The sequence below is a fragment of the Panicum virgatum genome, chromosome 7N, assembly GCF_016808335.1.
Source record: "Panicum virgatum strain AP13 chromosome 7N, P.virgatum_v5, whole genome shotgun sequence".
Taxonomy (NCBI): domain Eukaryota; kingdom Viridiplantae; phylum Streptophyta; class Magnoliopsida; order Poales; family Poaceae; genus Panicum; species Panicum virgatum.
This window is the reverse complement of record NC_053151.1, coordinates 40,756,104-40,827,544: the sequence shown is the minus strand read 5'-3', so window position 1 is coordinate 40,827,544 and position 71,441 is coordinate 40,756,104. Positions and strand designations below refer to the sequence as shown.

Sequence of the window (71,441 nt, the reverse complement as noted above, 5' to 3'; positions counted from 1 at the left end):
TGGTTGCAAAGCTGGATCCATCACACGCCCGATGAACTTGATATATTATTGGCACTACAACGCAGGACAAATCAAGGACAGCCATGAGCATCAAACTTCTTTGCTATTTTAAAGGAAAGTGCACCTGATCCCACGCTTACTACCACTTATATGGAGAAGATGCAAGAATTAAATATACTGACTGTTATTCAATTGATCATAAATAAGGATAATAAATTGAATCCCCAGATGAGCCCAGCTAAAGTTTCTGCTTGTTAATCTTTATGAACTTAAAGTGGTTCTCAGATAACATTTAGTCGGCCAGATAGCAAGAGATCACATAGGCTTCGAGAGCCTTACTGTTAATATCTCCAGCAACAAGAAAAATTGCATGCAAACTATGCACCATTTTAAGACAATCAACAGTTTTGGATGCAGCTGCTAGTGCCTGCATGGGACCAAAAAGAGAAGCGTAAGACATGCTTAAAATCTTTTACAAGGATCCCGAGTTTTTACTGAAATGAATCAGAGTGAACAGTAGGAGACAGAAAGACATTTGTCCAAAAGATACCAAGGATCAGCAGCAAGGGAGCTGCATAACTGAATTCGAAAGGAACTTATTCTGAATTCAAACTAATAGCTACATGTATTCAAAAGACATCTATAAGAGGTAAAATTTCTATAGTCTATTGTCACCCAGAGGTGCTTAGCAACATATTTGTGCTTAGCTACATATTTGACATGCCTATCAAGTGAATAAATCATGCAAGAAAGTCATATGATAAAAACAGGAGTAGTGAAATAAGGCAGAATGGAATGTCTGGAAGAAAGTTGACACTGACAATACCACCCACTGTATGCTGCTGAATTATGGATATGTTCTTACATGCAGACCACAAGTTTATCGGAAGTAGAGGAAGTATGTCTAAAGATGTTTACGTCTTGCTATTGATTTAATGATTCACAAATTTCTGCTGTAACATAAAAGGTTGAATAAGAATTCAGACAAGGGAAAGGAAGTGGTCAAATAAATATGTTTCAAAACAATCTAGATTGCAGAAGTAAGAGAGGGTGATAGAAAAAGTGCCTGTCCGATCAATTGTCCTCCAAAAACTTTCCTAAAAATTGGAGCTTCTGGCAATGTAAACCCACGGACGATATCGACCTAGAAAAACAGGGATAATAATTGTGGTAAGCAAGGCAAGGGACTTCGCTGAAAAATATTATGACACATTGACACTACATTTATCAAGTTCACCCTCTTAACTTGTAAATGAGGAAATGCAACCATGCAAATCTGTAAGAATCTCCTCTCCCATTTGTTTCTTTCAGGCAATGCATATCAAAGCACGTGATGATTTCAAAACTTGGTTAGCCTTCAAATGGGAACACTATGATCCCACTGTCTCTCTTAAATCCTTTTGGTGCACACAGGAGGTGGTAAAAGAGTGAAAAAAAATTGAGGTTTTGCATCTGATAGTACATATGTTTTAGCCCGTAAGATATGCAAGTAATAATTCAAGTATAGTGATCAAACTATACACACATAATAACAGAATGAAAACATCATAGACACTGCCTTACACTTACCTCTAGTGGTTCTAAATGCAAAATTTGTTCCAGCAAAGAATGTTCAGGTGTCTCCTCTGTGTTCCAAATTGTTTTTGGTTGTAACAAATATCCAAATTGATTGGGCAATATGAAGCAGGTCAGCTGCAATAGATGAAAACAATAAGCTAAATATTGTTACACACATTTGGAAATGCCATTAGTCAAGTATCCCTGGCAAAATAATCCTACAACAAATGACAAACCAAAAGTGGAGATGTCAGAAATAATGACCTTTGATAGTGCTACAATATTAACTTGATGATCGGAACTATTTGTTCCTACAAAATAATGCAAACAATTAAAGAACGAAATAACATAGGTACAATATAACTGCTTTATATCTTTTTCATACATAATGCATTTGAACTAGATTATAAAAATAAAAAAGATCATAATAGGAAAGAGCTTACCGTAACCAAAGTAGTCATACTTATTTAACACATAGTCTGGGCGGTTTGCTTGATCTGCGTTCGCAAATGCACAAACTTCAGCCTTCAAGACAGAGAATTTCATTCAAGTATCAAAAAGTAATCCGCTGATAATAACGTCAATCTCTTCCCCCTCTCCCATTATGGTAAATAGCAAATGTACATGTAATTTCAGAACACTTTCTTGGAGATAACAAATATGGAAGCAAAATAACTGAGTGAAAGGCATGGAAACAGCAACAAGATAGTTTAATACAGTTAGGGAAGGAAATAAAGCTACAAAGGAATAGGACCATACAATACTCTGAAATGATGGAACTCAGTGTGAGTCTTGAGCCAAACAACACTACAAATTATATGTTATAAAACATTGATAAGTGATAGTTCTTCTACAGTCTACTAGGAATTAACTTAGAAAGAAAAGTTAGGTCAAAATGATATGATCCACATATTTGAATTGATTACAATGCTACTGATACAATTTCCCCTTGTGGGGGGCCCTTTCCCTGATACTGCATGATAATCAAATAATCATCAATTCTGAAGATGGTTGACAATAATGAAGCACAAAAGTATTCCTATGAAAACTTGAAGTGCAGATTCAATGAAGCATCAATGCTGAAAATGGATGGAGACCATGAATCGCATAGGTATTACCGGAAACATTTAGGGCATATACCTCTTTAGCTTACTGATCGACAGTTTATACGCCATCTAAATTGTATGTGTACTCATAGAACCAACAAAAGCAATAATTTGAATAAATTTTTACCTGACCATCCAATATGATGTAAAGGCCATCTACAGGTTCACCTTCACGGGCGACATAGTCAGCCGGTCCGGCAAGGCAGAGAAAGAAAACATAACTCACCTTGAAGCCACACCAAATTTATTGTCCACAAAATATTAAACGACAGAGCCTCCTAGAATGGGGCTAGACTGAACAGGCACCAAGGGTCAAGTGGTCAACACAGTTAGCACGTGAATAAAAAACCATTATCCTGTTTCTCGCAGAGCTACGTTCGCATTTGCTTGTTTTCTGAAACTTGAATTTGGCAGTAGTCTACTAGACCCAACATGAAACAATCGCAAATACTGTGAGCTGTGCAGAATATTAGGTACGCAATTGGAGAGCACATCAAGTTTCGACAACACAGAGTAACCCCAATGGAACCAAAATCCGCCGTCAATTCACCTTTGATGAAAAATAGACTATGAATCAATCCAGCAGGCCAACAACCAGCAGCGGTCGCGGTCGCGGTCGCGGCCACGCAAGGTACGTACCGTAGCGCTTGATCTGGACGACCTCGGCGATCCTGCGGATGGAGGAGCCCGGGAGGCACTGCAGGAGGGGCACCTGCCCCAGGAATTCAGTCACTGCACACCAATGGCAACCAGGCCCCAGGTTAGCCAGAATCGCTCCCAAATTCGGTGGGCTCTGCGCTGGCGCTGCTTTACCTTCTTCACGATCCATCGCTGGCGGCAGTAGCGGCCGGTGGCGGGGGGAGCACTGGAGCAGCGATCGAGGGGCGGAGGAGGACGCGGACAAAAAAAAAGATCTCTCGACTTTAAAGCGCGGCGAAGCGAGACGGGAGATTGGTTGGTTGGCCTGCGACCCGTGGGGAAGGTGGAGACTAAGTACGCCTGCTAATGGGGTTGAACCCACCCCAAATCTGCCCCTATCCATATTTCAAGAGCCTTAACTACCACCCGCCCCGACCCACTCTGTCGGCCCAATGCCCCAATCCGCCCCAACCCGAAGTCACGATGGAAGATGATATGCGACTTACGTGCCGATCTACTACTATAGCGCCCCAACCCGTCCCAACCCGTCTATGTCGTCAACCCAACCCGCCCCAACCCATTTCATAGTGTCACCCGTTTCCACCCATCCAATAGTACCCGTATTAAAACCCACTCAAAAAACTCATCAAGCCCCGCCCCATTAGCAGGAGTAAGACGAAGACGAGGCGGGGGAGGAGTGATGAGGAGAGACTCCAATTTGTCCGCGTGGTGGTTTGCCGATGCGGACGCGATGGCGAGGTGTGGGCCCTGCGTGTCAGGCTGGAATTGTTGGAGACCTGGGGCACTGGGTTCGTGGATCTGCATAGATGACTAGTGGGGTCGGGATAGGATGGCCGTGTTGTCAGTGGGACTTATGGGGTAAAGTCATGTTATTATTGAAGGTGACAGAGTGAAGGATCACCCTCGCGTGGAGCCAGGTGCTACGATAGTTGGGTCGGCCCCAGCGTGTAGGGGCATTTGCCGCGCGCGTGGGTGTCTGCAATTGTGTCGCACAAGCTGCCCCGTCGTCACTCTCCTATTTTTGTCGTCGACCTCCTCCTGCTCCGACTGCCGCCGGCCGCCTCCGTCTCCGACCGTCTCTGCCTCCGGCTGCCGCCGCCGCCTCCAGCTCCGACCGCCTCCGGCTGCCTCCGCCTCGGACTCCGTCTTGCGACCTCCGCCTCCGGCCGCCTCCAACTCTGCCCCCGGCCGCCGGATCTCGCCGCCTCCTCTGCGCACGATGAATAGACGTTCCCGCGTGTAGCCGTGTATCATGTGCCCATCACGGGGATCCAGTTCCTCTCAAGCAGTTGCCTCTACCTCAGAGGCACGTAGATTGTTGCTGCCACTAAATCAGCATTCAAGGATTATATTTGAGAAACAAGAAATTTGGACCATACGTTCAGCCTATGATGATCCTCCGCCCCATAATTAAATAGCGCAGACTGGCTGTTTGCTACACACATAAAAGAAAAGAGAAAAAAACAACGTTGCTGCTGGTGTCATCTCGTCGCCGCCGCCCACACCGCCGGTGTCGCAGCTCGCTCATGTCGTGTCGATGTGCTTCAGGTGCCACGACGGTGTTGCAACGGGCCGGGTGTGCTTTACGTCTGTTGGTTTCTGAACTAAGAGGACTCGGACCGATCTGATCTTATGTCCCAGTCCCTCCAGATTTTGTACAATCCATGACTCCCTCCTTAGTGGGTAATGACTTACCTGAACCTCTGTTCATAAAATATCCTAGCCATCGGGATTTCACGCTGCTAACGGTTTGGATCAAATCAGTTTGTAGTGGTTTGCATTTTATATTGGTTCTACTTTAATTTGATGGGAAATGATTTCTCTAGCAATCAATCCAATTTGATTTGGTTTCACAAGAGAAACGGTTTGCTTTGGTTTGCATTATTAATATCGCCTACTCTCTTAACCGGGGTCCACATGTAAGTATAACCACACTGCTTGGCACGGATTAGCTGCCAATTGTATTGAGTCATCTCCAACAAATTTAAGTCAATTTCGATAAAAATTTATAGTGTGAACGCGAGATTTTATTTCTGAGTCTGGCTATTGACGTGGGGTCCACATATAGTTTTAGCCACACTGCTTTGCACAGAATAGATGCTAGTCGTACCGAGTCATCTCCAATAAATTTCAATCAATTTCAATAAAAAAATATAGTTGAATGCGAGATTTAATTTTTGGGGTCCGACTCTTGACGTGGGGCTCACATATAGTTTTAGGCACGCTGCTTTGCATAGAGTGGCTGTCAGTCATAATGAGTCATCTCCAACAAACCTCAATCAATCTCGATAAAAAAATTATAGTGTGGACGCGGGGTTTTATTTCCAAGATCCAGCTCTTGGCATTGGGCTCGCGTGCAGATCTAGACACACTGCCTTGCGCAGAGTAGCTGTTAGTTATACTGAGTCATCTCCAACAAATTCCAGTCAAATTTGATAAAATTTTATGATGTGAACTCAAGATTTTATTTTGAGAATCCGGTTCTCAACGCGGGACCCATATTTATATATAGTTATAATATTTTACATAAAGTATCGAGTTCAATCTAACCTTCTTGCAGACCTAGATGGTATGGTGTGGTTTGATTTTTTATATACTATGGGGTGGTTTGAAGTGATTTATGTTGACATATTTAATAAAACAGTTTGGTGCGATTTTGGTTTGGATCTCAGGCCATTAGCACATTGACCGAGATTATTAGAAATCTTATTCCTCAAATCTACTGTGGTAGCTGTAGATTCTAGGTACTTGAGTTGAGCCAACAATAAACCGTATAATCTCGGCGATGAAAACATCATGGATTATCATTACGTATCCAAAATTGAGAAAAGTCACATTCGTAATGTTATCCTAAACACTAAACGGTAAATAGTCGGTCACCTTCTGTTTAGCCCATTATTCAGGTAAAATGGGTGTTTAAACGGGCAAAACAGCCATTTAAACGGTCAAAATAATGGATTAAACGGAAACAGTGTGCCACTGTTTAGTGTTTAAACGGTATGTAAACGGGCTAAACGACCGTTTAGGCAAACAGTGTTCGTCACTGTCTAAATTATAATAATCCATCCATAATGATCAAAAGAGGCCCTAAATCATACTAATAGGAATAGTTGCAACGCAGTTCCGTAAAAAAAAAAAGTTGCAACGCAGTTAGGACCGTATATTTTTGTTTTGCCCATTCGGTCGGAAGAATGACAACGGTTAAAAAAAAATCAGTTGTACAAACATGCAGTGATCGGTCGACATGATTATTTTCATTATATAAGCAAAATGCATTATGCATACATGTACGTACGTACGTTGAATAGTGATTATTGTTAGTACCGATTCCTGCCTGTCAATCTGTCATCAGTAATGGGGCGGAGGGAGGTGTGTGTGGCAGCTAGACCTGGTATGGGTCATCCGATCCGAACAATCCGACCCAACCCGTCCGAAAAAAACCCGACCCGACCCGAGCTACGTGGCGGGTGGGCGCGGGCCGTATTTTTTGACCCGCAACAATCAACGGGCCAGGCACGGGCCGTGATTTTTGACCCAAAACCCGACCCAACCCGAAAAACCCGACCCAAAGGCCAAAAAACCCGACCCAACCCGAAAAAAACCCGACCTGACACGCCCGCGCAGGGTGCACGGGCCAACCCGACCCGACCCGGTGATAGGTACGGGTCGGGCGCGGGCCGTCCTATGCGACCCGTGACCCGACCTTGATCCGACCCGAACCCGACCCGACCCGACGTTTGCCCAGATCTAGTGGCAGCGAAGCCATAAACTAATGTTAAAAAAAGTACAGTTTGTGCCTGCACTGCACGTAGTGGTGGAGGGATCACGGTCACGGGTTTAAGCCCCGGGAGGTACACCGGCACGGCATGCAGCACATACACATTATCATGCATACTTGTGAAATACGCAAATCCTACTCCGTCCTCCCGCAATGAAAAACGCAGTCTGCTGGCGATGCATGCGGCACATCACGTGTGAAGCCATGATGATGTTGAAGGAGAGCAAGCTTACGGCCAGCACATCACTCTGTTCGCACGGTTCCAACACCCTACCCTCCACTCCAGTCTAACAGTATTTTTTCTCACACCACCCCAACAATTTCTGACCACCAATAAGTCAATAATATTTTTCTCTCACCTTACTCCAGCCATCGGTCACAGTTCCAACCCAGCGAACAAAGTGGGAAGAAGCAGGGAGAGTAGAGTTTACAGTACGGGATCGGACGACAAGCTCATGCCGCCGTACCACTCGATCGATCCTCCTCCATGAGTGAGGACTGAGGCCGGCACAGGGAACGCCTTCGTTTATTTTATTTATCCGCCCGCCGACCGCGAGGTAAAGCTGCGGCCGCTTCTCTTCTCTCTCTTCCCGGACCTCCCAGACGCTCCCTCCCTGTCTGGCATCGCTGCTCGCCTGCTCACTTCGTTTCGAGGCTGCATTTGCGAGCTCACCTCGCCTTGCTCGCCTCCACTCCCCCCTCCACTAGCCATTCCGTTCATCTCCCAAGGCCAAGAAGACCGGTCCACGAGACAAGACGCCCGCCACACCACCCAACCCGCTTGTCCTCTTCCTTCCGCGTCGGACGAGGCCACGCACATGGCGCTGCTGCCTCTGCCACCCCTCTTCCTCCTCCTGCTCCTGCTGGGAATGCTCGCCTCCCGGGCGCCGGCGCAGCCAGCCACGCTGCACGAGCGCGACGCGGCGGCGCTGCGAGACCTCCGCGCCAGCCTGCGCGACCTCCCGGGCTCCCGCTTCTTCGACACCTGGGACGACGCCCGGAGCCCCTGCGCGTACGCCGGCGTCGTCTGCGCGCCCGACGGCGATTCCTCCTCCACGCCGGCCGTCCTCCGCGTGTCCGTGCTCACCCTCGGCACGGGGCTCGCCGACTCCCCGGGTCTAGCCGGCGCACTCCCGGACTCCCTCTCCACGCTCGCCGCGCTCACGGACCTGGTCCTGTACCCAGGCCGCGTGACGGGCCCCATCCCGTCGGCCCTCGGCGCGGGTCTCCGCCGCCTGCGTCTCCTCTCGCTGGCGGGCAACCAGCTGACGGGCGCCGTGCCGGCCTCCCTCGCGGGGCTACCCGACCTCCACACGCTCGACCTCGGCGGGAACCGCCTCGACGGCGCCGTCCCGCCGGGGCTGCTCCTGCCGGACTCGCCTAGCCTCAAGGTGCTCATCCTCGCCAACAACGGCGGGATCTCCGGGGAGATTCCCGCCGGGTTCGCGAGCTCCGGGCTGTTCCACGTCGACCTCGCCAGGAACGCGCTCGCTGGGGGATTACCGCCGCTGCCGGCCACGTTGCGGTACTTCTCCGTCGCTGGCAACGCAATGCAGGGCACACTCGACGAGGCCTTTGGTGGTGGTGGTGGCGACGGCTCTGCCACTGCCAGTCCACCACCACTTCTGGCCGACCTGGCGTTCCTGGACCTGTCCATGAACAACTTGTCGGGCAGCATCCCGGCGTCGGTGTTCGGTCTCCCGAGCCTGTCGTCGCTGCTCCTGTCGAGGAACAACTTCACGGGCGCGCTGTCCGTGCCGCCGCCGTCCCCGGAGCAGCAGTGGGCGGTGGTGGACGTGAGCCACAACGGCATCCCGGGCGAGGTCCCGGAGGCGCTGGCGGCGGCGGGGAGCCTGTACGTGAACAACAACCGGCTGTCCGGGGAGGTGCCCGCGGCGGTGGCGCGCAGCGTGCTGGCGGGGCGGATGACCACGCTGTACGCGCAGCACAACTTCCTGACGGGGTTCCCGGTCCCGCCTGCCGCGCCGCTGCCGGACTCCGCCGCGCTCTGCCTGTCCTACAACTGCATGGAGCTGCCGTCGGCGTCGGCAGCCGACGGGTGTCCCACCATTGGTGGGCCTCTCGAGGCCAGGCCCGCCGAGCAGTGCAACGGAGGCGGCGGCGACGGCTGACGGGCTGAGTCCCCGGACGGACGGGGGTGACAGGACAGGTGGGGGCGCGCCCGCTCGCGCCACGGCACGGCACCCCGGCAAGTCCACGGGCGGCGGTGGTTGGCGCCCTCTCGTCTGGTCTTGGGGACGGACACGGACACCAGGCTGGGTGGGGGGCTGGAGCCGTGACCTCGCTCGCGCAGTCGCGTCTCTGCTTTGTCCGCTTGTTTAGCTTGTAATAATGTAACCTGTAGGATTGTGTAGAAGACCAGATCTTGGTTCTCACCATCGGCTCCTGATTGTAATCCTACGATGTAAGATTGTTTGTTACTGGTTTCTTAAAAAAAAAAGATTGTTTGTTACTGACGCATGGCTGAGAGCCTCCAGTTTATATGCAGTAAAGTTTGAGCTTACCAGCATTATGCAGTAAAGATTGGTCGTGTGTGTGATTTTGGGTTTGGGTTTCAACTTCAACGCAACAGAATCCAACGCGGACGGATTTGTCGTCCCGCGCCCGCGCAACAGGGGAACGCGGACGGGTTTGTGTGCTAGTGCTACTCCCTCCATCCTTCATACGACAGTCTTTCAAATTACATATTATTAAACATTTACATTATAGTATTGTTATACTCATAAATTTATGATAAGTGCTTACTACATTTAATTACAAATCTAATTGTTTGTATTATAATAATTAAAAATTGTTACCTAAATCGTGGGTCAAAAATTTTTAAGTTTGAATTTTGATATAAGAAATGAATGTCAGAGCATTTATTTACGATTATTTATTAATACTAAACATGCTCAGCTGGGTTCCCACCAACAGAGATATGAATATATACCGACAGCTAGCTACTCCTATAAGCATTCTGTACTATGCTTCGATCTTGTTGTGGAATACATGTGCACTAATATATGTTTCAATACATATACAATGCTGCCATCTTCTTTCAACATATATATACTCCGCACGTACGCTGACACTTTTTTATGTGTTTTTGATGGGGTACGTACGTTGACACTTGACAGACAGCCAAGTTCCTATCTATGTGTGTGGTCTGGTAAACCACAGCCGGGTGGCGGAATGCACCTGCCTAAGCCCAGAAAGTGAGTACTCGGGGGTTAGCTAGGACTAATTCGATCTCCTGGAAGAACATGATGAACACAGCCGGTTTAGAGTGGTTCGGGCCGCCAGAGCGTAATACCCTACATCCACTGTGCGCTGAATTGCTTGAGTCTGGGTGAGCTTGGAAAAAACCTTGTGTGTGCAGCGAGCGCATCCCTTTTATATCTCAAGGGAGGCGCGTACATAGCCGTTGGGTCCCCGACAGATGGGCCCAACGATGCAGTATAAAATAACGTACTGTTCATACATTATGGCGTTGCAGGTGAAGGAGATATCGTCCCCGGATTTCCCTGGTTTGTCCGTGGGAATATTCTGACCGGCGTGCTTTACCCTGTCTTGTCGAAACGACGTCAGGGTGTAGCGTGCGGCGTCGCCTGTAACACAGCCGAACGGGCCGTGTAGCTTGCGGCGTAGGCGGCATGATGGAAAAGTGACATGCCGTCATATCCAATTAATGCGGCAGACGGGCTCTGCGCAGGCGGCTACACTGTGTACCTCGGTAATATGCGGTCTACAGTGAGGCCTGACAAAGGCTGCCCCGCGTGCCGCGGCGGCTGAGCATGCCTTAACCACCCACATTGAATGCGGTGGGTGGGTGAGTCTTCCAGCGGAAGTCCCGCGCCCGTGCCCGTGCCCGTGCCTGCGGGACACGTGGCGGCTCCGGACCCCCCCGGCGGTATGTTGGTTCTCCGCGCGTGGGAGGTCTGGATGGACGTGGGAGGTCCCGGACCCCTAAGGGGGGTCCGAGCCCTAGGCTGTTGGTTCGGAGCTTCCCTTCCTCAGGGACACATGGCGTCACCGGACCCGTCCCAGAGCGGGGAGCGGGTTCGGGGCCGTTGGCCCGGTGAGGTCAGAGCCTGACCCGTGGGGCCCGGCTGCTCCGCTCCTTATGTCGTAGTTATGGATCACTATGCGAGTCCTGTCTTGCTGCAGTAAGAGTGGGTATCCCTGCTACAGGGTACCGACAGTGGCCCCCGGGCCCACCTCGGGAGAGGTGATGAACCCGCAGGTGGGGCCACTACTACGATTTGGCTTGCATAACTTGAAGCCTCTTACTGCAGGTGCCTTGTCCAGCCTTGACCATTCATCTGGTTTTTCGCTGCCTCATCACATCGTAACGGCTTACTGACTCGTGGCCCCCACGCACAGTGGTTCACCTAGTCACGCGTGTGACGCTCGGCATTGTTGCGGCCGGAGTAAACGGGATATTTACCATCAGCGCAGTTCCCGAAAAGCTTGGTCATGGCAACACTTAATGTGCGCACGAAAGTCGAAGCCTCCCTTGCTGCGTGTGTCCGATCCGAACTCAAGGCCGACTAGGAGGCCTACCGAGCCAATCTTCGAAAAGGTGTTCGACCGGGAGTTTGCGGTAGCGAGCCGGGAAAAGGCCCTGGCACTGCGGGAGGAGGCTTTTGCCAAGGAGGTGGCCAGCCTCGCGGCTCAGTGATCCGAGCTTGAGACTCGCAGCCAGGGTCTCGAGATCCGCAAGCAGGAGCTCGACAAGCTCTCTGAGACCCTGCAAGGATGGCGCGAGCAGCTGCAGGAGACCGCCAGCAAGCAGGCTGTTGCCGAGTTGGAGCTTGAGGAGGATAGGAAGTCCCTTGCGAAGCGGGAATCCCTCACCGCCAACATGGAGCTCCAGCTTGAGCGCCAGCGCGAGGCCCTCAAGTCCCTGAAGGAGTCGGCGGCGAAGAAGAAGGCCGAGCTCGAGGAGAGGACCCGCGAGGTGGAGGTGGCCAAGGCAGCACTGGACACCTGGGTGCAGGAGGCGATCCAGGAGGCGGTTCGGAAGCTGCAGGAGGACCAGCGCTTGGGGGCCCAGCGAATCGTCGACTGGGCGAACGAAGCAAGCTCAGCTCTGGTGCTATTTGGAATGAGTCCAATCCAAGTGGCAGAGCCGCCAGCTTCGATTGCTGATGGCTTCCCAGTGCTGAACTCCGCTTCGGATAGGCTCCGGCGTCTGGAGCCGGTCCTTGCTGGCCAGCTTGAAGCTGAGGGCCGCGAGCTAATCCGGATGGTGGCGGAGCACATCCTGACTTGCCTCCAGAGCCACGACCCAGCCATCTCGCTAGCCCCAGTGGTCGACGGTCCTGTGGCGGAGACGGAGGCCTCTGCTCGAGAAGGCGTGCGGGACGTCGTCGACTTCGTCGCCGCCTACTTCAAGCGGGAGCCTGCAGATTCCAGAGCTGGACATTGTACTTTTGTTTTTTTTGCGTTATGTAACAAACATTGTACTTGTTGAAATTTTAATAAAGGACAATTTCAACTTAGCTGTTTGTCAGTTGCTCTGGTTGCGGTATGCAGCACCCCGGCGCCCGGCGCCCTGGCCCCCTGGCAGATAGGTTCAGTTGTTAGGACCTATCTGCCATCTGAGCTGTAGAAGACACTCCGGACGCCCATATGAGGTTGAGCAAGCGTCCTTGGGCATAGGTGTAGCATAGATTGCAACTCGAACGAGCGACTTATTCCCTGTATAGCAGAAAAACTACAGAGAGGAGAATCAAACTCGCTTATATGGTAGTAATGATGCTGCAACTTAGCTGTTTGACGCATGCAGGATCGATTCTTGGTGTCTGGCTCAAAGCAAACACCCCGGGCCCCCTGGGAGACAGGCTCAGTTGTTTTGAGTCTGTCTACCATAGAGACTGGACCTCGATCTGCATGAAGCCTTGAAGCGGATGCCAGGACCCCCTGGTAGGTAGGCTCAATGGTTTGAGGCTAGCTACCACCAGTCAAGGCTTAACCTGCATACCACTCAAAGTCACAGCTTAGTAGCAGGCCCGCGGGACCTATTCTGGACCGGCCCCCAGGCTAGTACGAGGTCCGGAGCTCCAGATACACAGGTCCAGGCAGTTCAATGCTTGTTCCAGAGTGGTGGAGTGTGTAGGCTTAGGGTGTGGAACCAGGCTAAGGCGCTACACAGGGCTTCGTACCATTCCAGGAAACAAACACGACTTTACCGGACCTGGCTCCGATGTTCCAGACCCCTCCTAGCAGTGGCTGAGATCATTCTGTCGTACTCGATCCTTTGAGATATGGAGCTGGACATGCCGTGTAGGATTTAGGAAGCCAACCCTTGGGCTAAAACGAGGTTCGGGTCCCTAATTACCCAGCTCTGGGTACTAGAGCACTCGTTACAGGGTGGTGGAGTGTGTAGGCTTTGGGTACGGAACCGGCTAAGCGGCTACACAGGACTCCGGACCACCCCAGGAAACAAGCACCCCCTCTCCAGAGCAGGTCCCTAGGGGTCCGGACCCCTCTCCCAGTAGCAAGAGGGTCCGGACCTGTATGGCAGTCCAGCAACTCAATATAGATCTTAGCTGTAGCGACCAGAGTGGAAGTCCGCGCGGGGGTTAGAAAAGTAAAATCTTGAGAATCGAAATGCGAAATAAAATTTTGACACAAAGACAGAACCGGGGCAAATCTTTCCTTTGCAACTTGATATACATGGCTTGAGTGATGGATGCCAGCGGTCTGGCAAGGAGAAAGCCTCCGACAGCGAGACCGCTACCGGGGAGAAGGAGCTGTGGTACCAATCCCCCGCTAAGGAGCTGAAGGGCATTTACCACCATGACAACTCCGACTCTGACAACGAGGAGCGCCGCAAGAAGCTGTACGTAATGTACGGCGGAAGCTGGGAGCTTGTCTCCCGGCGGGACATGAAGACCCTTCGCCGAGAGGTCCTTTCGGTGAAGCCGGGGGTCCCGAAGGCGGCGCCGCACCACAGGTGGATGAACACCACCATCTCTTTCGGGCCATCTGACTACTCGGAGAACATGGCCGGGGCCGGTGTACTATCTCTAGTCACCGCCCCTATCATATCCAATGTCAGGCTCTATCACGTGCTGATTGACGGTGGGGCTGGCCTCAACATCATCAGCTATGCAGCGTTCAAGCAGCTTCAGATCCCGGAGTCCAAGCTGACTCCCTCTCGCCCATTCTCTGGAGTGGGCCCACATCCGGTGTTCCCTCTGGGGAGTATCACCTTGCCGGTCACGTTCGGGGCCGAGGAGAACTTCCGCACAGAGAGCGTCCATTCGATGTTGCGGAGGTGAACCTCCCGTTCAATGCCATCATTGGCCGGCCGGCTCTCAACCGCTTCATGGCCATTGCCTATTACGGGTATTTCGTCCTGAAGATGCCTTCCCCTGCCGGTGTCCTCACCGTGCGGGGTGACCGCACCGCTGCCGTCGCTGTAGTTGAGAGAATGCATGCTCTAGCGGCAGAGGCTTCAAGTTCCGTGGAGGACCCATCCACCTCGCAAGCCAGGGCGCCAGCAAAGGCACCTAATGTTCAGCCGTCTGATCCGGACCACGTTCCCGTGAAGACGGTGCAGATCGGAGCGGACTCCTCCAGGACCACCCGCATCGCGGGAAACATGGAGAAGAAATAGGAAGACGCGCTCATCGCTTTCCTCCGGGCAAATGTGGACGTGTTCGCCTGGGAACCGTCACAGATGCCCGGGATCCCCAGGGAAGTGATCGAGCACAATCTGAGGATCTACCCCGACGCCACGCCGGTGCGCCAGAAGCCTCGGAAGCAGTCCGTGGAGCGGCAAAACTTCATCCGTGAAGAAGTCCGCAAGCTGCTACACGCTGGCTTCATCGAGGAGATCCACCACCCCGAGTGGTTGGCCAACCCGGTCGTCGTCCCAAAGGCCAACGGGTAGCTTTGGATGTGCATCGACTACACCAGCCTCAACAAGGCATGTCCTAGAGACCCCTATCCTCTTCCACGTATCGATAAGATCGTGGACTCCACCTCTGGGTGCGACCTTTTGCCTTTCCTAAATGCATACTCTGGTTTCCACCAGATTCAGATGTCTAGAGGATAGGAAGCATACTGGTTTTGTAACAGTGGATGAGCTTTATTTCTATATTGTCATGCTATATAGTCTGAGGAATGCCTTACCCACGTTTGTACGAGCTATGAACAAAACCTTCTGTAATCTAATTAGAGATATTGTTGAGGTGTATGTTGATGACATTGTGGTCAAGACTAAGGTAGGGTCAACACTAGTTGAGGACCTGTCCCTCGTCTTCGACTGACTGCGCACCACGCGCACGAAGCTGAATCCCGAGAAGTGCATCTTCGGCATCTCGGCAGGGAAGCTGCTGGGTTTCCTGGTCTCACATCGAGGCATCGAGGCAAACCCAGCCAAGATCAAGGCGATCGAAGCGATGAGGCCTCCCGGCCGCATCAAGGACGTCCAGAAGCTTACTGGATCTCTCGCCGCTCTTAGCCGCTTCATATCGAGGCTAGCTGAGAGGGCCATCCCCTTCTTCAAGCTATCGAGGAGGTCCGTTCCATTCTCTTGGACCGAAGAGGCTAAACAAGCCTTCTAGGAACTGAAGCAGCACCTCACCTCACTTCCAGTATTGGTGGCTCCAGTGCCAGGTGAGACGTTGTTTCTGTATCTTGGTGCGTCTGCTAAGGCGGTTAGCATGGTGCTGGCCGCCGAGAGGACGGAGCTAGCTCGCAAGGGGGACACCAGGGTCTCCCCAGCCAAGGATGGTGAGCCGGACCCCGGACATGGGGGCCCGTCAGCCTCACCTCTGTCTGAAGGTCTGGACCCCGGACAGGGGGGGTCCGGAGGAGCCTCGTCCCAGTGGGAACCCAGAACCCAGAATCGTACAAACCTTGGAGGACACTCGATACAGATAATAATAATGATTAACCAGGCTACAACGTAACACCAGACCGCGAACCACATAGGGTCTAACACGGGCTCAGAGTACTGCGACAGCGGAGGCATCTCAACAGGGCCGGTTCCACAGGCAAGGTTGGGTGTAGAACGGTAACCCTACTCGGCGTCGTCTGGTATGAAGTCTGGGTCTTCTTCTGTAAAAAGTAAGAGTGGGGTGAGTACAAACGTACTCAGCAAGTCCAACCACACCCACGGAGGGGTTATAACAGAATAATATGCATAGGTAAATCAAGGATAAGGTTACGGTTTAATTTGCAGAAAAACGACATTTTATGCAGGGGTTTATTTTACAGAAAACCTTTTAGAAATCAGTCTTTGCATTAACACGAAGTTCAGGTTTTAAAACTGCTACTGGACTCCCCGTCCGACGTAGCAGACGGCACAACTGCCGGACACAATTCCAAAACAACTCACACCAGCCCATCCCAATAAAACACTAGTTATGTGACCACACCGTAACTCGCCCAATACCGTGGGCACGGACTATTCGAATAGATTCTTAACTCTGCAGAGGTGTGCAACTTTACCCACAAGTAGGATACCACAACTCGAACACCGTCGTGTCGGTGTAGATCCCAACATAGCCATTACCCACCATAGCTAAGCCTGACTAGCCATCACGGGATGCACCAAGGGGTCATTAACCGTTCACTTAGGTATAACCAGGCATAAGTCACTCGGGGCTTACCCCTTTTCCTTAGTCACCCGTTGCTCTCAGCTCTCCTGATGGCCACCACACCAACTAGTGGGATTTATGCTACGTCGTTGCCCATTCAACGGTCGAGTGGTTTGCACGATAGTGGAGTTAGGTGAGATGACACACCAACTCGGTCCTTAGACACGACAAGATGGATATCTCCCTTCTTTGCCCTACCACACACGCATAGGCACACCAAATGGCAAATCCGTAGAAATGCCATCCATCCCGTCTACACTTTCTTTACAAAAACACCACATTTATCCCATCCCACACGCACACATTTTCTTTATAAAATAAATAGTATTATGAGTAAAGTCCTGAGCGTTCTAATATCGATTAACGCCCAAGCAAAATCAGACATTAATCTAGGTGGTCAAGGAATGGTCATCACAAATCAAGGGGTGGCTATCCAACCGTGTTTTCATGCAAGCAAAACTTATGCAATTTTATAGAACAGGCCATCGGGTTGTGTTTATAAAAACTAGGACAGAAATATGCATCAAAGGATGGGATTGAACTTGCCGTCTTCGTATCCTTCGGGGAAGTCCTGTCCTTCGGGCTCGGGGTCGCGGAATGGGTCCTCGTTCTCCTTCTCACAGTACTGCTCGTTGACGGGCTCTCCTTCGTTTACTCCGTGGTCTACAGCACACACAAACAAGCATCCAATCAATGCAAAGATCTATTGTTGAGCTCGAACCGGAAACTCATAAAATATGGAGATAGGAGTAACATCTTTGAGTGGTTTCCTAATGGCATGGCCAAGACTTAGTTATGAGAGGCGTGGTAAAGTTTCGGGTTGATCAAAGTTCGTTTGGTACATAAAATGATAGGGCAACGAGGTGGTTAGGGTTCAATTAGGGGTTCAGGGACTTGTTTGTAAGTTTTTCTGGAATAGAAAGGACTTGGTTATAAATTCTAAGAATACTTAGACCTATTAGAAAAAGTGTAAGGGTTTATTTGTAATTAGTTTTATATAGTTGGAGGGTCTTCCTCTAAATAGGGGAAATCGGGGGTTTCTTTTGCAAAAGGTAAAAAAGGGTGGAAGGGTTCTTAGATAAAAGAAAGGAAGGACAGGGGCCTTTGGGCAAAACCGCCCTGTCTTCCCCTTCCTCCCGACCGAAACAGGGGAGGGGAGCAGGGGCGCCGGCGGCGTCAATCCTCGGCGGCCAGGAGCTCGGCGCCGGCCCGGGGTAGAGGGGAAAGGAAAAGGGGAAGATGGCGGCTCGATTCCCCCACCTGGCTCGGCTTGAGATGGAGCGAGGCGGCGGGTCGTCGAGAGCGGGCGGCGGCGGTCGCTGGAGTCCGGCGTGGCGGCGTTGTGAGACTGGAGGGGGCTAGGGCGGAGATGGCTTGAGGTGCAGGGCGGAGGGGCGGCGCTGGGGGGGGGGGGTCTTTTATAGGCGCTCTAGGTCGGTGGAGCGGCGCGGGTAGGTGTGGCCGGTGAGGTGATCCGGCGAGCGGCGCGGGGCGGAGTAATGGCGTGCGGCCGTCCGCGTGCATCGTGACGCGACGTGCGGCGAGGCCGGCGTTGAGCACATGGGGAAGGTGCTGTTCGGCACAGCGACGGCGCGAGCGGCTCTGCGGCGGCTCTGCGGCGGCACTGTTGCTAGGCGACGCGCAGCGCGGCGGTTGCACGCGGGCACAGGGCGAGCGGGACCGGGGCGAGGTGCCAGCGGCGGGCGTCGCGGCATGCGGCGGGGCGGTGATGGCGGGGCGCCGGTCAGGTGGCCGTGTCGTGGCGCGCAGGAGCAAGGCTGTGCGGCGCGTGCGCGCGATCGGCGCCGAGCGGGGCAGCGGGCAGCGGCGTGTGCACGGGCACCACGGCGCGAGCAGCGCACACGTGCGCGTGTACCGCGTCGATGCGCGGGGCGCGGGCGGTGGCGACGGCGTGCGCGGGGACGGGGCGGCGCCAGCGGCGGCCTCGGTGCAGCGGGCGCACGCGGCCAGGCGACGCAGCGCTGGTGCGCGTGCGGCCGGGCAGCGTGGGGGCGCGCGCGGGGAGGAGGGCCGGGCACGGCGGTGCTCGGGGGCAGAGAGAGAGGGAAGGAAGGAAGGAGATGGAGGGAAAAGAGAGAAAAAAGAAAAGGGAGAAAAGAGAAGGAAAATGGAAAAAGAAATGAAGAAAAAGAAAATGGGAAAAAGGGAAAGAGGGAAAGGGAGGGGAAAGGGCGGTGCGCGCCAGCGGCGACCGCGGCTGCGGTCGGCCACGCGTGGCGTGCGGGCCGCGGGAGGTGGGGCACGCGGTCGGAGGGAAGAGAGGAAAAAGGAGAGAGGGAAAAGGAGGGGGCGGGATTCGCGGTGGCCGGTCACGACGCGTTGCGTTTGATGGGAAAGGATGGGATGAGGATTGAATTCGGGTGTCGGGTTGTTCGGGAGAGGTTCTGGGAATTAGGGTTCAGGGTTTGAGTCGAGCTCAACGACAAAAACAACTTTAGCGCATGATTTATTTTTGGTGAGTTTTCGGGATGTTACAAACCTACCCCACTTAAAATGAATCTCGTCCTCGAGATTTGGCTGGTTCCTAAACAGGCGGGGAAACTCCTTCTTTAGAGCGTCTTCGCGTTTCCAGGTAGCTTCTTCCACTCCGTGTCTGCTCCACTGAACTCTACAGATTCGCACCTCGGAGTTTTTGGTCCTTCTGGTGACAGAGTCTAGAATCTTGACCGGTATTTCTTGGTACCGCAAGTCTGGCTGCAGATCTATTGTTTCTACTGGCACATGCTCTGCCTCGGGTACCCTCAAACACCTTCTTAATTGTGAGACATGGAATACGGGATGTATATCCGACATTTCTTCTGGTAGCTCCAGACGGTACGCTACTGCTCCAACTTTCTTCAGAACCCGATATGGTCCAATGTACCGAGGGGCCAATTTTCCTTGTACCTGAAATCATCGGGTTCCTCGAATGGGTGATACCTTGAGATACGCGAAATCTCCTGGGTTGAAGCTTATTTCTCGTCTTTTCTTGTCGGCGTAACTCTTCTGTCGGGACTGGGCAGCTTTCAGCTTTTCTCTAATCTCGGCAACTCTTTCTTCTGCTTCCTTTATGAGTGCGGGTCCGACTAGAGCACGTTCTCCCACTTCTGACCACATCAGAGGGGTCCTGCATTTTCTCCCGTAAAGGGCTTCGAACGGCGACATACCCAAGCTTGCTTGATACCCATTATTATAGGAGAACTCGGCATAGGGTAAACTCTGTTCCCAATCTTTGCCGTAGGTGAGAACACATGCTCTCAACATGTCTTCCATAATCTGATTCACCCTTTCTGTCTGACCATCTGTCTGTGGGTGATAAGCGGAGCTAAAGTCTAGCTTGGTGCCCATGGCTTTATGCAAACTCTTCCAAAATCTAGAGGTGAACTGGGTCCCTCTATCCGAAACAATTCGACTAGGAACACCATGCAATTTTACTATATTTTCCACATAAAGCTTGGCTAGCTTCTCTCCACCGTAGTTGGTCCGTACGGGTATGAAGTGAGCCGCTTTAGTGAGTCGGTCCACTATTACCCATATGGAATCGTGTCCTTTCTGGGTTCTGGGCAAGCCTACCACAAAATCCATCCCTATTTCATCCCATTTCCAAACCGGAATGGGTAGGGGTCGCAACAATCCTGCCGGCTTCTGGTGTTCAGCTTTGATTCTCTGGCAAGTATCGCAATGGGCGACGAATCGTGCAATATCTGCCTTCATCCCATTCCACCAATATTTCTGTTTTAAGTCCATATACATTTTGGTGGACCCTGGGTGAATAGAGTAGGCTGAGTTGTGGGCTTCATCCATGATTATTTGCCTGAAATCTCCCTTCTGGGGCACACAAATTCTATCTTTGTACCACAATGCCCCCCTATTATCCACTCTAAAGTCTGGTGCCTTATTTTCTCCGGTCTGCATCCGGATCTCCATCAATCCCTTATCCGATCTTTGGGCTTTCCTGATTCTTTCTTCTAGAGTGGATTAAACGTTCAGCACTTGGCTGGAACCTCGAGGAACAATGTGCACATTTAATCGTGCCATTTCCTCTCGTAAATGGTCATTCTTGGACCCGTAGGATTTACGACTTAGGGCATCAGCTACTACATTTGCTTTACCAGGGTGATAATGGATTTCCAAATTATATTCTTTGACTAATTCCAACCATCTTCTTTGTCGCAAGTTCAAGTCTGGCTGGGTGAAGATATACTTCAGACTTTTATGGTCGGTAAAGATTTCACACTTATTTCCAATCAAATAATGCCTCCAGATCTTAAGTGCGTGCACTACGGCTGCAAGCTCCAAATCATGGGTCGGGTAGTTTTGCTCATGAGTCCTGAGCTGACGAGAAGCATATGCAACGACTTTCCCATCTTGCATTAGTACACAACCCAGTCCTTGTCGGGACGCATCACAATAGATGACAAAGTCCCGATGAATATCCGGTAGGGTTAGTACTGGGGCTGTCGTCAATTTCCGCTTCAACTCCTGGAAGCTCCTTTCACACGACTCCGTCCAGGTGAACTTCTTCTCCTTCTTGAGCAGCTCTGTCATAGGTCGGGCTATCTTAGAGAATCCCTCAATGAATCTTCGATAGTACCCAGCTAATCCGAGAAAACTTCTGATCTCACTGACAGTAGTTGGTTGCTGCCAGTTGGAGACTGCTTCGACCTTCTCGGGATCCACTGCTACTCCTTCCGCGGTCAGAATATGACCAAGGAAAGCTACTTTCTCCAGCCAGAATTCACACTTGCTGAATTTGGCGTATAGCCTATGCATTCTCAGCTTCTCTAGAACTACCCTCAGGTGTTGCTCGTGCTCCTGAATACTCTTCGAGTAAATAAGTATGTCGTCAATGAAGACTACGACAAACTTATCTAGCTCGTCCATAAACACTTTGTTCATGAGGTTCATGAAATAGGCAGGTGCATTTGTCAGTCCAAAAGACATCACCGTAAACTCAAACTGACCATACCGGGTGACAAAAGCTGTTTTCGGGATGTCGCTCTCCCTGATCTTGAGCTGAAAGTAGCCGGACCTCAGGTCAATCTTGGAAAAGTACCTGGCCCCTTTTAACTGGTCAAAAAGATCATCGATCCTGGGGAGAGGGTACTTGTTCTTAATAGTGACCTCGTTTAGTGCCCGGTAATCTACACATAGCCTCATACTTCCGTCCTTCTTCTTGACGAATAGAACCGGGGCTCCCCAAGGCGACGAACTTGGCCTGATGAAGCCAATCCGTTGCAACTCCTCTAGTTGTTTCTTTAACTCCGCCAACTCGGAGGCTGCCATCCTATAAGGTCTCTTGGCTATAGGGGCAGTTCCAGGGACAAGGTCAATAACAAACTCTACATCCCTATCTGGTGGCATACCAAGAAATTCTTCCAGGAAGACATCTGGATACTCGTTCACTATTGGGACTTTTTCTAAGGACTTGGCTTCCATGCTGAATACCATCGAGTTTGCTCCACTTTCCTGGGTGTGGCAGGTCACTCGGACTCCCTCTGGGTTTGTTAGATGTACTACCTTGTCCGTGCAACCTATGAGGCCATTGTGTTTGCTTAGCCAGTCCATTCCGAGGATCACATCTATCCCTTCTGACTTAAGTACTACTAGATCTGCTAGAAACTCTACCCCACTTAAATTGATCCTTACCCGTAGACAACCCAGTTGACACCTGATATCTCCTCCGGGCGTCCGGGTTAATAGGGGTGTTTTTAGTAGTAATGTAGGTATTTTATGTTTCTCCACAAAACTCGAGGATATAATTGAGTGTGATGCTCCAGAATCAAACAGTACTGTTGCAAGAGTTGAGCTGACTAGGTACTCACCGAGTACTACGCCCTGAGCTCCTTGAGCTTGCTGCGCGTCGATGTGGTTGACGCGGGCCCGTCCAAAAGACTGCTGGGGTTGCCTCTGCTGGTTGCTGTTGTTGTTGGTGTTGCCACGGAGGGGCACTCGGTTGGCACCGGTCAGTACTGGCTTGGGTCCGTTCACTGTGTTGGAGAAAGCTGACGTAGCTGGCTTGTTCTTGGCATACGGACAGTCGGCGATGAAATGACCCATCTCCCGACAGTTGAAGCAGACCCTTACATTGCTATTGTTGTTGGTGACCTAGCTTGCATTACTCTGAGGGGCCCTCATGGTGTTCTGGCTCCTGAGCTGTGTGTTAGGGGCCCGTGGTCCTGTCACTTGAGACTGAGTTCTGTACTGCATTGGGGCTTGGGACCTTGGTGCGTTATAGCTGAAGCTTCTGGGCTTCTAGAAATGATCCTGCTGGCGTGACTTGCTCTCCAGGAACTTGCGCTTGTTATCCTTTCTTTCATCAATCTTGGCCTTCTCTGTAAGGATTGCCTTGTTCATCAAGGTGTTGAAGTCAGGATAGATCTGAGGGGTGAGCAGGGTCCTGAGTTCTGGGTTTAGTCCCTTTTTGAACATATCCTGCTTTTTCTCGTCGTTGTTCACTTCTTCTGGTGCATAGCGAGCCAGTTCCATAAACTGATGGGTATATTCTTCCACCGACATATTTCCCTGCTGAAGAGCGCGGAACTCATCTGCCTTGCGCTTCATGGTGGCCGAGGGAATGTGATAACGGCGGAACTCCCTCACGAATTCATTCCATGTAATGGTGGTGGCATCTCTGGCAGCAGCGCAGTAATTTTCCCACCAGGCTAAGGCAGTCCCGGTGAGTTGATGTGCTGCCAGGAGGACTTTATCTTGATCCTGGCACCCAAACGGCTCGAGCTTCCTCTAGATCACGTGGAGCCAATCATATGCATCCAAGGGGTTGCTGGATCCGGCAAAAGTAGGTGGCTTGGCCCTCAGAAAAGCTGTAAGCTTGTCATTGAAGGTCTGTTCTCGTGGCTGCCTGACCACTAGAGCATTGGCCAGTGCCTCTAGTATGAGAGTCTGGTTATGGATTATTTGTGCCAGGTCCACGAAGGGTGGTGGTGGTGGCAGCTATGCATCATGATTTTCTCCTTTGCCCTGACTCACTTCTTGTTCTTCCTGAGGATGGTTTTGTCCGTTAGGACGCACTCCTGCATCAGCAGCTGCAGGGTCCCTGACACGGGAGGCCCTCGTGACGCTTCGAGAAACCATCTGCAGATTGGGTAGGGTTTTTGTGAGATTGAGATTAGGTGATGTTTAAGTTGTTTAATTCGTAGCTTTGAAAAGGCAGAATTAACCTTCTGCCAAAAGGCACACACACAACATGCACACAACAAGGCAAACAAGCAACCTTCAAAAAAGCGAGGCAGGGTACAACACGGGGACACATCTAGAACGCGTACTACACGTCCGGGTACAGGTTCAAACTAGGGATACAACTTAAACCGAAAGGGCTAGAAGGGTACAACAACAGGGTAGGGTTGGACATTCTACTCGCGTGGCGAGTCTTCTTCTGGGGCGGTACGTTCTTCCGGGGAAACAAACGGCTCGCCGTCCTCCGGGTTTCTGTTCTCTTGGGGCTGAGCAGCAACTTCTCTTTCTCTGACAGCAGTAGGCCCTTCGGGGTTCTCGGGTGGGGCTCGAGGGCTTCCGAAGAGCGTTCCCCATCCTATGACGGGTGTCCCAAGTAGAACATGGTCTTCTCCGATGGCCGGAACTGGGGTCCCACTTCTGGTCCATTCCTGCATGCGCCGGTCTCGGGCTTGTCTGAGGCTCTCTTGTGCAATCGCTTCACTGCTGATCGCGGCTGTGGCTCTTGCCTCGGCTTGGGCTGCTCGGACTTGTTGGAGCCTCACCGCGAGTTCAACTTGCTCAGCGCGATGGGTCTGCTCCCTCAGCAGGTGGGCTTGTTCATCGAAGAGCTGATCCAACGCGGCTAGGTAGTTAGTCACTTGGTACAGAGGGTCCTCTTCATGGCGGCGTCGTTCCAGACTCCTCATGCGAGCTTCCCAAACAGGGGTTCTGATGGCCGGCGGGAAGAACCTCATCGGTGTGGGGGTTAGGTGCTCTTCAAAAATCCGGCACATGTATCGAAGTGCCTTTCGGACGGCCAAGGGATAGGTGTCTGGGTGCCTAAACCCTGTAGCGGTCACTCGCCAAGGCTGGATGTCGGGGTAGCGTTCGCTTCTGGCGATGACAAGGATCACCCTGCGGCGGAGAGTGCCATGATGCTCGTACTCTCTACTGTAGTACCTTGGGCATTCCGTGACGCCAAGGCTTTCCAAGGCGTTGATCAACAGGCTGGGGAAACCAGGTGCAGCTTGGCAGTCACCCTGGGTCCAACCTTCCTCAGCCATCTGAAAACAAAGATAGGGTGAAAAACTTGCACAATTATTCGGGGTACACCAAGGAAGTAGATGACATTTAATACAACATGGTGGGTACAGACTCCATGGATATACGATTATTAGGACACTGTCCATGCTGGGGTGCTACTCCTATCAGGGGGATTCTTCGTCGATCCTAAGAGGGCGCTTCTTCAGTGGGAGATACTGATCCATCGAGTCATCCTCAGTCTGAGTACCTTTGTCCCAGTGGGTTTCTTCGGGTTCTTCTTCTTCAGTCTGAGTGCCAACGTCCCAATGGGTTTCCATGGGTTCCTCTTCTTCGGTCTGGATGCCTACATCCCACTGAGCCTCTTCGGGTCCTTCTTCTTCGTCTTCTTCTATCCATCCACCTATTCCCAAACGAGCCTCGTACCTCCGCATCCGAGCTTGAAGAGCGGCCAGGGAATTCTCGGCGCGTGTGGCTCTTGTCTTTTGCTCTTCCAGTTCTGCCTCTTTTTCATCCATTTGGACTTGGAGGGCGGCTAGGGAATACTCGGTGTGTACGGTTCTTGTCTGTTGTTCTTCCAGCTCCTGGGTTGCCTTTTCTGCTCTGCGGACTTGTTGCTTTAGTTGTGCTGCTTGCTCGCGGTAGAGCTCATCCAGTCCAGTGAGGTAGATGGACAGGTGGGATACTGTGTCATCCAAATCTTCTTCTTCCCTTCCGAGTCCTCTCATCCGGGCGATCCAGGTGCGTCCTCTTCCTTTTGTTGGCGGAAAGAATCCCATAGGAGTCCGCTGAAGGTGATGTTTGTAGATCATTCGGAGTCGTCGCAGGGCTTTACGGGCGTCTTTCCGATAGGTATCCGGGAAACGGAATCCAGTGGTGGAGATGAACCAAGGGTCCACATCAGGGTAGCGGGTGCTTCTTGCTATGAAGATCATCAGATCACACCGAAGAGTGCCCTTGGAGTCGTACTCTCGATAGAGAAACTCTGGTGGGTCCACAACTCCAATGCGTTCCAGGCTGAGTATCAACAACTTAGGAAGGCCGGGCTCTGCGAAACAGATTCCGCCGATCCATCCATTGTCAGCCATCTGGAATAGGGCAAGAACCAAAGGTAAGTGTTTGTGTGGACAAAGGATTAAGGAAGGAATAAACCTAGTGTGAAAAGGTCCAAAACAGGGTTTCGCTCCTAGGGTCACGTCCTACGGCCAACCTGCGGCTCTGATACCACCTGAAGCGTCCCCTCATAAGAGAAGACTTAAATGTGCTACAAAACATTAGTCCCAGGAGGCTGATGCCACATTTATTACATCAGATGGTTCAAAACCGTACAAACCTTGGAGGACACTCGATACAGATAATAATAATGATTAACCAGGCTACAACGTAACACCAGACCGCGAACCACATAGGGTCTAACACGGGCTCAGAGTACTGCGACAGCGGAGGCATCTCAACAGGGCCGGTTCCACAGGCAAGGTTGGGTGTAGAACGGTAACCCTACTCGGCGTCGTCTGGTACGAAGTCTGGGTCTTCTTCTGTAAAAAGTAAGAGTGGGGTGAGTACAAACGTACTCAGCAAGTCCAACCACACCCACGGAGGGGTTATAACAGAATAATATGCATAGGTAAATCAAGGATAAGGTTACGGTTTAATTTGCAGAAAAACGACATTTTATGCAGGGGTTTATTTTACAGAAAACCTTTTAGAAATCAGTCTTTGCATTAACACGAAGTTCAGGTTTTAAAACTGCTACTGGACTCCCCGTCCGACGTAGCAGACGGCACAACTGCCGGACACAATTCCAAAACAACTCACACCAGCCCATCCCAATAAAACACTAGTTATGTGACCACACCGTAACTCGCCCAATACCGTGGGCACGGACTATTCGAATAGATTCTTAACTCTGCAGAGGTGTGCAACTTTACCCACAAGTAGGATACCACAACTCGAACACCGTCGTGTCGGTGTAGATCCCAACATAGCCATTACCCACCATAGCTAAGCCTGACTAGCCATCACGGGATGCACCATGGGGTCATTGACCGTTCACTTAGGTATAACCAGGCATAAGTCACTCGGGGCTTACCCCTTTTCCTCAGTCACCCGTTGCTCTCAGCTCTCCTGATGGCCACCACACCAACTAGTGGGATTTATGCTACGCCGTTGCCCATTCAACGGTCGAGTGGTTTGCACGATAGTGGAGTTAGGTGAGATGACACACCAACTCGGTCCTTAGACACGACAAGATGGATATCTCCCTTCTTTGCCCTGCCACACAGGCATAGGCACACCAAATGGCAAATCCGTAGAAATGCCATCCATCCCGTCTACACTTTCTTTACAAAAACACCACATTTATCCCATCCCACACGCACACATTTTCTTTATAAAATAAATAGTATTATGAGTAAAGTCCTGAGCGTTCTAATATCGATTAACGCCCAAGCAAAATCAGACATTAATCTAGGTGGTCAAGGAATGGTCATCACAAATCAAGGGGTGGCTATCCAACCGTGTTTTCATGCAAGCAAAACTTATGCAATTTTATAAAACAGGCCATCGGGTTGTGTTTATAAAAACTAGGACAGAAATATGCATCAAAGGATGGGATTGAACTTGCCGTCTTCGTATCCTTCGGGGAAGTCATGTCCTTCGGGCTCGGGGTCGCGGAATGGGTCCTCGTTCTCCTTCTCACAGTACTGCTCATTGACGAGCTCTCCTTCGTTTACTCCGTGGTCTACAAGCACACACAAACAAGCATCCAATCAATGCAAAGATCTATTGTTGAGCTCGAACCGGAAACTCATAAAATATGGAGATAGGAGTAACATCTTTGAGTGGTTTCCTAATGGCATGGCCAAGACTTAGTTATGAGAGGCGTGGTAAAGTTTCGGGTTGATCAAAGTTCGTTTGGTACATAAAATGATAGGGCAACGAGGTGGTTAGGGTTCAATTAGGGGTTCAGGGACTTGTTTGTAAGTTTTTCTGGAATAGAAAGGACTTGGTTATAAATTCTAAGAATACTTAGACCTATTAGAAAAAGTGTAAGGGTTTATTTGTAATTAGTTTTATATAGTTGGAGGGTCTTCCTCTAAATAGGGGAAATCGGGGGTTTCTTTTGCAAAAGGTAAAAAAGGGTGGAAGGGTTCTTAGATAAAAGAAAGGAAGGACAGGGGCCTTTGGGCAAAACCGCCCTGTCTTCCCCTTCCTCCCGACCGAAACAGGGGAGGGGAGCAGGGGCGCCGGCGGCGTCAATCCCCGGCGGCCAGGAGCTCGGCGCCGGCCCGGGGTAGAGGGGAAAGGAAAAGGGGAAGATGGCAGCTCGATTCCCCCACCTGGCTCGGCTTGAGATGGAGCGAGGCGGCGGGTCGTCGAGAGCGGGCGGCGGCGGTCGCTGGAGTCCGGCGTGGCGGCGTTGTGAGACTGGAGGGGGCTAGGGCGGAGATGGCTTGAGGTGCAGGGCGGAGGGGCGGCGCTGGGGGGGTCTTTTATAGGCGCTCTAGGTCGGTGGAGCGGCGCGGGTAGGTGTGGCCGGTGAGGTGATCCGGCGAGCGGCGCGGGGCGGAGTAATGGCGTGCGGCCGTCCGCGTGCGTCGTGACGCGACGTGCGGCGAGGCCGGCGTTGAGCACATGGGGAAGGCGCTGTTCGGCACAGCGATGGCGCGAGCGGCTCTGCGGCGGCTCTGCGGTGGCACTGTTGCTAGGCGACGCGGGGCGAGGTGCCAGCGGCGGGCGTCGCGGCGTGCGGCGGGGCGGTGATGGCGGGGCGCCGGTCAGGTGGCCGTGTCGTGGCGCGCAGGGGCAAGGCTGTGCGGCGCGTGCGCGCGATCGGTGCCGAGCGGGGCAGCGGGCAGTGGCGTGTGCACGGGCACCACGGCGCGAGCAGCGCGCGCGTGTGCGTGTACCGCGTCGATGCGCGCGGCGCGGGCGGTGGCGACGGCGTGCGCGGGGACGGGGCGGCACCAGCGGCGGCCTCGGTGCAGCGGGCGCACGCGGCCAGGCGACACAGCGCTGGTGCGCGTGCGGCCGGGCAGCATGGAGGCGCGCGCGGGGAGGAGGGCTGGGCACGGCGGTGCTCGGGAGCAGAGAGAGAGGGAAGGAAGGAAGGAGACGGAGGGAAAAGAGAGAAAAAAGAAAAGGGAGAAAAGAGAGGAAAATGGAAAAAGAAATGAAGAAAAAGAAAATGGGAAAAAGGGAAAGAGGGAAAGGGAGGGGAAAGGGCGGTGCGCGCCAGCGGCGACCGCGGCTGCGGTCGGCCACGCGTGGCGTGCGGGCCGCGGGAGGTGGGGCACGCGGTCGGAGGGAAGAGAGGAAAAAGGAGAGAGGGAAAAGGAGGGGGCGGGATTCGCGGTGGCCGGTCACAACGCGTTGCGTTTGATGGGAAAGGATGGGACGCGGATTGAATTCGGGTGTCGGGTTGTTCGGGAGAGGTTCTGGGAATTAGGGTTCAGGGTTTGAGTCGAGCTCAACGACAAAAACAACTTTAGCGCATGATTTATTTTTGGTGAGTTTTCGGGATGTTACAAACATGTTCCCCGCGAACTCAACTCAGCAGCAGATGATCTCTCCGCGAGAGCATCTACCTGGGCACCCGTGCTCGAGGGCGTCTTCGAAAGACGGTTGCTGAGACCTGCCGCCTAGCCTGCCGAACTGGGTGATGGGGATCAAGCAAGCACCTCGAAGCTAGCGGTCCCGGCAGCATTCCACCTGTGGTGTCCGCCCTGGGTTGTGAGCTCTGTCGAGGATCCTGGAGACCTCGTAGAGCCACTTCCACCTGCTCAGGGAGCTCCGAATGCATGGATCTCCGAGATTCGGGACTACCTGAAAGATAATATCCTTCCTGATGACGATGTATCCGCTGAGCGCATAGTACGATTGGCTAAACGCTACGCGGTGGTAGAAGGGGATCTCTACCGTAGTGGCGCCAATGGTATCCTCATGCGGTGCATTTCCCAGGCAGAGGGCCGTGAGTTGCTCGCGGAGATCCATGGAGGCGAGTGTGGAAGTCATTCCTCAGCTCGCACTCTTGTTGGTAAGGCCTTTCAACATGGCTTCTACTGGCCGACAGCACTCCAGGATGCGGCTGAGCTGGTAATGTCCTGCAAAGCATGCCAGTTCCATGCAAAGCAAATACACACACCGGCTCAAGCTCTGCAAATGATTTCGCCCTCGTGGCCATTCGCCGTATGGGGCGTGGATATCCTGGGGCCGTTCCCCCGGGCCGTCGGCGGGTACCGGTTCCTCTACGTCGCCATCGACAAGTTCACAAAGTGGTCGGAGGTTACCCCTGTGGTGAATATCACTAAAAAATCAGCAGTCGCATTCCTCAAGTCCATTGTGTGCAGATTTGGCATCACAAACCGCATCATCGCGGACAACGGGACCCAATTCAAAAGCAGACTCTTCCAAGAGTACTGCGAGGACATCGGCATCCAACTATGCTTTGCGTCCGTGGCACATCCCCGCAGCAATGGACAGGTCGAGAGAGCGAATGCAGAGATCCTCAGGGGACTCAAGACTCGTACCTACAATTGCTTGAAGAAGCATGGTGCCTAATGGGTTGATGAGCTTCCGTGCGTGCTATGGGGCAACCGGAACACACCCAGCCGAGCCACCGGGGAGACTCCATTCTTCCTGGTCTACGGGGCCGAAACATGCATTCCCCCAGAAATTCACCTAGGCTCACCACGGGTCCAGGCTTTTGACGAATCCATGAAGAAACAGCTGCGGCGTGACGATGTGGACTTCGTTGACGAACGAAGGTGGCGAGCAGCAATCCGAAATGCACGCTACAACCAGGCGCTCAGGCGCTATCATCAACGGTTCGTGCACAGTAGGGAGCTCCGGGCTGTCGACCTCGCCCTGAGATGGATCCTGAACCGAGCAGGGCTCCACAAACTCTCCCCTAGCTGGGAGGGGCCCTTCAAGGTTACAGAGGTATGCCGGCCCGGATGCGTTCGCCTTGCCACAGAAGATAGGGTGCCGCTGCCCAACCCATGGAATATAAAGCATCTGCGTAAGTTTTACACTTAGGCAGAGCGGGAAAATGAAATTTTCCTTTGTAATAAGATAGAATCAGCGTGCGGCCCAGAGCGGTTGGGGTCCGCCCTCGTAACCCGGCCTATGGCATCCATCGCACCATCGACTAGCATTAACGCGAGATGTCGTGGCTCTAGGAGGAGGGCCACAGCCGGATGGCGTAGTGCACCCGCCTAATCACTGAGGGTAGTTACTCGGGGAAGTGCAAGCGATACCTCAGATCTACTCATGAAGCAAGCACACAAGAACACTCGAGGATTAGAGTGGTTCGGGCCGCCGGAGCATAATACCCTACGTCCACTGAGAGTTGTATAGCTCTTGTGTTTGTGGATGAGTCTACCCTCTGCCTTCAAGTCCCCTGTTTCGACTTGAGTTCTTCTCTAACAGGCGTCTCCCTTTTATAGCGCAAGGAGGACGCGTACACAGGCGTTGGACCCCGACAGGTGGGTCCAACAAGGATGTATAGTCTACCACGAAAAAGATATTGATGGTGCTATAGTGATGGAGAATCTTTTGCCGGATACGCTTCATCACCCTGTAGACTCTCTGACCTTGGGGGGGGGGTCTTCACCTGTCCCATCGGCGAGGTGCCCGTTGAGGCAGTGTAGGTTGCGGCGTAGACTGTTGGGTCTACCGCGTAGGCGTTATGATACTCCATCGCCGAGCTGTCGTGTCTAACTGGCGTTGCAGACTGACGCGCGTGGCGTGGGTGGCGCCAGCGGCTGCACTGTGCGCCTTGGGAACGCGCGATCAATAGTACAACCTAACAAAAGTCACCTCGGGCTCTGCTGTGGCAGAGCGTACTTAACGCCTCCCGCATTGAATGCGGTAGGTGGGTGAGTCTTCCCGAGGAAGCCTCGCAGCTGCACGCGTGCCTGCGCCTGCGGATACGTGGCGGCTCTGGACCCCCAGGCGGGGTGTCTGTTCCCAACCCGCTGAGGGGTCCGTATAGTATATGGGGGTTTGGGACCCCGTGGGGGGTCCGGGCCCCCCGGCTGTTTTGGCTAAGCGCTCCCTTCTCTGGGACACGTGGCGTCACCGGACCCTACCCTAGCAAGGGACGGGTTCGGGGCCGCTGACTGGGTGAGAAGGCCTCGGACCGCGAGGGTCTGGCTGCTCAGGCCGTCAGCGTGTAGTCAAGGATAGCTACGAGGCTCTCGCCTAGACACAGCAACACCTCTAGGACACGTGGTGACACCGGACCCGTCCCCGAGCGGGAAGCGGGTCCGGGACCGTTGGTCTGGTGAGATGGAGCTGGACCCCGGGGGTCCGGCTCCTCAGCCCCTGAGGGCGTAGTTATGGATAACTACGTGAGTCTTGACATAGCAAGAGGTGGTACCCTATTCCATAGGTACCGACAGTGGCCCCCAGGCCCACCTCGGGGGAGTACGAACCCGCAGGTGGGGCCATTATCGTGATGTGTTCTGGCGCAACTCGGCCGTGTTGGCGTGCTCATGTCGCGAGCGGGTGCTCCAGACCCCCTAAAGGCCGTAGCACTTGTTGCCAGGTTCAGGTACTAGAGCGCTCTTCGTAGGGCGGCGAAGGTGCAGGCTTAGTGTACGGAACCAAGCTAAGCGGCTGCACCGACCTCGAACCGCCTAGGGAGCATGCACCACTTCCCCGGACCCGGCTCCAGGCGACCGTGGTGAGTGGTCTCCGCCGAAGCGGGCCGCCGGAGTGGACTTGAGTGACCGTGGCGAGCGGTCTCCGCCGGAGCGGGCCACCGGAGTGGACTTGAGCGACCGTGGCGAGCGGTCTTCATCGAAGCGGGCCACCGGAGTGGACTTGAGCGACCGTGGCGAGAGGTCTCCGCAGGAGCGGGCCATCGGAGTGGACTTTAAGCGACCGTGGCGAGCGGTCTCCGCCGGAGCGGGCCACCGGAGTGGGCCACCGGAGTGGACTTGACCGACCTTGGAGAGCGGTCTCAGCCGGAGCGGGCCACCGGAGTGGACTTTGAGCGACCGTGGCGAGCGGTGTCCGCCGGAGCGGGCCATCGGAGTGGACTTTGAGCGACCGTGGCGAGCGGTCTCCGCCAGAGCGGGCCACCGGAGTGGACTTGAGCTGTCGCCATTGATCCAACTAGATACGTCACCGGACCTTGTGGTAGGGCATAGGAAACCACGCCTTATACTAGAAAGGAGTCCGGACCTCTAGGCACGGCAGCCTCGGATACTAGGGGACTCGTAACAGGGCAGTGAAGTGCGTAGGCTTAGGGTACATTACCAGGCTAAGCGGCTATGCAGAACTTCTCCACCCCAGGATACAAGCACCACTTCCCCGGAGCAGGTCCCTAGGAGTTCGGGCCGCCTTCCAGCTAGAAGGGGTATCCCAGCCTGACCACAAGCCAGCAACTCAATGTGGATCGTTAGCAACAAAGGAAAGACTCCGCACGGGAGAAGGAAATAATGCAAGCTGAACGGAAGAGTGCAATTAAGTTAATGTAAAGATAAGACTGAGAAGCAAATCTCCTTTATTACTTGATTCGTGGTATACATCAGAGGTCGGGATTACGAGGGCGGACCTCTACCGCTCTGGACCACTCGCTGGTGTCGCCTGTTTGTGCGATGAAGCCAGAGGTCGGGTTTACAAGGGCGGACCTTTACCACTCTGGACCACACGTAGACACCATATCAATACAAAGGAGAAACACGCTCAATCCTACATAGGGGTAACCTACAGTCGTCGCCCGGTAAGCAATGCACGTTCCTGGCCGGAGTGGAACTGCCACCTTGGAGGTTCTTCTTGGTCGTCGGAGGCGAAGGCGTCCTGGATGTGCTTGTACACCATCATCCAGCATCACCTCGGGAGCTTGCAGGGCTCTTCCCAGCACAAGAACTATCCCATGCTCAGATAGCATGGGAACAAATTCTTTGGCTTTGAATGGGAGTGGCCCTGCCGTTGCCTGCTGCCGACGGAAGCCAGCCCGAAGGCTGCTCTCGATGTGCTGAAGGTGGCTTGCCGCCCTGTCGCAGCGGAAGGACGGGTGCTCGTTTGGACGAGCACGGAGCGTGGAGAAGGGCGGTCGTTCGCCGGCTCCACCTTGGTGCTGGCACAGGGGCCCCCGCGCATTGCGGCGGAGGTAGACGCCTGTCTGCAGCAGCTCCAAGGGAGGCTTGAGCCAGGCGAGGGAGAAGGCGACAGACATCCTTCCCGAGTCACAGCCGTCGGCTCCAGGCTCCATCTTGAGAGGAAACATTGAGCCGACACCGTGCCGCCGCAGGGGACCCCCGGTGGTTGCTTAAGAGAAAACCTTGAGCCGATGCTAAGGTGTCGAAGGGTGACATGCAGCATGCGTCGTCGCTGCGCGCCACCGCACCGGCTCTGAGGTGTCATAGTGGCGACGCACAGCAGGCGCCGCTGCCGTGCGCCACCGCACCGAGGGCACTGCCGCCTCGGTGCCGGGGCATGCGGCGTGGGCGACGCCATGCCTCTCTTCATCTTCTCATCGTTGTTGCAGAGTATTAGCCCAACCTCAGAAGCCTGGAGGTGAGCGGAGATCTGGCCTACGCCTGCGCGTATCCATACGGATGGCGCCAGATGTCGCGGCTCTAGGAGGAGGGCCACAGCCGGGTGGCATAGTTCACCCGCCTAATCCCTGAGGGTGGTTACTCGAGGAAGTGCAAGCGATACCTCAGATCTACTCATGAAGCAAGCACACAAGAACACTCGAGGATTAGAGTGGTTCGGGCCGCCGGAGCGTAATACCCTATGTCCACTGAGAGTTGTATAGCTCTTGTGTTTGTGGATGAGTCTACCCTCTGCCTTCAAGTCCCCTGTTTCGACTTGAGTTCTTCTCTAACGGGCGTCTCCCTTTTATAGCGCAAGGAGGACGCGTACACAGGCGTTGGACCTCGACAGGTGGGTCCAACAAGGATGTATTGTCTACCACAAAAAAGATATTGATGGTGCTATAGTGATGGAGAATCTTTTGTCAGATATGCTTCATCGCCCTGTAGACTCTCTGACCGAGGGGGGGTCTTCACCTGTCCCATCGGCGAGGTGCCCGTTGAGGTGGTGTAGGTTGCGGCGTAGACTGTTGGGTCTACCGCGTAGGCGTTATGATACTCCGTCGCCGAGCTGTTATGTCTAACTGGCGTTGCAGACTGACGCGCGTGGCGTGGGTGGCGCCAGCGGCTGCATTGTGCGCCTTGGTAACGCGCGATCAACAGTACAGCCTGGCAAAAGTCACCTCGGGCTTTGCTGTGGCAGAGCGTACTTAACGCCTCCCGCATTGAATGCGGTAGGTGGGCGAGTCTTCCCGAGGAAGCCTCGCAGCCGCGCGCGTGCCTGCGCCTGCGGATACGTGGCGGCTCCGGACCCCCCCAGGCGGGGTGTCTGTTCCCTCCTCGCTGAGGGGTCCGGATAATATATGGGGGTCCGGGACCTTGTGGGGGTCCGGGGGGCCGTCTGTTTTGGCTAAGCGCTCCTTTCTCCGGGACACGTGGCGTCACCGGGCCCTTCCCTAGCAAGGGACGGGTTTGGGGCCGCTGACCGGGTGAGAAGGCCTCGGACCGCGAGGGTCTGGCTGCTCAGGCCGTCAGCGCGTAGTCAATGATAGCTACGAGGCTCTCACCTAGACACAGCAACACTTCTAGGACACGTGGTGACACTGGACCCGTCCCCGAGCGGGAAGCGGGTCCGGGTCCGTTGGTCTGGTGAGATGGAGCTGGACCCCAGGGGTCCGGCTGCTCAGCCCCTTAGGCCGTAGTTACGGATAACTACGCGAGTCTTGACACAGCAAGAGGGGGTACCCTAGTCCAGAAGTACCGACACTATATATTTAGGAGTACTGTGTATTGAATCTAAATTGTCTGGATCTATTTCTGAATTCTACGCCTCTTAATGTTGCATGTTCAGGTTTTTCAATTCAGTTATAGCATGTTCAGTATGATCGATGCCTGCCTGTTATCAGGTACAATGAAGGTTTGTTCGTATCTTTGTTCATGTTCAGCCTGACCTAGTCACCTAGGCAGTTTACATGTGTATCTTGTCAGATCACTAGCTCGTTGACAACTACAACCATCAAATTTTAAGGCAGCAGCACGCACAACCTTTACTATTTTTGTTTAGCTTCCCTCTTTAATCAAATTAAAGGTAGTTTGCTCCACTTCTTAACGCATTACTTCATTCCTACAATAAAGAATCCTTCTCTCAGTTCACTTTATCATTTTATGGGTTCTGTGGGAATTTATGTATGCGCTACTTCAGGATATAACACTACATGGCTGCTGTAAGGACAGCTCCAATGTGTGTTCCAAGGAAGTGCCAAGAGAAGAAAGGAATAGAGAAGTTGCTATACATTGGAGTGCTGGTGCTAGCTTAACAATCTCTAGCACCGGAATCTTGTTTGGGCACCCGGTGCTAGAGGAGAGAGAAGGGGAAGGCTGCGGCTTGTGGGCCCAGCTTTATTCATGGATGGGTGCAATGAGGTGTTATACATTGGAGAAAATTTTGCTAAGCCAGCAGGAATGACATGGCACAATCTTAACACCCCCTCACGTTCCATACATTGGAGCTGCCCTAAGGGCGTCCGTAATGGTTAGCTATTTTGCTAGCTAGATCTGATGTGGTAATAAAAAAGTAAGAAAGAGAGTAGTCACTAGTAACGAGCAAATATGTGATCTATTTCACGTAGTTCAAGAACATGTGAGAGTAGCGTGTGGGTTCAATAGTATTAAATAGTCTTTTTTTTTCTCTCACCTCCACATCAGCTGACCAAATAGTTAGTACTAGCTATTACTATTGCGGACGCTATAAAAGATTTGTTTGTAATCATATTTCTCTTTTGTGTTGATGAGTTAGTAAAATCAGACCTATACCTCTGCAAAACACGTTCTTTTGCTTCATATAGGATCAGGATCAGCATATGCCAAGGACATTGGTCCAGAGGACTGGCATTTTTATTGGCCACTATTGCTTTGCCCCCCTTGACCAGAGAGCACCACGTTGGCTGCATCAGCGGAACAGTTCTCGCTGCACACAGATAGTGGGACCATCTGGCAACTACTAGTAATTACAGCCGGTTTTCAATACGGACTGACTGTTCTAAAAGATAAATAAATTTATCAATTGTGCCTCATCAGTTATTAAGCTAAGCCTGTCACTGCTGAAAATGTCTTGGGTTTTTTTTGTTTTTTTTGGACTTGAAAATGTCTTAAGTTTGTGCAACCATGCATTGTCTTGTCGGTCTCTCCAAGTAGCCACGGCATTGTCTCAAGCCTGTGTTTTCTTTTTGTGTGTGTAAAGTCAAAAGCTGAGTTGAACTACAAGTGTTTAGCATGTATGTACGCATGGTGGAGGGAAGTTTGGATTTTCTTGAACGTTCATACGGTGCATGTACAGACAAGCCGTTTCGGCTTTTCGTTTCAATGATGATGATGATGAAGCAGAAAAAAAAAAGAGGAAGAGGCCAGGCAAACCGGGCGATTGCCACGGTGTTCCTGCTGCGTTTTTGTTTGTGCGCCGGAATTTCCTTCTTTTGTGGGCCGTCATGTACGGTGTTTCCTGGGCTTAAAGTGAGGGATTGCTCGTTGTTCTTTCTTTTTGTTTGCGTCCCATGGCAGCCCATTTTCCTCACGGACTTATTTCGTTTGGTTGTGCCAACTATGCATGGGTGTGCGAGGGGAAGGTGCCCCTTTAGCAGCTCAGGTTAATGTGGTAGTCTAGGATAGAATGTCGCGTAATAGGTCTTATGCGCGGCCAGTCGCACGTTATTCCAGTCTTGGAAAAAACTACCTGGCGACTGGTCGCGCGTAACATGAGCGCGCGACCGCCTCAGCTCACTTTTCGCTCGCTTTACATTCGAGGTCCATCAACTCCATGTGTCAGCCATGCTGGAACCTTTTATGTATCTTACGCTCACGGCCCAGTAACCCATGAACCTCTACACGCTGCACTTTTTTTATTATTATTTCTTTCCTTCTTCCCTATTCAATTCAATTTAGTTTCTCAAATCCTATCTGCGCTTGATAAGATAGACTTTATATATATTTAATAATTATTTGCTTGAGATTTAGCGGTCAACATGTTAAGTACAGCATTACCAAATGGAGAGAGTTGTGAACGGACCTGCATGTTCCAAATCGACTCTATGTAGCACAGGGTATCGTAGGCAACTTTAACTATTAATTAGGGGTATTAAATAAATACAGTTTACGAAACTAACTACATAACCCCTGTGCTACTTTGCGAGATTAATCGAATGAGTTCTTTGACCGCATGATTAAAGGATGTTTATAGTAGCATTACTGTAGCCAATCATAGATTAATTAGGCTTATTAGATTCGTCACGCAAAGTTACACTCATCTATGAAATTTATTTTGCAAATATACTTCATTTAATACTCTATGCATGCAAGATTTTCTTATAGCGCTAGATGTGCTACGCAAAACCAAACAGGGCCTGCGTATATGACTAGTGGGGCCGGGATGGAAATGGACCGTGTTGTCAGCGGCAAAGCTAAGGGAGTGCTGGGGTGCTCCAGCCCCCCACCCCTACACAACTCATGGAGCCCCCCAAATCCCCTCTACAAATTTCAACCATGAATCAGAAGGATGAGGTGGAAAATGAGGAAGAAGAGAAGAAAAACCCAAATTCCCTCTACAAATTTCAACCATGAATCAAAAGGATGAGGTGGAAAATGAGGAAGAAGAGAAAAAAAAGAGGGAAGGAAGAAGAGGAAGATGAGCCCCCTCGCAGTTCAAATTCTAGATTCGCCACTGCGTCTTGTTAGTGGGATTTCTTTGTTTTAAGAAATGTCAGTGGGATTTCTAAGGTAACATCATGTCAGTGTGTGTTTAGTTGGTGAATTTTTGAATGCCACATCGAATGTTTGACCAGATATCGAGAGAGATTTTTGGACACTAATTAAAAAACTAATTTCAGAACTCATCTGGAAATCGTGAGATGAATCTTTTGAGGTCTTTGACCGCATCATTAGCACATATGGATTACTGTAGTATTTATGGCTAATCATTTACTAATTAGTCTCAAAAGATTCATGTACATTCAAACCATGCAATTAATTTTGTTTTCTAGCTACATTTAGTACCAAAAAATTTTAGGTTTTGGTAACTAAACGGGGCCTCAGCCGCCTCAGTATTGCACGATTACCCTCGTGCGGTCGTGCCAGACCAGTTTCTTTGCCCCACGCCAAGTCGGTTCAACCGCCTCGCACCGCGCCGTCCGAGTCGGTTACGCGGCCGGCCCCAGCTGCACTGCATAAGCACTGGAGGTTGCCCCACTCCAACTCTGGTTGCGTTCGATTTGTGCTGTCAGACACATTCGAACCACCACTGGAGGTGGCCTAATGCTTACTTCGACCTGTCCGGCCGTCCGCCCCCTTCGAATTCGATTCGATCGCGCGCCGCCGATGGGGAAGCCCCGCGCCGCCTCCCCCACAATCGCGCGCGAGTCCACGCGCCCGTCCAGGGCGCTGTCCAGGGCCGTCCGCCGCCACGCCGCCGCAGTCACGGATAAGCTGGCGGCGCGGGGCCTCGGCGCGTTCGTCTGGCGCGAGAAGCTGGACCGCGACCTGTCCCGCGGTGTCCTCCCGGGCATCGTCTCGATCCGGTCGGAGCGGCGCCGGTACCTCGCCCGCCGTAAGGTGGCCGACGGGGTCAAGGCGTCCGCCGCGGCGCGGCGCGCGTCGCCGCCGATGGCCCCAGCCGCGTCGCTCGCCAGGGCGACGGCGGAGAAGGAGGCGAAGGAGGCTGCGTTCCCCCTCAAGCAGAGCAGGCGCAGGGCGGGGACACGGTTCGCCGAGGGGCGCCCCCTGTTGTCATCTTAGCTTTTTAGATGCCCAAACAGAGAGCATGAACAGTATGAAAATGGCAATTAAAGTAGGCACTTAAGTCTCCAGTAATAACCAGAAAATTCCACCCTTTACACTGTGGAGAGAGGGGGCTATTTATACCCCTAACCCTCGGCCAGGTTTTCCTAAATTGCTCCCTTTCAACTCATTTACAGCTCACTTACAACCGGTTTCGGGGTAAAATTACAAGGTTGGAGGTGTACAAATCCGACCCTCTCACGTATTCAGGTGTACAAACCCGACCTTCTCACGTATTCACGTTTTACACGCACGCTTACACCCGACGAAGGTCTTCGTTTCCTTCGGGGTACTTCGGGGGTCACGGTCCTGAAGGTTCTGTCTTCGAGAGATCAGCCATCACCTTCGTCCCCGAAGGCGATCCCCTTGGTCCCGAAGGTCTTGGTCTTTAAGCTTGTGCTTCTGAGTGACCATTCGTCACCTTCGGCCACCCCAAGGTGAGATCCTTCATTCGTCGCAGTTCTTGGCCTTTAAGATTGTGCTTCTATGTAACCATTTGTCATCTTCGGCCACCCGAAGATGATATCCTTTGTCGTGGTGTGGTAAACCCACAGTCGGGTGGCGTAGTGCACCCGCCTAAACCCAGAGGGTGAGTACTCGGGGGTTAGCTAGGATTAGCCCAATCTCAGAGGAAGAACACGATGAACACAGCTGGTTTAGAGTGGTTCGGGCCGCCGGAGCGTAATACCCTACGTCCACTGTGTGTTGTATTGCTTGCGCTCTCCAGCTGAGTCTCGAGAGAGTTTGAGGATCTGTGTTCTAGCGGGCGTGCTCTCCCTTTTTTATATGTCCAAGGGGAGCACGTACACTGAGCGGGGCCCCGACATGTAGACCCGTCGATGTATTATAAACTACACTTTGGCCTTCAATGCCTCAGATCCGGAGATCTTATCGTTAGTTTCCGTGCGTAGCTTCTGACCAGGGATGGTCTTGACCTATCCTGTCAGAGTAGAGTCTAGCCTCTGCAGCCGCGCGTCGAGGTCATGATGAAGCGCCGAACTACTGACTCAGTCCACTGTAGCAGCATGCACTGTTGCTCCAGTCAGTAGCTGGTCATCATGACTCGTCCATGCGCACGGCGCTGAGTCTTTAATGATTGTCTTGGTAACTGAAGAGCCGCCTCAGTAACTGACGATCCACAGTGTGGACTGACAAAGGCTGCCCCGTGCCCAGAGGCAGCAGAGCCCGCCTCAACCATTCGCACTTAATGCGGGTGGGTGAGGGTGCTTCCAGCGGAAGGCTTGCGCCCGCGCCCGCGTCTGCGTGACACGTGGCGGCTCCAGACCCCTCCCGAGCAGCTAGCTGAGCCGAGAGCTCACGGGGGTCCGGATAGGCACGTGGAGGTCCCGGACCCATCTGCGGGAGTCCGGATGGCACGTGGAGGTCCCGGATCCACTGCGGGGGTCCGGGTCCGCTGCCACAGGTGCTGAGCATTTCCACCTCTGGGACACGTGGTGACACTGGACCCGTCCCCGAGCGGGAAGCGGGTCCGGGACCGTTGGTCCGGTAAGATGGAGTCGGACTCCCGGGGTCCGGCTGCTCAGCTCCTTAGGGCGTAGTTACGGATAACTACGCGAGTCTTGGCACAGTAGGAGTGGGTACCCCAGTTGCAGGGTACCGACATCCTTCATTCATAGCGGGTCTTGGTCTTTAAGCTTGTGTTTCTGAGTGACCATTTGTCACCTTCGGCCATCCGAAGGTGATATCCTTCATTCATCGCGGGTCTTGGTCTTTAAACTTGTGTTTCTGAGTGACCATTCGTCACATTCGGGACCCGAAGGTCAGCTCCCTGGCCTGGGCGATTTCGGGAGCGACCGTCGCCTTTCGGGTATGCTCGCCTTTCTTCGTTGGAGCCCTGCAAACGAGTTAGGGAGCATTTTCGAGGGGAGTTCAGGTGCACCTTCACGTTCAGGATCGTGAACAGGGAGTGGGAGCGCTCGCGGAAGGCAGGGTTCAGGTGCACCTTTGACGGGGGCGTCCTGCATCTCAGCTTCCACTTCAAGCGTTTCTTCTACAGGAGATGATGGCGATTGATAGCAATGACGATGTGCGTGGTTAGCTAAGTGGAGACATGGTTGGATCTACTTTCTTGATTTCTGTTTGATGAAGAATGTTCTTCAATCTCTGCACTAAAAAGAAAAATGTTCCTTCGATCTCAGCCTTTGCTTCATTCGAACATCAATTTGCTTGCCTCAAATTTTGGTTCACCATTGAGTCAGTAGGAAAATTGGCATCTGTCTAGAGACTAGAAATCTTCCGAAATCTGTATGGGCTTTGCCCAACTGAAGTAAACATAAAACATGCCTCTAGTTTGTCCAGCTGAACTGTCTGGTAGACCATCAGCAAGTGCCAAGATTTAAGCATTCGCTTGCACCCCCAACAAAAAACCATTTATGTAGCGGGCCTCCTCCAGCTTCTGGGCTTGGCCCAATGTTCTCCTTGAAAGAAGACAGAAGTGGTGTTGTATTTGCAGGGTGCCGGTTCAGGAAAAAAGGTCCAGGTGGAAGCATGCACTCTCAAACTGGCCTGTTTGGTTTGAGCCTGCCATTTGTTGCCGCGATTTTTTTATATTTAAAAAAATCAAAATTTCAAAAATATATTTCTGTTTCGAAAAATTTCAAAAATATACCCCGGTCGCCCTATGGGGGGCGTCAGGCCTTAAATGTAATTGTTTTCTTCAAATTTGCAACGAGGTCCCTGGCCGGGGGCGCGCGGGTGAAGGGGGGCCTGTCACCCCCCCTCCACGGGCGACAGGGGGCCTGTCGCCCCCCCTCGGGCGACCAGGGGCCCCACCCACAGGCGCGACAGGAGGGCATGTCGCCCCCCCTCGGGCGATAGGGGGGCCTGTCGCTACCCCCCTCGGGCAACCGGCCCTTCCCCTCCTATATAAGCATTCTACCCTCATTCACACCTCATTTGAGCCAAAAATTCCACCAAAAATCCAAAAAAAAGAGAGGGGTGAGGAGAAGGAAAGTGGCGAAGCCCTGCCGGATTGCACACTTGTGATCTGCAGGTTAGTACATTTAGCTTATGTATTTTTGCATTGGTATTGTAGAGTAATTTAATTTAATTAGTGATATAGTAGAACCATTTAAATAGGAGTTTAATGATACTTTAGTTACGTAGTAGTAAATTAGTTTATAAAACTAGTACTACGTGTTTATTATTACAATTGCAGTACTATTAGAGACATGTTTATAAATTAATTACGATTTAGAATAGAATTTCGCATATGCAGTATATAATTTGAGTGTCATCACGTAGTTATGAATACTTATATGTTGTAGTTGAAATTCATACTTAGTTTTTACGGATTATTGAATAAGGTAGTGAAGTAAAGAGTATAACTCGATAAGTATTATGTGATATACAGATATGTCGAGCAAGATGCAGTTTCAAGTATTTTTTGGTGACTACAATGTTTTGTATGGGCCAAATGGAGTAGACCTTTCTACCTTTAAGTGCACATCTAGCGCCATAGACAAACCTCTGGAGAGGAGTTTTGGTTCCATATGTAAGTGGCTGCAGCGTGGGTTCAGTGTTGATCCGGAGACACATGTGATGACCGTCCAGTCTCTTGTTAATTGGGAGGTAGAAAGTGATTTATGAGAATTGATGATGATACACAGCACTGATGACTGGCAGAAGTACATGCAAGCAGCTCTAGAGCGTGGGTGGCCTTTAGCCATTCTTGTTCAAATCCGGGAGAAGACACAAAATAAAATCCAACATGGTGCAGATCAAGCAACTCCGAGTATTCGAAGAGAGACCAACTATGTTGAGCAAGATGAGTCAAAAGAGATAGAGAACCAAAACATCGGACCACAGGGCCTTGCTGATGAGGGAGAGAGGATACATAGCATTGTGGACAAGATGGAGGCAGAAGACCAAACCACAATAGAGATGGAAGAATATGAGGGCTCATCTGATGACGAGCATTACTCATTGCCAAAAGAGTGGAAGGAGCATGGTTTTGGCAATCATGTCGCAGAAGACGTACGAAATCAGGAGTGGGAGTACAGAGGGAATGAGGTAGTGCAAGGTGCAACATATCCAAACATTGAAGCCGTAAAAGATGCTGTGAGACTATGGGCAATATCATTGAAACGAGAATTTAGAGTCGTAAAGTCTGCTAGTAAAGAATATGGGATGAAGTGTGTGAATGATGGATGTCCATGGCGAGTACATGCATTAAGGGAAAATGGAAGTCGAACTGAAAATGTTCCATTGTGACAGAGCACACTTGTTTGCTGTCTGAAGAAGTTCTTCCCTCGCATCGCAATATATCATGTGACTTTGTTGCAAAGCAAATATATGGGTTGATTATGGACAACCTAAATTATGAGCCAAAAATGATTGTTCGACACATTGAGCAGACTTACCAGTACACCATTAGTTATTTGAAGGCATGGCGGGCTAAACAAAGGGTGTTCGAGATGTGGTTCGGCACATACGAGGCATCATATGATAACCTACCTCGTATGTTATCCCAGGTTGCTGCTAGAAATCCTTGAAGCTTTTATGACACATACCTTGTACCAGCCGTGACTAGGGGGCAAAGCATTCTGCAACGAGCCTTCTTTTGCCTAGGTGTCTGTGTTAGGGCATTTCAGTGTTGTCTTCCGGTGATCTGCATTGATGGCACATTTCTGACTGGAAGGTATAAAGGTCAGATACTCACCGCAATCGGGGTAGATTGCAACAACCAAATAGTTCCGCTCGCATTTGCATTTGTTGAGAATGAGAACTTAGACAGTTGGTATTGGTTCCTTGAACGAGTGAAGGTTCATGTTGTTGCTGCACGTCCAGATGTGTGCCTTATTAGTGATAGGCATGCAGGTCTGCTACCATCAATAATGAAATTGCAATGTGGAACTGCGACAACGCCTCCATTGTGGCCCGATGTCCAAAACAGGTGGTGCATTAGGCATATGGGTGCAAACTTCTATGACCACTTCAAGAACAAGGATCTTAAGAACATGTTTAAGAGGTTGTGCACCCAAAATCAACAGAGAAAATTCAATACATTATGGCAGATGCTTGATCAGTTGACTGCAGAGCTAGTAAAGGTAAGGGCATCAGAAACAAGCACGAGTCAGGCTACAGAGGCTAGGGATTCAATTGAGAAGCCATTTTTACACTGGATTCGAGGTGCACCTAAGGAGAAATGGTCATTCATTTATGATACCAACGGAATACGGAATGGTATTCAGATAACGAACCATGCAGAGTGTTTCAATATGGTTATGCGTTCTTGTCGTGCTTTCCTCTTGTGGGAATTGTTGAGTTCGTTATGTATGGGTTCATGAAGTATTTCAGAGAGCGTTACATGGCTGCAAGCATAAACATCAGCAACCCCCAAATTCAGTTTTGCACAAGAGTGACACAATATATGCAACAGAAGATTGGAAAAGCCAAACTGCACCGCGTCATATCGACAGGTACAATGGAGCATAGATTTGAGGTTCTATGTAAGGATAGAACTGGTCGTGGTATCCGTAGAGATAGGGTGGTACAGAAGAGTTTGATTACAGTAGATGGCAAAGCTTTCTGCTCCTGCATGAAGGCTAAGTTATTGCATTTGCCATGCTCGCATCTCATTGCGGCATGTGCAGAGTCTGGGTTGCAGCCATGAGTTTTTGTTTCACCTTACTTCAGCAAGGAAGTCGCTGTATCCACCTAGGGACATGAGGTATACGGGATTTTAATAGTGGGACCTTTCATTCAGGATAATGAGGATAAGATGTTTATTCCTAATCCAGCCACTAAGAAAGGCAAAGGCCGCCGCCAGACACGTCGTATTCGGAATGGTATGGACGAGTCCGAAGCAACCAAGGCACAAAAGCGTTGCAGCCAATGTGGAGCATTAGGTCACAACTACAAGAAGTGTCCTCAGAATGCACTTCACGATGCTGCTGACGTCGGTCCTTCCGGAAATGCCAGAGATGGAGCACCTCCTACGTTTAGACGACCATCGGCGAGAATTGCTCGTGGAAGGCACTCGGTGTCATGATCCACCAGTGTGCAGTTTGTACCTGTATACTAATCGTGCGTGGAGTTTGTATCGAACGTATCTGTAATATGTAGTAATCGTATATGATCGAGACTCACCGCGCCAGCTAGTGCCTCCACGTATATATACATATATACATATAAATATATATACACACACATATATACACACACATATATACACACACACATATTTACACATACACACATATATATACATATATATATATACATATACATATATATATACACATATTGATATACACATATATATACATATATATACATATATAAATACATACATATATAAATGCATATATACATATATAAATACATATATATATACATATATATATACACATATATATACACACACACATATATATATATACATATATATATACATGTACATATATATACATATATATACACATATATATACATACATACATATATACATACATATATATACATACATACATATATACATACATACATATATAGATATACACATATATATATACAGATAGATATACATACATATACATATATACATACATATATACATACATATATATATGCATACATATATACATATATATATACATACATATATACATATATATATATACATATATATATATACATATACATATATATATACATATATATACATATACATATCTATATATATACATATATATCGTTCCTTTACTGACTGGATGCAGTTTCGCATTTGCAACATGATGGAGACGGACTGCTCGACTTATCTGACGAGGGTACGTGCGGGATCCCCAATGACCCAGTTTTAGTAGACAGAGGCATGGTCGAGGCAGTGTGACCAGTTGCGTCAGTTAGTGCACAACTTGGGAAGCCGTGTTCAGTACGAAGATAGCCACGGGTCGTCCCAGGCCTCGTCGTCGTTCCCGTGTCCGACGACCGTGCACGGGCCGACGTCGCAGTACTACACAACTGCAGGTAACGTAGACATCTCTTTAAAATTAGATCAAGTGTTCCTACATATTTACTAATATCACAAACAGGATACAATCCAGCTACTGCGTTCGGCCATACTGGAATGTTTAGAGGGACACCACCAGTTGGCGGACCGTATCCAGAGATGGTACCGGGGCCACAGATACCGGCCTACACAGGATAGTTTATGTTTCGTATTTCGGTTTCTACATGTCATGACGAAAGACACGAGCGTACGCTAACATCCGCAATTTATGCGTAGGATTGTACCCCGATGCGGGCGCCGGTTCTTCCTCTTTTCGACCTGGTACAAAACACTCTCTCAATACACTCACTAATTTACCATGCAACATATGTTGGTTTACGTTTATATGTTACGCGGGGTTTGTTTCGAGTACGTTCGTTCCAGATAACGAGGGCTTCACCTTAGACGAACTCGACAGCTTGACTCCAGACTCACCTGGCGCGCATAGTGACCCCGATGTCTTGGGGTATTCACAGTTAGGAGGAGCACCACTTGGGATCTCTCAGCAGCAGACATCGCAGCCCCTTTTGCGTCTTGAGCGACAGGTGAGGTCTCCGGATCGTCACACCTACTCCGAGGGCCATGTCCGTGCCCAGCAGAGGACTAAGAGGGTACGACGCCCTAGGGGTGGTTAGATATATCTGATGTTTTGTATCTCTGATGTTTATTTGTAATGAGATAGCTGTGGACCGCTTATTTGTACACTTCAACGTTCGCTTCTGATCACTCTCGTATTTTCCATTACATACGATAGATGGTATGTTTATGCTTCGCTGCTCCATTAGGAATAACTACGATTCAAACTCGACATTATGTACATGTCCAGTGAATGCAAGTTAGGTATGAAACATACATACAAGCATAATACAACATTAACAATACTAAATGCGAATACATCTTGAACCGATGAACATCATATGTTATAGATCATGACATGAAATCATCTAGGTCGTCATCCCAGTTGACAGATGGTTGTGCTGCAGGTGGTGTAGTATGGCTCGACGAACCTCTTGCCTTTCCCTTTCTCTCTTTTCTGGATCTACGTTCATGTACAGGGGGAGGAACATCATGTATTGGAGGCCATGGTTTGGGGGGCATAAAGTCATCCATGTCGTCATCCCAGTTAACACAAAATGGTGCTTGAGGTGCTGCAGCATGACTTGACGAACCTCTTCGCTTTCCCTTTCTCTCTTTTCTGGATCTAGGTTCATGTACAGGGGAAGAAACATCATGTGTTGGAGGCTATGGTTTGGGGGATGAAGTCATCCATGTCGTCATTCAAGTTAACACAACTTGGTGCTCGAGGTGCTGCAACATGACTTGACGAACCTCCGGTCATCTGTTCTTGTAGAGGTCAAGTACTATCACCCGAAGATCTTCTCCACCTCCTTCGCCTAGTTTGCGGCATAAGTCCACCGAAGATACATACCAATTTACGTAAATTTGGTATCGATTTGTTAATAAACTCCGTGTCCTCGGGGTAATCCTAGCATATAACTAAACAACAATGTTACTGTTTCAAACATATGGATTCCAAATGACGGACGTGATTAGAACTGAATGAGAGTTACCTTAATGTGCATCTCATACACCTCTAGCCACATCTATATCTTACAAGAACTTTGTAAGAATCCAATGATATTAGGATGATTCGCTAGTTCACATACTCTCATGTATATCTTCTGACGTTCTAGCAGGTGTCCCTTTATATCTTGCGTTGTAATACCTCGAAATAATGTCAAATCTTTAAACTCTACTATTTTGGACAACACCATTTCTATCGTACCATCCGCTAACGGATCCAACTTTTTATTGATAACAAGATGTGTCATGATATCAAGTATTATATTAGATTTTTCTTCGGTCCATGATAATCCTCCACAATTGGAGGCAGCCATTGACTTATGCTGCAATATTAATAAGGTACTGTCATAATTCTATTCTAATTCATAATTAATTTAAAAACAAGTCTGTAATAGTACTGAAATTGTAATACTAAACGAGTGTTCTAAAGCACCAAATCTAATTCAGCTAATCCGCTAATTAAATAAAATTGTTATACAATATCAACGGATTTATACGGAAGTTACCGGTAGATCACAAGTGCGGAATTCGGCAGAGCTTCGCCGCTTTTCTTCTCCTCACCCCTCTTTTTTTTGAATTTTTGATGCAATTTTTGGGCTCAAATGAGAAGGGAATGGATGTCAGAGCTTGTATAGGGTAGGAGACCACAGGCCTCCTCCCCCGGCCAGGGACCTCTTTGCAAATTCAAAAAAAAATTACATTAAGGTTCTGTCGCCCGTTGATTGAGCGACAGGACCCCTGTCGCCCGTTGGTCGGGCGACTGGAGGGCATTTTCAAAAATTTTCAAAAAAGACATATATTTTTAATTTTTAATTTTTTTTAAATATAAAAAAGAAAAAGACGCTTTGTTGCCTGGGCCAGACATAGATTGCTGCCTGGGAGGAGCGGATCAGGCCTCCAACCAAGCTACATCCTCGCACATGCTTGCAGCAAAAAGTAATGCACAGCACATGCTTGCGCAATTTGCAGCACTGTTGTTCGTACAGCATCCTCACGGTCAGTTGGTCACTGCGCAGTAGTCTGCATTCAATTGTGACACCAATGAACACCAAAGGGGTCAAGAGGACGAGACTAGGCCTTGTTCAAAATTCCAAAAATTATCACATCAAAAATTGCAAAGTTCAAAATTTCAAAACTATCACATCAAAAAAGAATCTTATATACATAGAGTATTAAATCTAGATAGAATAAAAAACGAATTGCATAGTTTACTTGTAAATTGCGAGACGAATCTAATTAGCCTAATTAGGCTATGATTAGACACTAAATTACTACAGTAGACATATGGTAACGATGGATTAATTAGTTTTAATAAATTTATCTCGTAATTACAGACGAGTTTTGTAATTAGTTTTATAATTAGTTTATATTTAATACTTTAAATATGTAAAGATTTTATTTCAAAAAACTTTACGGAGGCCACTAATTAAACACGGCCTGAAGCGTGCTCAGTACTCTGCATTCAATCCTGACACCTATGGTAACTGCAGATGAACACCAAAGGGGATGAGGAAAGCATCTTCAGGGAAACACGCGGAGAAAACTGTCGATTGATCCACAAAGCAAACGCTCCTATAAATAAATAATTCGTCGACAAGCAGAGGAACATGCCCCTACTGTCGTTCTATAGGATTGCTGTTGAATGTTGATTCTCATATGCATTCGATTCTGAACTGGTCCTGGACCGGAGCGTGCGCAGTACTCTGCATTCAATCCTGACACCTATGGTAACTGCAAATGAACACCCAAAGGGTATGAAGCATCTTCAGGGAAACATGGGCCAAGTGCATTGACAGTTCACCCAGATTCTCATGCATTCTGTGATTCTGAACTGGTCTTGGACTGGAGTCCTGGGGCATGTAAGTTAAGTTCGGCACTGGGCAGGGAACTCCGTAGTCCATACTGATTTGCATCTGGACATCATGCTCGTTTTATAATTGCTTCACGAGTTCTATATTTCTTGAAGGATTGAAGACCTTATTATGCGCATGAAAAAAAGAATCCCTCAAGTTCTTCAGACATGCAGTGAGTTTTCTTTTTTATAATTGCTTTTTTGCACCATCAGATGCACTAGTAGGAAGAAGAAAGGAACTACAACATCAGTCGACGTGTACAATGCATATTTAGCAACTGAAAAAGGTGATGTTCAGATAAGAAAATAAAATGCTAGTAGGAGTACTAAACGGTCCCAGCTGTTTATGAGCATAGGAACCTAGATGTCGATCAGTCAATGCCAGGAAGGCAGGAACAGAGAAAATCGTGTGGTGATTCATCAGCATTTACTACCTGCTACAAGGCGATGAACAGGTCAGGGAACAGCAGCTGCTTGCACGATTGGAAAAGGGAGTGGCCACCGGCCCAAACCGGGATGGCCCCAACGAGCCAGCATTGATTCCACGAGGGGCTCTCCTCTTCTTCCTCTTCCAACCTCTACTTTCCTCATTCTTCTTTCTTAAATTTATAGGAGTGGATTATGGGGGTTTTCATGAAATTTCCAGTGGTAGGAGGAGCTCGAGCTCCTCCAAACTCACCGCTGGATCCACCCCGCCGAACAGAGATAAATTTATTTCTGAACAAAGCAAAAATTTTAGAACGTATAGAATATTCTTCTTCTATCGTGATGGTTTCATCCAATCATATACCCTAAAACGCATGCAGTGACGACATGTTACTGAAGTGCACACACGCCGCCCGGATAGTCTCTGCAAGCTCCCTCATGTTCCGCTTGTCTTTTTCTATCAGTTATCCCTGATGGAGTTAGCGCCATATCATGGGCACGTTTTGGAAGGGGCCGCCCGGGCCTGCCGCGCCATCGGATCGGGTGCCGTCATGCGGACGCGCGCGTCGCCGCCGTGTGCTCGATCATAGCCGGTGGCCGTAACTACCACCACCGTGAAACGTGTGCTTCTGTCGACGGCGCAGCGGCGGGCCGATATGACCGGCGGCGGCGACAGGTCATTGTTTGTCCTGTTCGTCGACGGCGACGCGCTCGCGGAGGAAGAGCAAGAAAGAGCAGCGGGGTTGGGTGGGGACCGTGGGGTTGGGGGTGCAGCTAGCTCCTAGCGGCTAGCGGTGCCGGGCGGCCGCCGGCGTCGTCTGGATTGCTTGCTTTTTGGTCCGCTGTCAGACTTGGCTTTTTTTTTCTTTTCCTAATCCTGGCTTGCGTGGTCGTCGAGTCGGTTAGGTTTCTCCATTCCTCTCGTTGATGGATGGCCCGTTAATAAGTAATGCAAAGCTCGTACGTGTTCGGTGTATCCGTCTCGCGTTAGAGAGAGAGAGAGAGAGAGAGAGAGAGAGAGATGTCAGTTGCGACGCCCCCGCTACCGTGTCGAAATTAAAACGCAGGTACACGTAGCTAGCTGCAGCGGGCAACTGCAGCCGCTGGTGTGCTCCGCGGGGACGTCACGTCAAGGCTGGCGACCGACACAGTTGAAGCTTTTGACGCGCATCTCTGATCTTCTTCTCCCATCTCTGTCTGGCCAATGAGCTTAACAACGTCGTCGAAACAACAGCAATGGCTAGAAAACGAAGCCTCCAAATTAAACGGACTCGTCGTCGTAGCGATCAGAAGGATCTCGAGCCGGTGAAGAAAGAGATTGAGCGCAGTGCGCGTGCTGTCATGTCCGTAGGAGGCCCACGTCTCTGGTTTCTCGACCGCTAGCAGCCTCACGCCGCTGCTGCCTTGCTGCTACTACTACTAGTCTACTAGATGACCACGCACGGACGATGCGAACGGGATCCGATCGCGACTACTACCTTCAGGCTTCAGTGTCGTGGGCCAGGGACAGCGTATACGTGCAGAGACGTCGACTTCGGCTAGTGTTCTAGCAGTGGGGCACTTCGTACTCGTAGTCGTAGCTCCAACCTACACTACAAGCAGGGGCTACTCCGATCAAGCGCGGAACCTTTCTCTTTGAACGGGATCAAGCGCGGAACTTATAGAACATACTCCTAATGCAAGAGATGATCGAGTAGCTTAGCTAGCTTTTGCCTCTACCCGGCGTTAACTAGGGTTTGGCGACACTATTAGCTGCTGCACGCCGATAAATGATGATGGTTGCGCGGACAGGGGCCTGCAGGGACCGGACTATGCATGCGTAGCTGTCGCCGTCCGATCCCTTGATCGGCCCCGGCGACAGATCTCCCGCGGCTCCGGCTAGCCGCCTTACACGTACAATCCCGCTGCTTAATCGCGCCTTTCACCTCACCTCACATCAAACTGGGCGCGCGTGATCGGAGAAACAAGATCGATCGAGCCATCGAGGCTACCTTAGCTTGTGCGCTATACTACTCCGTAGCAGTAGGCCGAACCGGCCGTGCTCGATCACGCGATCCACGCCATTGGCAGCCCTTGCTTGCATATAATCAGGAAGACACCGATGTCTGTCGGCTTGGCGATGATGACTAGCTAGCAACTAGCAGCTGTAGTGACGGTGCATGTGGGGAACGGTGAGCGCACACTTTTCCGGCTTGACAATTGGATCAATGGCAACTCTGTCTCCCGTATTGCGCCGTACCTTTTTCAAGTAATCTCCAAGAGATGGACGGCCAGCGGCACCTACACTGCGGCCTCTGCCTACAGGATTATGCATCAATGCACCATCTTCCTGCCGGGCTCTAGATGGGTGTGGAAGAATTGGGCACCCAACGGGTGGAAATTTTCACAAAGCTTGCGTTGAAGTAGCGCTTCTGGACAGCCGATAGAAGACGACGACATGGTCTGGATGCGCACGATGATTGTTGGCTGTGTGACCAGGAACACAAGACAACCGACCACATCCTTGTCAAACTGCAGCTTTGCCAAAGAAATTTGATGGAGCGTGCTGTCGTGGATGGACTGCTCTTGCACTTTTCCAGAACCCATGCAGCTCCACCATTGGTGGAATCACATCCGGCGGATGCAGGTCAAGGAGAGACGGCGAGGTCTTGATACACTTGTCATGCTCATCCTCTGGACTTTGTGGAAAGAGCGTAATGCCCGTCTCTTTAATAACCACTCCTCTAGTGTGCATGAGTTCCAAGAGCGGATCAAGGTTGACATCAAACTTTGGGTCGACGCTGGCGCCACACGCCTTGGTTGTTTGAGACGGGAGTAGTTCACATTAGGGTTCGCCCGTCTGGGCGTATGTAACTCTTTTCATTTGCACCTGTGGTGCTCTTGTCTATCGACGTGAGCTTCCTAGCTCTGCGTTGTTGTAAACTCTTTTCTTCTTAATACAATGATGCGCAGCTCTCCTGCGTATTTGAAAAAAAACAACTAGCAGCTAGGACAAGCCTTTTTTCTTTTAAAAAAAGAAGATAATGGAAACAAACAAAAGCATGGGTTTTCCGTAGAATTTCTAATATTTACGTCCGTCCATAGAAGAATACAATTTTTGGTTTTCGATAAGTCAAACAGATTAACCTTTAACTAAAGTTGTATAAAATAGTAATAACATTTTTATGATACAAAATAAGTACCATTTAGATTAGGTATAGAATATATTTTCATAATAAATTTATTTAGAGACATAAGCGCTAATACTGTTACTATAAATTTGGTCAAACTTGAACTAGTTTGACGGGCACAAATCATATAATCGCAATTTCATGGATTTTGAAAAAATAGTGTCCCCCCAGGCGACGATTCGTGGCCACGAGATGGCAATACTGCCTTCCAAATTTCAGGCGCCTGCTATTTAGGAATTAGGAGGTGTGAATTGTGATCTCGTTAAGTTTAAAAGAGATTATCGATTGATTATTTATACTTTGATAACTGTATATAGGCCCTGCTTTGCTTCGTGTAAAAGAGACCTGTACTTTCTTTTTTTTGCCCAGCAACGAGTACATGCATGGCAATATGGGACAGCGTACAGCAGTAATACTACTAGAACACCACTGAATGTCTGAATATGAAACAATGTACAAATGATTACGTCGCTTTACACGCGCAGATCATTTTTCCAACGAAAATTTGTACGAGAAGAAAAGTTACCTAACAGCGGGACGCAGACATGGGGTGTGTGTGTGTGTCCATTGTCCAAGCAAGAAGGGGAGTCGCTTTCGCCTCTCCTAGCTGTAGTGACTCTTGTTTGTTCAACAAAAGAAAGTTACTCCTCCATAAATGCTGCCGTAAGAGCTATAGACCTATGGTATTTCGTGCGTCACAAATCGTGCTGGGCCACCCTGGAGATGCCCAAACCCATTTTGAATTCCAGGATTCCTTGCACATCATCGTCTGCAGGCAAATATATATAGCACGCACTCCGTCTTCTACCTCTCGGCCGGGGGATTCCGCGGGGTGGCCATTGCTAGCTTATGGCGGATAGATCGATGCGTGTGTCTTGCACCCACAGAGAGATAGGATGATCTTGTTGGTCTGAGTGAGCGTTCCCCTTAGCGCACAGATATGATCCTCCCATTCTTGTCCACCTTTGCAAATTCTTGCATTGCTTCATTGCATCTCTAGTTACTTCCTGGTCCTGCTACACCTTCTAGTACCTTCGTCTTCGGCCGATCTAGCTTCATGAGGAATCTGATCTGCACGTACAGATCAGTAACCCTGAGCTAGAATCGGGTTGTAATCTTGGTGCAGATAATTAAACTCCTTAATTCCCGCAGCGTAGAGCCTACAGTATCAGGTACAAGTAGTACAAATTCAGATATGCATGCATGGTTAATTACTTGAAAATTGTAAGCGCTTACAGCATGTAGCATCATTTTCTGACTTCTGCGTGAAGGAAATATTACGGCGATGGCACTGCCAGCTTCTCTGGTTCGGCAAGATGTGCCGCCGGGGAGGCAGTTGAGGAACCAGCTTGCTGCAGCCGCGAGGACCATCAACTGGAGTTATGCTCTCTTCTGGTCCATTTCAAGCACTCAGCCAGGGTACGTAATTAATGTGTCATATAGAGTCAATATTTGATCAAAGAAACAAAATTGGAGTGCGAATGTATGTAGCTTATGATCCAACCAGGATCCACTTGTCTAATTTTACATCCATTTGAGAAACTCTGTTACTTTTCAGTACCCTTTTATAGTGACTGGATCAGCTTTCATCCCACATGTCCCTTCTCTATGTTATGCAGAGCTGGCAAACTGTTAACACCCCGGATGAAATACTACATTTTAAGCTAAAGCTAAATGTGCAAGTTTAAACATTTTGAGTTTTTTCTCTTTATTTCACTTAACTTATTACCCCGAGTAATATTGATTCTGTCTTCTTAGGCAAAATTCAATGATTAATATTCACCATCAACATGGAACTATTTTTTTAGAATCACTGCTACAGATTGGGCCATTTGTCCCGGTTCCAAAGGGCCATTTATCCCGGTTTTGGAACCGGGATTCGGCTGCCAGGACAAAAGCTCTGGAGGTTTTTGTCCTGGGTGGTAGAACCGGGACAAAATGTCCCTCACGCTAAAATTTTTTTGCGCCCTGCGGGATTCGAACCCAAGACCTATTGTCTGGCGCATGGCTTTCCTTGCCAACTCACCTAAGTAGTACATGTGACTCAGTAAAGAATAACTTTCTTTTGAACTATCACGTGGAGGGGCCTTTTGTCCGGGTTGGTAACACCAACCGGGACAAAAGGGTCTTTTTGTCCGGGTTGGTGTTACCAACCGGGACAAAAGGGTTGGGCCTTTTATCCCAGATGGAGCCACCAACCGGGACAAAAGGGGGTCCTTTTGTCCCGGTTGGTGTCTCCAACCGGGACAAAAGACCTCTGTCCCCCCGCTGGCCCGGCTAGCCGTTGGACCCGGGACAAAAGCCATCTTTTGTCCCGGGCCCAAAGGCAGCCGGGACAAATGGCTTGGAATAAAGACCTGTTCTGTAGTAGTGAACACAAAACAGAGACATAAGCAGATCTTGACATCGATGATGAGATGACCACGCATTCGCATCACAGTCAACGAGTACATTGCCTATCATTCTGCTTTTTAAAAAAAAGATTATCTATCATTCTCCTTTTGAAAAAGAAAATTGTCTATCGTTCGATAAATTGCCACCTGGGGATATAGGCTTAACCGTACAGCAAAAAACTCGCCCAAGACCACAGGCAGCAGAGAAAAAAAAGTGGGTGTAGACTAATTGTCTTGTACTAGTGGTTCGATCTCGGTTGGGTAAGGATACAACTCCACTGATCATCCAAGCAATCTTCAATTCATTGGTTGATCTGAACAGCATATGAGCTTGTTAAATGCTGTCATTATGTTTTGCAGATATTTTTCTAGCAAAATACTTATCCTCGTAACTCGTTAAATTCAATTATTTTTTCATACTGGTTAAATTCCATAATTACATAAAGGGAAAAGTCAAATCTTGATCCTAGACTACAAAACCATGTATCAAATGACATCCAACTATCAGAATCCGGCAAATTTAGTTCTTTGGATGGTTTCAAAGGTCGTTTACTGATTCAAACTAAAAATCCAAAACTAATTCATTTTAGATCAGAAAAATATATATTAGTACCATTTTTCTAAAAGTATAAGCTAACTATTGGTGCCCTTTTTTGAGTTTTTGAATCTTATTTATCTAAAAATAATATGTTCACACACACAAAAAAACTATGAATATGGACAAAATGGATCCAAATAACTTGACAAATAGATTTCCAACATTTATGTTACATTTTTAAAAAAATATTGATAATAGTTTCATATTTTTCTAATTTAAAATGAATTGTTTATAAGTTTTTAAATGTAAACTGGAATTTCTAAACTTCCACAAATGGAAAATCATTTGTGAAACCACCCAAGGGGGAAAATTTATCCAGTTTCAACAATTGGATGACCTCCTGTGTCCAGTTTTGGTGTTTTGCAATTGTAGGTTGAAAATGAGACTTTCGTGATAGTTGGAGGATTAATTTAAAGGGGATTTTTCTGTTAAAGAAACTCTGTTGTCTACTATCTTATTATTACAAATTGGAGGTTTTTTTTGGAGCCTTCATGTGAAACCACCTAGGATTCTAGGTGGACACTCTGAAAAAATAGAGAAATCCTATAAATTCTCACAAAAATCAGAAACATCCGGCCATCAATTCAACAACTCTAATTATAATAACCATCAGATATTTTATTTTTCTAATAAATGTAAGGAATCGGGTGCTCTAGCCTAAGAGGGGGAGGGGGTGAATTAGGCACTAATAAAAACTTAGACTTATGGCTCCAACTAGTTTGCACAAAACTTAAACTAAAACATGCTATCTAGATGTGCAACTAGGTTGTTCTAGTGTGAAACCCCTATCCCAAAAGAGTTTAGCAACCTATAGCCTTTCCTATCAAAAAACTATTCTATGAAAGTACAGTCACTCAAATTGCTAGTAAGAAATACGGAAGCTTAAAGAGCGGGATAGGAGATAGCAAACTCTTCACGCGGGTGTTTATCCCGTGGTTCGGTTAGGCACAAAGGCACACCTACATCCACGTTGTTGTAGCACTCACTAAGAGTATTGCTACTCGGCCACCAAGTCTCTTCCGTGAACACAATCACGGCCACCTTGGCCCCGGGTTCCACTAAGGAGCTTCTCCACAAAGGATGGGGGTCTCCACGTCCCCCGCACAAAGATGTCGTCGCCGCTCCACACCAAGTCGGAGGGTCGATGGCGTTGCCGGTGAGCTTCACGCTCCAAGGTGCCGGCGCACCAAGCTCTTGTTTTGGTTCGCTAAAGAACCACAGCACAAAGGCTCAAGGCCTTGCAATCACACTCACTAAGAGCTAACATTTACACAACACTCTCAAAGTGTGCTAAGGCTAAGGATATGATCTATGAGCTCTTGTATGGCTTGGAGATGTTCTTGGATGTGTATGAGGTGTCTTGGGACTCCAGCCAACTTCAAATGGCCGGAGTGAGGCATATATATAGGCCATCAAGTCTTGTAGCCGTTGCTCCAACGGTCAGCTGAAAATCTGCGTATCACCGGAAGAACCGATGCCTCTGGCTGAGGTAGCGTCGGTTCTTCCGGTCACTCATAACCCGAAGTAGCCGTTGAACTCCTGACAGCTGACGCAGTGATCACCGGTTGAACCGATGCTTTGTACCGATGCATCACCGGTTCATCCGGTGCTTAAGAATCTTCTTCTGGGCGCTGACGTCATTGCACCGACGCAATACTCCGATGCACCGTCGGTTGAACCGGTGCCGAAGAATCTTCTCCTGGGCTCTTGACATCGTCTCTGGAACATAGGACGCCCAATGCACCGATGCCCCTTTTTGACCCGTCGGTTCAACCGGTGCCTATAGGCTGACTTGGCTTCGATTCCCTTCTGCACCAGAATTCCATAGCGTCGGTTCTTCTGACTACCATCGGATGCACCGATGCCCTTGGTGTCGGTTTTTCCGGTGCTACTGATTGAAGAGCTTTCAGGGCGCTGCCCTGAGACCCGTGAGGGGCGGCTCCCCCTCGACCCCCGTCCGCTAACCGGGTAGCGGAACCCCCGTAGGGGCGGCCCTTCGGGCCTTGCTTCGCCTATCTTTTCTTTCTCTTTGTCATCACTTGAACCAAGCCTGAGAATGGTCATCTTAACAATCATATTAGTCCAAGTGCTGTGTTGTCATTCGATTACCAAAATCACTTGAAATGGCATAAAATGGTGCCATGTTCCTTACAATAAATTACCCACTTCTGCCATTATGAAAATAGACTAAAGTAACCTCCTAACCATGTATCTAAATTATCCACCTCTGCCATTATAAAAAAATCTGAAGTAACACCCTAATCTTTGTGTAAATTACTTACCTATGCCATTATAAAAATAATACAAATGTCCCCTAAATTTGCGTATAAATTATCCAATTATGTCATTATGATTACAATTTAAATTACTCATAAATCTGAATCTAAATTATATAACTATAATAATATATTAAAGTGTACCAATATAAAATTCTAAAATTACTATTTCTATCGTTATTAATAAATTATTTATATTATTATTTATATAAAAATGCTACCCACGGTATATGTCACGATATATTCATGTATAATGGAAGAGATAAGAATACCAATTCACAAATAAATAGTTCAATTAAACATATATTGAATACATATGGAGGTGCACAAAATGAAATTTATTGTAACTAAATAATGAAAATATATATTTTAAAGTATGTGTTAGAATATTTAATAGATGAAGATGGCGTGAGATAGATAATTATAATTACCTTATTTTTATATTAATTCTAATTAGCATGTGCACGAGCACGAGTTGATAGACTAGTATATATAAATTCTAAAGTTGCAGCTATACAGCTCGCATTAAAGTTCCCCCTCTGGCTCTCTCGGAAAAAAAAATGGTTCCAGAATCCTGACGTGGACGGACGGGTTCTACAACGGTGAGGTGAAGACGAGGAAGATCGCCAACTCGGCGGAGCAGACAGCCGAGCAGCTCGTCATGCAGCGAAGCGAGCAGCTGCGGGAGCTCTACGAGGCCCTCCTCTCCGGCGAGTGCGACCGCCGCGCAGCGCGGCCAGTGGCGTCGCTGTCGCCGGAGGACCTCGGTGACACCGAGTGGTACTACGTCGTCTGCATGACCTACGCCTTCCGGCCTGGCCAAGGGTACTTAATGAATCATTACGTAATCAATTACTGCTTGATCCCAACAAAGCGTAGATAATCAATTACTTTACGTTTTTTCACCTCTGGCAATGACTTGTTTCGGTGCTTGGCATTCGATCGGGTGCATGCGTGCTGCCACAGGTTGCCGGGCAGGAGCTTCGCCAGCAACGAACACATCTGGCTGTGCAACGCTCAACACGCCGACAGCAAAGCCTTCCCCCGCGCGCTCCTGGCGAAGGTATGCCTCTGCGTTCTCCGTTTCTGACTATTGTCTTGCCTTCATGTTCGTGATGAACCGCTCGCAATCTTTGTTGGCGCATGTGACCTCACCGGCCGGTTCGAGCAGGGAGCGTCCATTCAGGTAGGCCGTTCTTCGTTCATGCTTCAATTCAACATAAGCAGTGTCACTTTCAGACTGCTTGTTCTGACCATAACTGCATCTTGAGTCGTATTTCTGTAGACAATCGTCTGCATCCCGCTTATGAGTGGCGTTCTTGAGCTGGGCACAACTGATCCGGTATGTTCATTGGCAACATGGCCCACATACACTGCCTGAATGGCAAATTGTTATTGAATTGACAATAAAATAGCCTCAGGTCCTCACCGAGAATAATTTTCTTTTTTTTATTGCATTGCGCTTTTCTCTGAAGATCAATTATACTCCATGTATCAGTATAATCGCAAAGAAATAAAAAGTATAAACTGCATTGCCGGTTTCGTCAGGTGGTGGAGGACCCAGACTTGGTAAGCCGAGCCACAGCATCTTTCTGGGACATGCAGTTTCCGGCATGCTCGGAGGAGCCGAGCTCCAGCCCGTCAGCAAACGAAACCGGCAAGGCCGCCGACATTATTGTGTTGGAGGACCTCTATCACAATGCCATGGAAATCGCCGGGGGGCAGGAGCTAGACGAAGCGGAGAGCCTGTCAAATGCAACCCTCGAGCACATCACCAAGGAAATCGACGAATTCTACAGCCTCTACGAGGAAATGGACGTGCAGCCACTCGAGGATAGCTGGATCATGGACGGGTCTTTCGAAGTCCCCTCTTCACCGCAGCCGGCGGCGGGGGCTTCTACTGACGATGCCGCCATCTCAAGCACGCTCTTTGGTGGCTCTCGCGCGACGAGTTTTGCGGCTTGGATAGGGTCGGCGTCGGACTCCGGTGAGGTGGCTGTGCCGGTCATCGAAGAGCCGCAGAAGTTGCTGAAGAAAGTGGTGGCCGGTGGAGCTTGGGCGAACAATGGTGGCGGGGGCACGACGAGGACAACCCAAGAGGGTGGCATCATCAAGAACCACGTCATGTCGGAGAGAAAGCGGCGAGAGAAGCTCAACGAGATGTTCCTTGTTCTCAAGTCATTGGTTCCCTCCATTCACAAGGTAACCCACATGTTTTTTCTGGTGATCACAGTTCACTTAGCTTGCATGTAATCCTCTTAGGACTTGTGATATGGTAGATCTAGGGATAGCACGAAGAACCTATTCGTCGCCCTCCTCCAAGGCTCTGACTACTTTTAGGGTTCTTCTTGCTAGTCTCTAATTGATACACGATAGTCTCTTTCATAGAGACGACTGACTTGACCCCTAAGCAATATCCTAACCGAATCAATCTAACTTATCTCTTTCCTAACAAACCCATCTAATCCTTATTCCCGGCACTGTTCACACAGTACTGTTCACGCAGTACAGTACCGCATGGGCCCTGGACCGGCTCCACTTGCCATAACACTACTCCACCCTTCCAAGACAGCTCGTCCTCGAGCTGTGGTGGGTGGTGGTAGTTGCAGCAGAGAAGCAGAGGGGATGCCACGGCGAAGATGATGTCGAGGTTGCTGTTCAGGCCACCTGTGGCACATGTTCTCTTTCGGGATGTTCACCAGCATGTGCTCGAGCACTTCATCGGCGCTAGACATCACCAAGGTGTCCAGGAAGCAGAGGACACCTTCGCGGACGCTGATGGCAAAGTCGTCATCGGCCTTGCTGTAGATGCGGTAGGAGGTCGCCGTCGATGCCGATGCGGGCGACGAAGGGAGCAGGTGAGGCGGCACAGCCAACAACGAGGAGGCGTGCCCGCCGAAGCTGAAGACAGGGCCGCGCTTGCCGCAGTGGGCACGGCCATAGGTGCTGGTGCGGACTGGGTCGCCGGGGCCACGGCAGGTGATGGAGATGCCAAAGCCGAGGCCGCTCGTGGCGCTGGAGAACCTTTGATGGGCGGTAGCAGGTGGACGAACAGCCGCAGACGGGTGCAGGCGCGCACGGATGCGCGGGCGGCTGCAGACGGGCGGAGGTGCGCGAACGACGCGCGGGCGGCCACGGATGGAGGTGCGCGGACGGGCACCGCGCGACGAGCGCGGATAGGTGCGTACAGTCGCGGACGGGGGCGCGACGGGTGGGGACAGATCCATCGTGATGGGGGATGGACGCCGCGGCGGACGGTGCAGCCATATCCGCGACGGGCGGATACCCTGCTGATGAGGATGCGCGCCGATGAGGGAGGTTTCGCCAGGCGACGATGGACTGGCGGCGACGGATCCATGATGGGTAGGGGCTGCGGCTCCCCGAACGGATCGACGACGCCGGCCGACGCAGCTGGTGTCGCCGGTGGCAGCGGCGTCAGAGACGTCGGCAGAGCTCCTGGCGCCACTGGTGGAGCAGCGGGGGATGGCAGTAACGGCGTCCGTGGTGCAGGGGTCGACAAAGACGAACACGTGCGTGGCGCGGCGTAACCCGAAGGCGAGGCCGCGCGTGGCGCAGGCGTGGGCGCCATGACCCCGCGGGGCACGGCGTGCAGCGTGGATGGTGGAGGCACCGGCGGCTGCGGCGGAGGGGAAGGCGCCGGCGGAGTAGATGGCGCCGGCGGGTCCACAGGTGGTACTGGTGTGGGAGGCGCCGGCATGGGAGGCGTCGATGTCGGGGGTGATGCAGGGGCAGGCACCCTTGTCGTTGTGGCCGCAGTGGGTGCCGGTGAGGATGCGCACATGGAGTCGAGCTTGGTGAAGATCTCGGCGACGATGGAAGATGTAGTCGCAGGCCGCGCTGATGTTGGTTCGGCGGCCGGTGCAAACTTGCGGCTGATGGCGGCAACAAATCCTGCCCACGAAGGAACGCCAATGTTCCTCTCCACCCAGCAGTACCACTAATATGCGCTGCCCTTCAATTTGAAAGAAGCAATCCATACCTTCTCATCTTCTACTGTCTCCCATGCGTCGAAGCACAGGTTGCAACGGTGCAACCACTGCAAGGGATCAGAACTCCCATCAAAGGCAGGGATGCGAAGTTTGTGGGCGATCGGGGGGGCTGCCATGGACGAACTGCTGTAGATGCAATCTGGACGTGGTGCTGGATTGGGTTTTGGGGTGGGAGTTAGGTGGGATTTATGGTGGTGGTGGCTGAAATGGATGGTGTCACAAGATCGAAGGCTTTGAATACCAAATGATATGGTAGATCTAGGGATAGTACGAAGAACCTGTTCATCGCCCTCCCTTGGAGGCTCTGACTACTTTTAGGGTTCTTCTTGCTAGCCTCTAATTGATACATGATAGTCTTTTTTATATTGACAACTGACTTACCCCTAAGCAATATCCTAACCGAATCAATCTAACTTATCTCTTTCCTAACAAACCCATCTAATCCTTATTCCCGGCACTGTTCTACCGCGTGGGCCCTAGACCGGCTCCACTTGCCATAACTTGTCACATTCTGGTCTTCCTTTCAAAAAATTACATTCTGAACTTTTTGATTATTATTGCAGGTGAACAAAGCATCCATCCTTGCCAAAACGATAGCCTACCTCAAGGAGCTTCAGCGAAGGGTACACGAGCTGGAATCCAGCAGGGAACCCATCTCGCGCCCATCAGAAACAAGAAGGCTTACAAAGAGGCATGACGATGGCATCGCCAGGAAGAAAGTCTCTGCGGGAGCCAAGAGGAAGGGTTCGGAGCTCGGCGGTGACATGGAGAGGGAGCGCCCGTGGGACCTCTCCAAGGACGGCACGAGCAACGTCACCGTCACCGTCTCGGACAAGGACGTGCTCCTGGAGGTGCAGTGCCGGTGGGAGGAGCTGCTCATGACGCGAGTGTTCGACGCCATCAAGAGCCTCCATTTGGACGTTCTCTCGGTTCAGGCATCGGCACCAGATGGATTCATGGGGCTGAAGATACGAGCTCAGGTATCATTAGGACATGGAAATCGCAATGCAGCTCTGGTAGCATTAAGCTCAGTAGCTCACCGTTAATTTGTTGGTTCGAGTTTGTTTTTACTGATGCTGTTAGTTTCTGTTGTGTTTCTGCAGTTTGCCAGCTCAGCTGCCGTTGTGCCCTGGATGATCAGCGAGGCCCTGCGTAAAGCTATAGGGAAGTGATGAAGCCATGAAGGAACATCTGAATGTGGGATATTAATCTACATAGAAGTTCCATGAATATGTTCGTTGTGGAATCTTATTTTACAAAATGCAGTGCAGTTATTTTCTTTTTTTAAACATCACTAGCAAATATGACACTGTTAGATCCACCTTGCAAGTATTTCCAATTACTAGCAATCTACATAGCAAATATTTCCTTTTCAAAGCCAGCAAGTGTTCAGCAGTTAGCAAATATTACTCTTTGTTAACTTTCAGAGTACAAAGTTACTTTTCTAATATTCATATACTACAATTGTAATTTGTTAGCATGGATCGTGTTTTAAGCAAATATTACTCTTCGTTAGTCAATTAGCAAAAACACATTCATGGGAACAAAAACACATACGAATGAACTGTTAGTCAATTGTAATTTGTTAGCATGGATCATGTTTTAACTTTTAAGACTTAAGAATAAACAATTACTGTAAAGCAAGAGTTGAAAATTTAAAGTTAAGCATGCTTGATTTCTAGGATTACAAGAATATTACAAAAATTCTTAATCACATAGTTATGTAAACAAGGGTGGAGAGGGAAGGAACAGAATACCTTCTGTAACTTTCCTTCTGAGAATTGATTGCCTTGATGAATATTGATGTGATGTCTGTGTAACCCTACAGGGAATAGTTTCATAGAACCAATCCTTCCTGGTAATGAAATTCTGAATGAGTAGTTCTTCTACTCTTCTCCTCCAGGCCTCTGGACTGGGCAAAATTTCGTTCAAAGTTCCAGTTTAATTTTCATCACCGTGAAAACTAGGGAATGCAATAGGTGAAACATATATACTGTACATGCACCAGTTACTGGCAGGTGTTTCTTCACTTGAAATCTCTAATGACTAAGAGTAGTAGTTAAGCTAAAGGAATTACAGTGATGCATCACAGTAAAACCAAGCACGTAATGCAAGCCCAGGACTATCCTTAGTCCTGATCTCGCACTGCTTGGTTCGTTTACAAAATGTAATGCATTACTTAGGCTACACCAGATTATAAGTACAACAATATATTGGTACGTCATGTTTGCAGAAGCATCATTCCTCAAACACAATCTCCATATCCATGTCGGATTCTCTGCCCCTGCGACCAATAACCTCACCATTGACAAGCCTATGCAAATAAACAATAGAGAGTTGATCAAGCCATCTCACAACATGGTTTGCTCCTTGGAGCTCATAGGCAGGGTGTCGGCCTGCAACTGCCACACACTTCATCCCAGCAGTATATGCAGATTCTGTCGTTAAGTTTGAATTACCAAACACAACACAAACATCTGGGTCAAGACCAAGTTGCTCTGCTGCGACCTCAAACATCTCACCATCAGGTTTCCCCAGGCAGAAATCCTCTAATGCAATTAGAGCATCGAAGTAGCCTTGCAGACCAACAGTTTTAATACCTTCTTCAAGGCTCTTCCTTGAGCGAAGACTTGCAATTGCTATTGGAATTTCAAAATCCACAAGGGTGTTCAAGAAATCAAGGACACCTGGTCGCAGTTGGTAGTATCCTCCTCGGAGCATTTGATATATTACCTCTTTGCGTGCTGCCAACCTTTTAATTTCTTCTGGATCTTCTGACCAACATAAGACTTCTGAGATAGCCTGCTCAGTTCTCATTCCCTCAATTTCTTTCAGCATTGCATCTGGAGGGAAAGACTTTGCCTCTTCAAGTGATAGAACATACCAAACCCGGGGCTCCAAGTCTGGATCGTCATCTTCCACGACAACTCCCTCCCACTCCAAGATCACACCAAACTTACCAGTCACCATTTCACCCTTCTGTTTTATCTTCTTTGAGGCTGGTCTTTTAGGGATTTCTGGTGGCGCCAAAAGCCAGCTAAGGTTTTCAGGGAGTCTATAAACCAATTTGTAAAGGTCACGGGCCTGGGGGTTCCTCTTGATGTCTGTGGCATGTGGCTTCATACGTGCCCTCTTCATAATCATAGATTTACCCATGGACATCGCAACTGAATGCATGGTCAGTGCAAAATGTGGGTTATTTGGCAAGCATTTTCTGTAAAACTTGAGAGCAGGCTGCTGAGAGCTTCCAAATAAGCTGATAGATGAGAACATCTCTCCCCAAACCCTATCTGAAACTTGTACTGAAATTTCAAGCTCTCCACAGACAAACTAGTCAGCTCACGAGTCAATCAACGACAACCAGCAAATGACATAAACTGCAAAGGAAACGAGCGAAGTTATAAACACATAATGAACAACTAGAATATCAGAAAATAAGAGTATGTTGACAGCATAGTTTCAGAGAGTTTACTTCAGTGATGACCTAAATAAATCTGCAGAAAGGGGAGATATTTCTTTCTCGGCTTATTAGTGATCTATAGAATGGTACAAGCATTGATTCGTCCTCTAAGTTCCCCACTTGTCCCTTCAGAAAAAGAGGTCGTCCCCTAACAGTATATTTGTGGAATCTAAGAAGAAAACATATGCAGAGCCCCACTTCTTGCAAGTATTTCTACAGATCGACAACCACATGAACCTAGAGTAAACCATAAAAAGAGAAAGGAAGAGGAAAAAAAACTGCTTACCAGTAACTTTTCCTACAGACATTCCTTCCGCATTTTAGGCAAACTTACAACAGGTATCAGAATAAAAGGCGAACTTCAGCATAAAAAGAGGCAAACTTTTAACACTAGTGCTAAAAAGAGGCAAACTTTTAACACTAGTGCTCGGCCAAATTAGCTACATCCCAGGCTCCCATCTACGGACAACAAATGCAAAGCACAAGAGGCAATCTTGCAGCGAAACTCCCCCTTTTCTCAATATTTTTCAGAAAATGAGACAGCAGCAAACAACAAAAGAACGACATAGTAGTGCATCATCTGAGCTCAAACAGCAGCAACTTCCCAGAGAATCCGGGAAGAATAGAGGATCCTACTGACCTGAAGAAGGCGAAGAAGAGGAGCAGCTGAATGGAGCATTGGCAGGAGCTGGGAGAGGAGGGGGCGCCACTACCACTACAACCGGGCTCATCCCCTGCGCTTCCCTTTGGATGGTGGCGATTTGCCCCCATCCGGATAGACGGGACACGGGCGGCTGCCTCCCATTGGTGGCCGCAAGGGTTGCTATGTGACTATGGCAGGTGGGACCAGGCTTAACCGAACCGACCGGTCCGGTTAAACCGCCGCCCTCCGGTAGCGGTTTACCGGACCGGTTTGACCGGTAACCGGTGAAAACCGGTTGAATTCAAATCCAAATTCAAATAAATTCAAAAAATCCCATGCAACCGGTTCCGACCGGTTTACCGGCCGGTTTGACCGGTTTGAATTCAAATTCAAATTCAAAAGCTCCCGTGCAACCGGTTTACCGGCCGGTTTGACCGGTTTACCGGCCGGTTTGACCGGTGGGCTTTAATGGGCCGGCCCATTTTTTTCTTTTTTCTTTTTTGATTTAACTTTAAATCCCCGCAAACTATACTAAATGAACGAATTTTTGAGAAAATTTGACACTATTAGATTCATTGCACCTTGAAGTATTTTTAGAAATTTTTTTGAGAATTTTTCATTTTTTGAATTTAAATTTAAATTTTGAATTTTGGCCAGTTGGGTACCGGACCAAACCGGAACCGGGCCGGACCGGTTTGACCGGTGACCGGTTTGCAGTCAAACCGGGCCGGTTCCCACCGGTTTGGTGAACCTTGGGTGGGACAAGAGAATCTGGTCCCACTTGTTAGAGAGATTAACTGCGTGGCAGTGAGAGTGATGTTTGGAATTGGAGCGATTCCCTATGGGCCGCGGCCCGCGGCGCTGTCTCCACTTCTTCCTTGGGCGGCATGCCGGCATGCGTGTCCCGTGCCCGCCGCTGTGCCCACCAGCCATGTAACACGACCGCTGACAAGCAGGTTTGACTAGCTACTTCTGGCCGTGTTTGGTTTGAGTTAAAAAAAAATTCTCCAAAACTTTTTACATTTTTGACTATTAATTGAGAGTATTAAATAAAGTCTAATTACAAAACCACCTGAAGGACCCCTGGTAAATTCACGAGACCAATCTAATAAGGTCTTTGACCGCACGATTAGAGAATGGTTACTGTAACATCATTGTAATAAATTATCAATTAATTATCGTTATTAGATTCGTCTCGAAAAGTTATACCCGTCCCTAAAAATTTTTTGCAAATAGAATTCATTTAGTACTTTATGTGGACATTCGTCTTATATGACTCGAGTATGAAAACAGAGCAAGTTGACAAGTTCTTCGAAATGGTCACAGAAATTTTGCCCTCGATAGCCGTGGCGGAGGCAGAGATTAAATTTAGAGGAGACTTTGTTTTTTTCCCTCCTCTATCTCCACCTCTTCCTCGTTTTTTTTCTTCATCCTCCTCTCTTCTTCTGTCTTCATCCTTTACTTGGCCGATTGGTTGCTTGCATCCTAAAGAACCAGGCTTTGTGCATGCAGGGTCATCATGTTCCGCCTAGCTCTGCGGATGCAAAAGCCTAGCTGGCTGGAAACGCAGCCGGTGGCTATTTCCCGCAGGGCCTGGCTCAGGCTCGCACGGTGCATGGGCTTGCAGCCTTGCACTGCTAATATCATAATTAACATACAATTAGTATATATTAATTGATATTCATTTATATTAAAGAATATTAAGCTATGACAAAATAAATTAAGGACTATTAGAGCATAATCATGCAACTAAATATCATGGTAATGATTATTTTATAACTTTTATCTTTTGAAATGTCTTTATGTGAGCAACTGTCAGACCTGGGGCAGCGGGACTGCTTATAGGTATAGAATATTCTAGAGTAAGAGATAACTCATATATGTACCTTACCTCTTTTGTAACTACCCGAATAGGCGTAGAACTAGCTGCAGTACAAAGAAAACTACCCGATTGTGTTGTAATAGGACTCCAACTGTACTCGGTTAGGACTTTCCATGTAACCATATTCCCCCCGGATATATAAGGGCGGGCAGGGACCCCCTCCAAACAATCATCAACACCTAAGGCAATACAAACAACCACACAGGACGTATAGTATCACGCAACTTGTGGCCCGAACCTGTCTAAATCTTTGTGTTCCTTGCACCATCGAGTTCCAGAGCAGTCGATCCCTACCTACAAACCTTACTGCTAAGGGTATCCCTGAGCAGGCTTGGCGGTAAACACCGACAGCTGGCGCGCCAGGTAGGGGATTCGGCGAGTTCATCGGCGAATTCGATGGCCGGATCAAGCAACGTCAACGACGTGCCTGAGGGCACAACCCTTGTTTTCGGTTCCTGGGCATGCACGGCTGACGGATCGGGAGGCTTCTCCAGCCACCTTGCCACACCTAACTCGCCTAAACCGAAAACCATCTCTCAACTCGCCGACATCCGCGAGTCCGCGGATCTCGACGAAAAAAGAGTTCTACCCAAACTCGACTCGAACAACCCAAAAAACGTGTCAACTCCAACTCGAACTCTTGGTTCAGCCGAGTTCGACACAACCTCTGATTCCGAAAAACCCCACTTTTTCGAAACCCTCAGAAAATACTTGACTTATCTCAAGACGATCAAACGTCCCAAGATCAACAACTCAGAACTACTAGATGGAGTAGATCGAGTTTCACAATCAATAAAGGGCTGCATCAAACTTGCAGAAGCTGCTCTGGCTCATCTACATCACAACAGAACCCAGAAGTGTTGAACCCGCCACAGAAAAGGTCGGGTGATATACTCTTAGGGATCGATCGAGTGGATTCCAAGTTCGCCGACTGCATTAAGATAGCTGAAAACACCCTGCAAAACAAGGAGCTGAAATCGGAAGGAGGCATCTGCGGGGGATCTGGTGAGACAAACCCCCGGCTTGTTCGGATGGGACCGTGAAAGGCCCTTGTTTGGTTTTGGTAATTGAGTGACAACTTAGGTGGACTAATAAGTGTTTATGTTGAGATACACAGGTGATTAGTCCACACAAAGACACTAATATGAGCAACATGTGCCATGGAGGAGAAATGGCTAAGGGTTGATGCTATGCTCATATAGGGTGATGGAGGAACTCATTGCATATGAGACATGACATGGAGTCATGTGACCAAAGTGGAGAAGATCAAGACAAGGCTTGGCTTGATGGATCGGCTGCAATGGTGAAGGGCAAGTCAAGGCTTTGAAGCGAGGGAACGCGTGGCGGTGAAGTTTGAGCAAGACTTGGCACCGATGGACCGAGGCAACGGTGAAGAGCGAGCAAGGTCAAGATCGATAGACCAAAGAGGTCATGTGATGATATGGAGTGGATCATATCATTCAAGGAAGATCAAGCCAAGTGTTGACTCATGATGATGATGATCAAAAGGCTTGATGGAGTTTGGTGCTTGTGTGGCATCAATATTTGGGAAGATGAAATGGAATGTGCAAGGCAAAGGTATGACTTGTAGGGCATTTCATTTCACCGGCCAAAGGTTGTGTAGAGAAGTGCATGACCGGATTTAGGATAGATGGCCGTACTATCAAGAGGGGCAAACTTGTTTGCATATCGGTCATCTAGTGCCACTTGAGCGATCTAACTTGCGATCTTGCTAGGATCGAGTGGCGTGGTAAGATCAAGTGAAAGTTCTTTGGAAATGATTGTGAAATGCTAACACACATGCACATGGTGTTGTTCACATGGTGGTGTTGGCACATTTGCAAAGGAGACGATGTTGGAGTTGATGTTGATCAACTTGTGGGAAAAAGAAATGACGGGCGGACGGTCCGGCCATGTTGGGCGGACGGTCCGCCAGTATAATTCATTTTTGTCCAGAGAGATTGTAGCTCTGTTTGGGCTTGAAGGTCGTGCTGCGAACGGTCCGCCCCTGGGGTGCGGACAGTCCGCAGGTGTTTTGAAGAAATCGTCCAGAGAGGTTGTTTCTCTGGCTTGGGCTGAAAGGTTGGACTGCGAACGGTCCGTCCCAGGGGCTCGGATGGTCTGCAGGTCACTTAAGAATTTGTCCAAAGATGATTTCGTTTCTGGTGGGTTGCACGATGTGAAAGGCGGACGGTCCGACCAAGGGGTGCGGACAGTAGTCCCCTCAAACTTTAAGTTTGTCCAGAGACGCTGTCTCTCTGAGTGTTCGGAGTGTCTGAACGTTGGACGGTCTGCCAATAGGGCGCGGACAGTCCACGAAGGGC

At 49.7% G+C, this 71,441-nt stretch overlaps 3 protein-coding genes and 1 pseudogene across 3 annotated transcripts; 2 read left to right on the top strand and 2 right to left on the bottom strand.

Annotated features, from left to right (window-relative positions):
• Window positions 1-3,651, bottom strand: part of LOC120681454 — a 5,678-nt pseudogene extending 2,027 nt beyond the window's left edge.
• Window positions 3,652-7,623: 3,972 nt separating this feature from the next.
• Window positions 7,624-9,625, top strand: LOC120683242 (leucine-rich repeat receptor-like protein kinase PXL1). Its single transcript, XM_039965296.1, has one exon. The coding sequence runs from the start codon at window positions 7,920-7,922 to the stop codon at window positions 9,231-9,233; it is 1,314 nt and encodes a 437-aa protein (XP_039821230.1). The 5' UTR covers window positions 7,624-7,919; the 3' UTR covers window positions 9,234-9,625.
• A 45,000-nt stretch (window positions 9,626-54,625) lies between these two features.
• On the top strand, window positions 54,626-64,580 carry LOC120681544 (anthocyanin regulatory R-S protein-like). The gene is made up of 9 exons (XM_039963062.1): window positions 54,626-55,027; window positions 55,127-55,274; window positions 59,693-59,947; window positions 60,089-60,185; window positions 60,294-60,308; window positions 60,408-60,464; window positions 60,671-61,324; window positions 63,696-64,112; window positions 64,236-64,580. The coding sequence occupies exons 2-9, from the start codon at window positions 55,141-55,143 to the stop codon at window positions 64,302-64,304; spliced, it is 1,698 nt and encodes a 565-aa protein (XP_039818996.1). The 5' UTR covers window positions 54,626-55,027; window positions 55,127-55,140; the 3' UTR covers window positions 64,305-64,580.
• Window positions 64,581-65,054: 474 nt separating this feature from the next.
• On the bottom strand, window positions 65,055-67,396 carry LOC120681545 (5-amino-6-(5-phospho-D-ribitylamino)uracil phosphatase, chloroplastic-like). Its single transcript, XM_039963063.1, has 2 exons — window positions 67,233-67,396; window positions 65,055-66,509 (listed from the first exon to the last, which is right to left on the bottom strand). The coding sequence occupies exon 2, from the start codon at window positions 66,403-66,405 to the stop codon at window positions 65,371-65,373; it is 1,035 nt and encodes a 344-aa protein (XP_039818997.1). The 5' UTR covers window positions 66,406-66,509; window positions 67,233-67,396; the 3' UTR covers window positions 65,055-65,370.
• Window positions 67,397-71,441: the final 4,045 nt, after the last annotated feature.

What these genes read in the sequence shown, in the direction of transcription:
- LOC120683242 (XM_039965296.1), top strand. Translation starts at nt 7,920, where the DNA reads ATGGCGCTGCTGCCTCTGCCACCCCTCTTCCTCCTCCTGCTCCTGCTG.
- LOC120681544 (XM_039963062.1), top strand. Translation starts at nt 55,141, where the DNA reads ATGGCACTGCCAGCTTCTCTGGTTCGGCAAGATGTGCCGCCGGGGAGG. An exon ending in AGCTGGGCACAACTGATCCG is followed by an intron (nt 60,465 to 60,670) that starts GTATGTTCATTG and finishes CGGTTTCGTCAG; the next exon opens with GTGGTGGAGGACCCAGACTT. An exon ending in GGCTGAAGATACGAGCTCAG is followed by an intron (nt 64,113 to 64,235) that starts GTATCATTAGGA and finishes GTGTTTCTGCAG; the next exon opens with TTTGCCAGCTCAGCTGCCGT.
- LOC120681545 (XM_039963063.1), bottom strand. Translation starts at nt 66,405, where the DNA reads ATGTTCTCATCTATCAGCTTATTTGGAAGCTCTCAGCAGCCTGCTCTC.